At 35.6% G+C, this 53472-nt stretch overlaps 3 protein-coding genes across 4 annotated transcripts; 2 read left to right on the top strand and 1 right to left on the bottom strand.

The window, feature by feature from the left end:
• Window positions 1-1752: 1752 nt before the first annotated feature.
• Window positions 1753-3027, top strand: LOC111493888. Its single transcript, XM_023143792.1, has 4 exons — window positions 1753-2045; window positions 2258-2347; window positions 2431-2527; window positions 2641-3027. Exons 1-4 carry the CDS (start codon window positions 1808-1810, stop codon window positions 2777-2779), a joined length of 564 nt encoding a protein of 187 aa, XP_022999560.1. The 5' UTR covers window positions 1753-1807; the 3' UTR covers window positions 2780-3027.
• A 4597-nt stretch (window positions 3028-7624) lies between these two features.
• On the top strand, window positions 7625-18919 carry LOC111493730 (protein GDAP2 homolog). 2 transcript variants are annotated; one of them, XM_023143554.1, is made up of 15 exons: window positions 7625-7766; window positions 8052-8459; window positions 12030-12107; window positions 12342-12397; window positions 12518-12637; window positions 12742-12812; window positions 13399-13492; window positions 13612-13815; window positions 14862-15113; window positions 15749-15857; window positions 17510-17577; window positions 18011-18080; window positions 18164-18238; window positions 18316-18407; window positions 18599-18919. In XM_023143554.1, the coding sequence occupies exons 2-15, from the start codon at window positions 8142-8144 to the stop codon at window positions 18672-18674; spliced, it is 1683 nt and encodes a 560-aa protein (XP_022999322.1). In that variant the 5' UTR covers window positions 7625-7766; window positions 8052-8141; the 3' UTR covers window positions 18675-18919. The 2 variants fall into 2 exon arrangements, with proteins under 2 accessions (XP_022999322.1, XP_022999324.1); XM_023143556.1 differs by having other exon boundaries at window positions 7665-7766; window positions 8064-8459.
• A 32013-nt stretch (window positions 18920-50932) lies between these two features.
• LOC111493749 (pectinesterase 2-like) lies at window positions 50933-52035 on the bottom strand. The gene is made up of 2 exons (XM_023143580.1): window positions 51713-52035; window positions 50933-51645 (listed from the first exon to the last, which is right to left on the bottom strand). The coding sequence occupies exons 1-2, from the start codon at window positions 52032-52034 to the stop codon at window positions 50963-50965; spliced, it is 1005 nt and encodes a 334-aa protein (XP_022999348.1). The 5' UTR covers window position 52035; the 3' UTR covers window positions 50933-50962.
• Between the last annotated feature and the right edge of the window lie 1437 nt (window positions 52036-53472).

The following is a 53472-nucleotide window of genomic DNA, read 5'->3' as shown; positions in this document are numbered from 1 at the left end:
TCTGTCTGTAATGATGTATGGAGGTCAGCAAACCTTTGAGTATCATGGGAGGCATGATCATCATCATTATCATAAAGTACGCGTCCCTACTCATCATCATAAATGGGGAAGTAACCCGATGTATATGAGATCCCAATAGTTTTCATCTTTATGACACAACTCTATGTCCGTCCACATATTACTCTAAGCAACATGCATGCATTAACCTTCATACGATCATCATCATTAGCATTAACTAGGGTTGTGTCTTAGAAAAATCGTGTCATAATCTATCATGACATTTAATAAATGTACGTCATCTTAGTATGAAATAACGTCATATTAAGTTATCTCATCATCATACATCTTACATCGTCATGTTATCATGCATCATCATGTCATCATATACATCATCATATAATCATATAACGTCGTCACATGATCATATAACATCATCATATCATCATACAACATCATTACATCATCCTATAATGTCGTCATATCATCATATACATTATCACTCATATAACATCATCATGTTATCATACAACATCATTACGTCATCATATAACATAAAACATAAATGACACGTGCAAGGGCCATTGGGCACGTGTCGTCATACATAAGACAAGTTTTCCAACAGAGCCGATAGTAAAGCTACTTACTTGGTTGACCTTAACCAACGCTCTATCTACCTCCAAATTTCTTTGCTTTCGTCGTTTGAATTTGTTCTCATTATGTCGATGCTCTGCCTATTTTGAATATAAACTTAATTGTCACACTAAAAATCAAATTTCATGTTTTCATTGTTTCTAAATTGTTTGGGGTGTAAAACATAAATAAACAAAAAATCACGTTGCTTAGATCATATCATCAAAATATTATTTGTTATATTATTATATACACGGGTACCAACAATTTAATATATATTTTTTTTTAGATCTTCGATTTTATTTCTCCTTCCGTCTTACTCCTTTGTGTTTCTCACCTCTGTATTTTCGTGTATTTTCGTTTATAATTCTGTTCACAGTATTTTGGTAAATTCTAATAATTCTTATTTTCTTTTCTTAAAAATGGCTATAGATCATGACGTGATGCCCTAGGTTGTTCGCTTTGATGGGTTCGTTTATTGCTATCCATGGTTTGGGGCGTCGCTATTCCAAACGAGAATTTGTTTCCATCAGTTGTGTTTTTTTATAATGCCCCTAATTTTCATACCCCAAATAGTGACGTCACTGCATGCATGCTTTAAACACGAAATCCCATAATAAATACTTTTAAAATAAAACCAAAACATAAATAAAAATAACATAGTTTTTTAACATAAAATAAAATTGGAATAACACCTAACGGCTAATTAAATTCAGTACTATTGCCTATCATGATCTACATTGACTTTCATGGCCTTTCTAGTGGTCACCGTCATTTGTGCATGAGAGCTTTACCTTTACTTACTTGAAAAATATAAGGGTAACACGTACACGTCCCTAGACTTGGCATGGTTGGACTTAAAGCATTACACATCGTCGGACGCCACGGAAAAGAAAAAGAACCCATGATATCATGGGAAACATGAATATGGTAGGCGCGCGTATGTACTAACATAACATAACAAAAAAGTATCATGATGCACATGACACAAGTACATGCATGCATGGGACCCTCATGCATCCCATCTTCTCATAAATTACAGCCTTCCTTTCTAGTAGGGTCAATCCAAGTCGAGTTAGTTGGACCTAGAAACTCTACCATGGTTTACAATTATCAAAATAATTTATTTTATTGATTTTCAACTTGGCCGTTTGGTGGAGGGAAGAACACAGCGACAATGGGTTCCTCATCCCTTCCCTTTCTTCCCCAACCATTTGCTCGAATTCCATCCGCAACCTTCCCGCCCTCTGAAATTTCTTCTAACCTTCACAACAATGTCCGATTCACTTCCATGGAGAAACCTGTAATTCCTCTCGCTTCTCCGTCTTTGTCGTCTTCTTCAACGTGCTCGCCAGTTCTTCAGAAATCCATCGCGTTCGCCGCCTCGATTTCCCTTCTCATGTGGCCGACTCCAGGTTTAATTTCATTACTGTGTTCTTCACGAGTTGATTTATCGAGAGGTTTTCATTTTTGGAAAAGTAGTTGTTTACCTCGTCTTATCCACAAATCCGTACGGAAATGAATTTTTGCGTTTTGGTAATTCTTGATATTCGGTAATTTTTAAGATAGAAGAATTGATTCGTGCTATTTAGCATCCGAAGCTGATTAATTATCCGATTATATGCAGCGAATGCTGGATTTCTATCAGGATTCTCGGGAATTGAATCGGTTCCTGGTCCGCAATTGCCTCAAATCGACTTTCTCAATCGCTTTAATGGTTCGATTACATTCAAATTCATCTGAAGAGGACAAAAACGCTTCAATCGTTCAATAAACTTAACTTTTGAAACTGGTGTGCAGAAGAGAACCAGAAGAAATACGCGGAAGCTGATGCCAGATTCAAATCATCTCCCGTGCTGAAGGAACTTCTGGAGAGATCGAAGATGAACAAGGAAAAGTAAAACAAGATTTCGCTTGTTTTTTTTCAGGTTTGATCACAAATTTGGTTAATGAACTAATGCATTGAACTGATGGAAATTGCTGTTGCTCCATTGTTGTGCAAAACATCAGGAACCGTCAGAAAATTGTTGACAAATATTGCATCCGTGGTGCGGAATGGGGAGTTGGAGATTGTTCGGCAGAAGGCATGTCGCCGGAGGAGAGAGACAATTTCATCGCAATGTTGAAGCAGAAGGCAGGAGTGGATTAGCAGAAAACAACGTCTCTGCCATGGTGATCTATTGAAGGTTTTGTCATTCAGAGCAAGCCATTTAATCTTGCTGTTTCATATTCTTCATCAGAAGGAAGGATTAGCAGAGTGAAGCAATTGAAGCAAAATGAGTAAGCTCTTTTGAGTATAAATTCTGTCACTTCAATATTTGAGTAAGCTCCAATCTAATGCTTTTCTATAAACTTTTGTATTACATCACTTGGGTTATAAATAGTAATTTATAAGTACTTGAACTGTATTTAATTCTCCTAATCACTCCATTTAAATTAAAAAAAGGAAGTTTTTCGTAAGAACAAGACTTTTGAAAAGGGTTTGGAAGATAAATAGTACAGCAAAAATGTCATTTTTCGAGTTTAAACAAACTTCTCAAAATTTAAATTCTTTACAAAAAAGAATCGAGTAAGTGAGAGTTGTTCCCTAGGCATAGTTATGTACCATAGACATAGTTATGTTCCATAGACATAACTCGTGGGGATAAAGGGATCGCTAGCTATCTATTGGTTAAAAAGTTGTCGGAAGGGCTATTATAGATGTCTTGAGTTGCAACTGCTTGTCAGAAATAGAGCCTACTAATTAAAAATGAATAACTTACTTAATAAGTTGCAAACTCGGACAACTTGCAAGTTTATTTCTCAATAACTCTTGATAGTCTTAGTTTTTCACTTACATAAGTGCCTTAGTAACCATGTCTCCAATTTGCTCGTTAGTATGTATTTTCTACAATTCAACATCCTGCGATAACACTTTCTTTCGAACAAAATGATAATGAGTTTTAATATATTTCGAACGAGCATGAAACACTAGATTTCTAGCAAGTTTGGTTGCATTTTCATCATCACAATTAATTTGAATTAGTTGATTGAGAGTAGTCATCATTTCTTGCATTTTTTAGTAGGCATGTAAGTTGATACATATTATGCTTCGCAACTATACAAACCAAACTCAAAAAACAATCAGGTCCACCTAATCTTTTCATTTCAAAACGAATATCATCACCAGTAATAATCATATCATCAACATAAAGCAAGAGCAGGGTGCATACAATTGTTGTTTTCTTAACAAATAAGCTCGGATCAGCACATGAAGACTTAAAACCACAAAAATTAAGATATTGAGCAATCTTACCAAACCAAGCACGAGGAGCTTGCTTGAGTCCGTACAATGCCTTCTTAAGTATGCACACATAATCAGGATATTCCTTAGAGGTAAATCCTTGCGGCTGCTCCATAAAAATATCACGATCCAACTCTCAGTATAGGAAACATTTTTCACATCAAGCCGCCATAATTTCCAACCTTTACTAGAAGCTAAAGAGATGATTGTCCGTAATGTTACCATTCTTGTGACCAGACTAGAAGTCTCATCATAGGCTCGACCATATTGCTGAGAGGACCCACGAGCAACAAGAAGAGCTTTGTGTCTATCAGTTCGACCATCAACTTTTTTCTTCAACTTGTAAACCCACTTACAAGTAATTAAATCGGCATACAACTTCGGCTCATTTTCACTTGTATCTCTCATATAAAAACAAGACAAAACAGAAAATGAATTAATGTCAACTATAAAATCAGAGAAATGATCTGGTAACTGTTTTTGTTTTTGAGGATTTTTTTGTGTCAACTTCAATATTTGTAGTGGCTTCTGTATTCTCCTCGGCTTAAATGGTTGTCGCAATTGAAAAATCTCCCTAATGTAGAATCATTAGGAAATAGTGCAACAGTAGTTATACTTTTGCTGCCATCTGACATCGTGTTTGTTACTTGAAATTTCATTAAACACCATATCACGAGATACAATAACCTTCTTGGTTTCCAAATCCATACACCTCCAACTCTTTCTATGAGTATCATAGCCAACAAAAATGCATTTCTTGGCCTTTGGGTCAAGTTTAGTTCGATTATGTTTAAGTACATGAACATAACAAATAAACCCAAAATTACGAAAATAACTCACATTGGGTTTACAAAGATATATCAGCTCGAATGGTGATGATTTTATCCCTGGTCATGGAGGCAGCCAATTTAAAACATGACAAGCTGTTTGAAGAGCTGATGCCCATAACTCTCTTGAAAGACTCCTCGCATGCAGTCAAGACAAGCAAACCGATGTAAGATAGCTAACTTGCACTCAGCCACCCCATTTTATTGTGGGGTTTTTGGACAAGTCAATTGACGCAGAATGCCATGCTCCTTACAGTATTCCATCATATCATTTGAAAGAAATTTCCCTCCATTTTCAGTGCGGAAAGCACTTGATTTTCAATTCAAATTCTTTTTCTACAACATGCTTAAACTAAATAAACTTTGAAAAAGCTTCACTTTTGTGTTTTAAGAAGTATACCCAACTGAAATGAGAGAAATCATCCACAAACACCATCACGTAATGAAGGCTGGTATAACTTGTTGTTCGCGTTGGTCCCAAAAGATCAGAATGAATCAATTCCAATACTATTGAAGCTCTACTCTTTGAGCTTAGGAAAGGAAGACGATGAGACTTGCCATATTGATAGCCTGGACAAATCTCATCATGCTGAATATCTTTAAAAACAGGGACACCATCAACAAGTTGTTTTGTGGATATTTTCTGCAACAACTAAAAAACCCACATACCCAAACGAGATGTCAAAGCGTTGAGTTTGCATTATGACTAACTTTCTTGATATATTCATCACTAGCTGATAAAACATACAAAAATTCTTTTCTTCTGGTTATTTGTGATAGAGAAGCAAGATTTTTCTTCAAACCAGAAACATGATAAACGTCCTTGAGTAAACACTCCCATCATTCAAATCTCCTTCTTTCGTCACAAGATGCATTGAATTATCGGCCGTCACAATGACCTTCTTTTGACAATGTGGACAAACATTTGATAGAAGAATTTTGTTTCCAATTGTATGATGAGAACAACCAGAATCGACAATCCATTCTTCATTATAGTCTATAAAGGCATGAACATTTGCAGAGACATCATCTTGATGTAGTTGAAGTTACGTTTGTTGGCTGGTCAAGGATCTCAGTAGTTAAGTAGTGTTCCAAAAATGGATCTAAAGAATTTTTACTTTCATGTACAACATTTTCTTCTGATTCCTGCATTTTGACTCAGCAATTTGGCTTAATATGACCTAGCTTTCCGCAACAATCACACACCACTTTCATCTGACAAGCTCGTTTAAGATGATCAGGTTTTCCACACTTGTAACAAGCTTTAAATGGCTTCTTTGACGACTCCACACTTCTGAATAGATTCCCATTGCTTGATAAAGACTTTGAATGAAAATTCTGTCTCATTTGATCTTTGACATACAACACATCTTCTGATTTTGGAGAAAATTTGTTGCTGCTAGTCATTTGCTTAATCAAAACTTCCTGACTAGAAAGCAAATTCTCCAATTCAATAATTGTAGATTGATTTGCCCACCCTTGTATCGAGAAAACAAATGGCATAAAGTCTTTTCGTAATCCACAAATAAGATAACGCCGTAATCGAGCATCACTCACTACCTCCTCAGCATCTAATTCTGAAATTTCGGAACACAGATTTTTCACTTTCAAGAAATATTCTTCAAAAGAAAAATTACCTTGAGTTACTAAAGCTAGTTCATTCTCTAGAAATTGCAATCGAATTGTATTTTTCTTAGCGAACAACTTTTGAAGTGTTTCCCACACTTGCTTTGGTGACTTTAAATCACGAACATGAACAACATATTCCTTGCTAATTAAAGTTCATAAGGTAAATAAAACTTTTCCACATTTGATCTTCCATTTTCAGTGTAATTCAACATTCTGTGGAGTATCTGGTGGAATTTCTGTGTCAACACCTTGAGTTAAATCCCACCAATCTTGCCCTGTAGATAAGCTTCCATACATAACTTTGCATAAGTATAATAACTGCTAACAAGCTTTTCTGTAGCTATACCGTAGAAACATTTTCTCCATTCATCTCGTTGAATAATAATATCAAGCCCTTACTGACACAATATCTAACACTAAAAAATGTGAATAAATCTAAAATTATTATTACTCAAAGAAGACAATAGAGAGAAAATTGAAATATGATGTATTGTAAGCTAGCAGTATTGTACAAAACTACTTATCATGCAACTAATTTATTTGCAAAATAAAGCTAACAAACTCCTAATAAAAATGAATAACTTGACTAATTCAAACTAGCAATAAGTTCCACTAAATTTTGACATTGTATACCACCAAGGGTATGGTATCACTTACTGTGGCCGTGTTGAATGGTTGTCGTTGCTTCCGTGACGAGTTTATATTAAAAAAATAAATAACTTGAGTTTATAATCAAAGAATACCCTCTTCATTAGAATGAGGCATCTTGGGGAAGCCCAAAGCAAAATCATGAGAGTTTATGTTCAAAGTAGATAATATCATATCATTGTGGAGAGTCGTATTCATCTAACTTGGTATTATAGAATTCTCAAACGTTGAAAAAAAATACACTCTTCATTGGTATGTATGAAGTCTTTTCATTGTGGAGTCTGAAATTTTGTTTAATAAACTCGAAATCTGAACTAAATATTTTTTATTTTAGAAAATTAATTCAACTCAACGTGAAATACTAACTCAACCCAACCCAATTCTTATAAATTGAATCGTGGCGGTTTAAATTTTGTGGTTAATAGGGTTCAATAAATACCATACCTCCCACCCCTATCCCGATTTTCTAAAAATAGAACTTCGGAGGGCCATTATTTTTAATATGAAAAGTTGAGTGTGCGTTTCGAATTTGGAGAAAACAATTGGACTGAAATGCAAAGAACGACATCCCATCGAAAAAGACAAAAAGAAACAAATAACCAAAAAAAAAAAAAAAAAAAAAACATTTTTCTCTCTTCATCAACTCATCAAAATTAGCTGGACTTTTTCTGTTTTTTTTTTTAATCCGAAGAACCAAAGCCCGGGGGGAAAAAGGGAGCACTCTCTGAAATCCCGAAAGCAATTTGCAGGTTCTTCATCTTCTCCGATCATCAATTTTTGTGATTCTTTCCATTATTTTCAATTTTCATTTCGTTAATAGCTTCCTGTTTCTATGTAAAATGTCTGGTTAGGGTTGCAAAATCAAATTCAGTACGTTTTTGGGTTGCTATGGAATGATTTCAAATTGAAACTGGTTTTGTTAATACTTTATGAGATCTTCTCTGAATTGATTTCACTCTTCGTTATTTATGCAACTTTGTTTGCCTTTTTCCTTTTTTTTTTTTTTTTTCTCTCTGTGTGTGAAAATTTTACAGGGGATGTTTCAGGGATTTCTCTGATGAATGTGGGTATTTGCATTGGCCATCGATTTTTGAGCTTTGCAAGGGCTTGGTGGCGTTGTTAAAATGTACAGAACAGTGGCTACATCTGCGGCCACAACTACAACAACAGATATCGTGGATTATGTTGTAAATTTGGATCAAATTCCACGATGGAGTGATGCAGAACATAGGTCTTCATTGGAGTTTGTCAACGAAGATCCTTCCTTCTCTAATTCCTACTTTCCTGATCCTCTCACGTCTCCATCTGATGACGCCGAGGGCGGGACTAATGGAGTGGTTTCCAGATTTCCCGTCGATCATGAAATTAATTCCAAAATATATCTCTGGAGGGGAAATCCATGGAATCTCGAGGTAGATGCCGTCGTCAATTCTACGAACGAGGTGAGTGTTAATCTTCTTCCTCTCCTCCCGAGAACTTATTAATAGTTCCAAAGGAGTTCGTAAGGATAATCTCTGCCCAGAGTTTGGACATTACATAGAAGAAGAAAAAAAAAACAAAGAAATGAGGAGAAAAACCTATTGAAAGTAAGAATTTCAATTCTTTGGTTTCAGGCTACATCAATGCATGGTAATTATCCCTCATAGCAATGTGAATTTATGTCGTTCAGCTTTAATGTGATTTCATTTGAAAATTAGCTGAAATTGAAATTTCGTGGATTATTAGTTTTTGGCATGTCTAATCGACTCGGAAACCAGTGTCTAGTTTACCCGCTACGAAGTGTTGCTAACTCCCTTCTAGAGATCACATTGCCTTGAGCAATTATGTCCATTGGCAAGATGTAACTAGTTGGTGGTTCCCATACCTTAAAGAAGTTCTTGACTGAATATCCATGATGTGGTTACATGGAGCCAAAAGCTAAATGCCTGAGTTTAAGCAACGTGATAAGTTAGCGGTAGATTGGAAGTTCGGTCTAAGGAAGTTGAAAAGACATGGGTTTTTTTTTGTAAAGGAGATAGAAGATGAGAACTTGATATCCTCTATTAATGTTGACATTTGATTGTTGCAAGGGATACTAACTTCCAAAAAATATAATACTACAATCATCTAAGAAAATCATCTTCTCTAACGTTGCTTGCACCAACCAAGAAAATTGACTTAATGAATAGTTGCAGGAAAGATAGAATAAAAAAACATGTAGTAAATGAGAAATGGAGGTATGAGATCAAAGAGAAGTAGAATATATTTGAGTGTTTGAGTTACTTTGTGCACACCTTGACCCTACTACATTTTGTTGCCAAAATAACTTGTAAATCTTCATAGGTGATCACCATTACTTGAACACATTCCGTTTAGGTCCTTGAATATTTATCTAACTCTTATTGACGACTAGGCCAAACCATGGTGGTTAAGTAGGATAAGTACATAGTTGTTTGCCTTTTTTATGAGCAAGGGAAGATCATTACTTATTCCTGGATCTAATGATGAAGGATCTTTTGGTACAAGACATATAATTGGGAATTGTTGTCTTTAAGTGTAATTGAATTATTGGTGGACAAATAGGAATTGATATTGAGGAAGATGAAAAGGAGGTCTTAGAGGTTTTATTTTGTATTTTTTTTTGATAAATAAACAACCTTTCCTTGAGGAAAAAATTGAAGAATACATGAGCATAAAAAAACAAGACCAAAAAAAAAAGGAAACCATCAAAGAAAAGGTCTCCAATTCTGTAAAGTAAAACCTAACATATAATTACAAAAAAAAAGACTTTGTTACTGAAGCCTGAAGGGAAACATAGAAATGAATAAGGGACCAAACCTCTCTAGGATTGCTTTCCATCCCTCTAAAAACTCTGTTGTTCCTCTCTTCTCACAAATCCCACAATAGTGCACACACCCCAGCAAACCACAAGAAACAACCCTTGTCCGAGAAAGGCAGATGGAGGAGCAACTCCTCGATAATCCCTACAAATCTCTATGACTGAAAGGGACTCACACAAAACACGCATAATGACAACTCCAAAGTTCGACAAAGGATACAACAAAATGGGCCAACCAATGAAGCCCCCTTTCTTGAGAATTGATCTAGAGTGTTAACCCAACTGTGCAAAACATGCCGGACAAAGAACTTAATCTTCCTTGAGATCTTAATCTTCCAAAGAGCCAAAAATATGGAGTCCCTAATTGAAGAAGGTTCCAACAAACAACGAAAAAAGGAATTATAAGAGAAGGCACTAGTAGAAGGGTTATGACTCCAAATACAAACATCCTCTCTCATAGTTCTAAAATTGAATTCTCCTATCAAGGGTTTGTGATATCTAACAGCTCCTTGACAAAGAATGACAAAAACTGAACGACAAAGAAAAAGAGCTCCTGTACCGAACTAAGACATCAACCACAAAAGAATTTTTTCAAAGAGTCAAATGATAAAGATGAGGAAACAAAATGCAGAGGGTTCCCCCACCCATTTATCCTCCTAGGAGTACGTTTCCTTACCTTCCCCAACAACACAAGAGACCAGATTAGAGAAGGGAGCCCAAGGGAAATATCCTTTCACAAGTTTCTGAAAGTGTCTTTAAACTCACCCAACAACCACTCAAAGGGGTGGGACCCATACTTCCTCGCCATAATCCTCCAGCACTGGGAATTTGACTCAAGGGGGAAACACCAATATCAAAAGGGCTTTGTTTCAAATCCTTAAATTTCCAAGCTCTAGATCTCCTAGGTTTACCTGCTTTCCAATGACCTCTCAGCTTACAAGGTGGGCCCTTTACCTTCATCAACTCTTTCCCACCAGTAAGCTCCTTATAAACTTTTCAATATTCATACAAAGAGTATATAAACTTCAAATATTTTTTAGTTTCTGAAGGAGGCTTAACTTTTATACAAAGAGTATATAAACTTTAAATATTCAAGTAACTCCCCCACAAACTCATCATGATTATTCAAAACAATAACCTGACTCTCGATTGAATCCTTTGTCTGCAAGGCCAAAGTAGCATCACCTTAGAATCAAGTTGTGTAACTAATTGATGGATAGGTCATGTCATGTGTGACCATTTAGATAGTGATGAATGTAATCTGGATGCACAAAATTAGAGTATAATGGCAAGCCACTCAACAAAATAAATGTGGATAGAATTACAAACCAAAAACCATAACCTTCTTTTGAAATGGTTCCACATATTGATCAAGCAAGAACACAAACAAAATGAGAATGAGGAGATCAGTCACAAACAAGTGATGGAGCGGATAGAAATCTGACCAACTAGCTGTATTATGCTATTTGGTTGCTATCTTTATTGTATTGAGGAAATTAATCATTAAGTATTTGATTGATATGTCTTGGAAAAATTTAGGTCCCGTTAGATAACCATTTTGTTTCTTGTTTTTTGTTTTTGGAAATTATGCTTGTTTCCACACTAATTATTTTATTTTATTTTTTGTAAGTTTTCCACCTTTCTTAAAAACACATTTGAATTCTTAACAAAATTTCACAAACAAAATCTAGTTTTGCAAAACTATATTTTTAGTTTTCAAATTTGCATGATTTTTGAAAACATGTTTAAAATGTAGGTAATAAAGCAATAAAACTATAGGTAGAAGTAGTGATCGGAAGCTTAAGTTAAAAAAAAAAAAAAAAAAATGTAGTTATCAGATGGAGCCTTAAAGTTTATGTACAGTTGTTGTGCCTTGGCTCTAAAGAATGTAGAGATGCTGTGTTCATTGTTTAGGACTTGACAGTATCTCCACCATTTCTATTAAAAGCAAATGAAGAGGTTATAAGTGCTATGCAATCGTAGACGTGATGGTGGTCGACTGCATTTTCAACATAAAACCTGTTAGAATAAAAGCCTATTTGGAGAAAGTTATGTTACAGATAATTAAGGATTTGTAATATCTGATTTGTATCTGAATCAGAAAATTCCTTTTCGGTTAAGTTTATTTACATAAAATTATAAATAATTTCTATGTCTTCAATCTCTTCTGATTGTACATTATATCATTATACAGAACTTGGATGAAGCGCACAGTAGCCCTGGTTTGCATGCTGCTGCAGGACCTGGCCTGTCAGAAGAATGCGGAACACTTGTACGCCTGTGATTATTTAATCTCCAGTTGGGCTTTTATTTATTGCTTTTACCCTTGAAAACTGACACAATAACATATGCATATATCTAATGTAAAAAAGGAATAATTGTGAATAGTTTGGAGATAAAATGGAATATGGATTTTACTATTCTTAGAAAAATTTTCTTATAGCACTTCGTTGGACAATAAGAATGTCAAAACCTGACTCACTGGATACACTTTCACTTCCTGAAGGGTGGTTGTCGCACAGGAATGGCAAAAGTCACTAATGCTTATGACCTTCCAGCAAGGTCAGTATGTAGTTGATGTTTGGATCTCAGAGTAAAGACCTGTACATTTTTCCATAAATACTGATCCTCACTATCGCAATTTTTCTCCCACTTTAATTTGATCTCTACCATTTTTTTCAGGAAGGTCATACATACTGTTGGTCCAAAATATGCAGTCAAATACCATACTGCTGCTGAGAATGCCCTGAGTCATTGCTACCGTTCTTGCCTTGAACTTCTCATTGAAAATGGGCTTCAGAGGTTGTGAAAGTAGCTGATGCTACATTGTTTTTTCTCCATATTATTTGATCATCTAATGAATCTCTTGGTATTTTTAGCTTACATGTAAATGGCATTTAATGCAGCATTGCTATGGGTTGTATATATGCAGAGGCAAAAAACTACCCCCGTGAACCTGCTGCACACGTAGCAATAAGTGAGATATTTAACTACGTGTTCCTCTAAGTTGTCTATATTTTTCTCTAACTACTGGTTTCAAATTTCATGCAGTACTACGTTCACAAACTATGGACCCCCATTAGCTGCCAATTTACCTAGTATATTTGAACCTACTAGGGAATTGGGCTTGAGAGCTTGCACAGAATGCCCGCAAGTTCTAGTATAAGAAAAACAAAATTGTGAAATGCTGATTCTAAAATTTCAATAGTTTCTTTTTTTATTTTTCTTTAATGGTAGGGTCATTTGCATCTAGTCTTCCCCATTTGTGATTGTTACCAATTTGCATTCTATAATTCATCTCTGGTTTGTTATGCTACCAAAGTAGTTTTTCTGTGCTGATTCAAATAGTTCTAAAATAAAAATCTAAGTATTCGTTAGGCATACAGCTGTTTACTTTATCAACTTATTGATATGCTTACCAAAGTAGTTTTTCCAATTATCTGATGGAGTATGTTGGAAGTCTAATTTTCACATCTTATGAAAAAAAAGAAAAAAAGAAAAAAAGAAAACAAGTAAATTTACATCTTATCCCCATTTAAGTTTTTTTTTCTTCTTTTGTTCAGGAACTGTCCGTCGTTTTCTTGAGAAGCAGAAGGATAAAATTAAAGCGGTTGTATTTTGTACAACATCATCAGTTGATACAGAAATATACAAAAGGTACTTCACTCTCAAGCAACTGAGCCTGCCATTCCTGGAGGTTATGTTTTCCATTCTGTATAAAATATAGCGATCCGTGTTGGACTTATTCTATCTTATTTTATATGTTTCCGAGGCAGGTTGCTTCCACTGTACTTTCCACGTGATAAACATGAAGAAGAAGTTGCATTGTCAAAGCTTCCTGCAGATGTTGGAGATGAGAATGGTGAGACCATTATAGACGAACGGAAAATCAGGATAAAACCTTTGCCCAAAAAGAATGTTCTGAAACCTTCCCCAGTTATCGATGATCCTCCTGTCAGTGATGTAAGGTTGACACGGAGGTTAGTGGAATGATTTAGCTATAACAAATTATTTTTTTCAAAAAATATTTCATCTCCAAATAGTAGGTTCATGAGAATTGCATGGTTGTCTGAGTACGAGTTGCCACAAATTTGATGACATTGATCAGAGTTGCCATGAATTGATGACATTGATCTGTTTTATCGACATTGTTTCCTGTTATCAAGACTTCCAGCCAGTTATATATAGTTGAAAGAAGCAAAACTATATTGATAACCTGGAAATACACGAAGGTATGAGCAATCCTCCCTATAAGCTAAGGGGATTACAAAAATGGACCACAACCAGCAAAATTACGTAAGAAAACAGTAACAAATTTCTGGGTAAAGAGAAAGAGTACACCATGAAGGAGCCAACCACCTAGCTAAACCCCTCACCTCATCAACCCACTAACTAAGGCTCAAAGATACGAACTCCACATGAAGTTTCAAGTTTTAAGGCATCCTGACATTCGTTCAATTGTTAATTCCAATCGTTTTTCTGCTTGTATCTTAAGATTATTAAAGAAAAAATTTAAATTTCTAGTTCCTTCTTTCCTCAAATTTCATTCTTCAATATCCCATTTTCCTATCTAATCCTACTGGAAAACCTCTTTCCATTATACACCATAGATACCTTTCTTTGTAGTACGTGCTGCGTTGAAGGCCATTTGAAATGAAAGCAAGATTGCACCAAAGAAAAAGCAAGAGAAATGCTATTTTACCTTTGTGTTTTCTTTTCATACTAAGAACTGTAGTATTATTGGAGAAAAGTTAATGTGCGGGGATGGATACCACTGGCATTACTGTGTTATTTCCCAGAAAAAGTAAAACTTATAATCTGGAATTTGCTCTATTTTAATGCAGTTTTTCTTCATTTCCACATTTGCTTTCATATGCTGTCTCTTTTTAGTAAATAGTTTAGTTTCTTAATAAGAAAGGAAAAAAGAAAGAGGACTGCTTATTGCTCATCTGCACGGAGCCGTTTTCTTCATCTATTTCCATTCCCAAGGTATTTTAACTTGACTAATCGTCGTTGGTAATTTTAGGACCTCATCATATTTAGATGCATACCTGGATCCTGCTTTCATGGCTTTAATCAAAGATCCAGACCAAAGACGCAAGGAACAATGGGAAAAAACAGCCCAGGCGCAGACTGGATGGAGTTATGGTAGAATGCTTGGATTTGGTGACCTTGGTGGACCTCCTTTATCTGCTGCTGAAGAATACTCGCTTCATTCGAGATACCTTGCTAAAGCAAATTCTCTTAATCTCTCTGAAATTGCGGAGATGAAAATAGTGTGAGTATCAAATTTCTTGTTTTTTTTTTTTTTTTTTTTCATACCTTATATATATAGGGGTTTGCTATTCTCCACCCACCCAATCAAAAGGTGAGGTGGACGTAAATATGGACAAAGTCATTGAATTTTGGATACTAGATAATATTTTTATGCTTCATTGGTTCGAATCATTTATCCAAGGATAGTTGCTCTTGGAGTTCTGGATCTTCAGGCTTATTAATATTTACTTATTTACTTCTCTTTGCTTTTTTTTTTTGAGAGGTTTTGTCAGAGTTGCCTTGTACAGAGAGGGCATTTAAAGGAAGTTGGTTTTTGTGAGCCATTAGAGGTTATATGTGCCAGTTGTTAATAGAGTTTATATGCGAGCCATTGAGAGGTTTTGTTAGAGTTGCTTTGTAGAGAGAAGACATTTTAAGGAAGTTGGTTTTCGTGAGCCATTAGAATTTATATGTGCCAGTGGTTAATAGAAGTGTCTATTGAGGAATGTGTTGTTTCCTTTTACCATACTGAGTTCTAGTTTATGTTTCTTTATGGCATGTTAATTGATCAGAGGCTTGTGAAAATAAGGAGTGAGATACTTTGCATTTCTGAAAATATCACTAGCTTGAGATGCCTTTATTTATAACCTATTGCAGTTACCGTGGTGGAGTTGATAGCGATGGTCACCCTGTTATGGTTGTTGTGGGAGCACATTTTCTACTGCGTTGTCTTGATCTTGAGCGATTTGTGCTCTATGTTGTAAAGGTAATTTAATTTAATCTTGAATACTATGCATTTGTTTGTCATATTAGATCTTTGAATCCTAAGAAGCATGAATATAGATATTGACACAGAACAAAATGAATCAACCATTTTTCAGACATTGATATGGACCTGATAAGATTATAATAATGAACTTCTTGGAACTCAAGGACACAGTTATACAACCTATGGAACAAATCCTGTTCAGTTTCTATATTTTAGACTGTTCCAAAGCTTCATACATTATGAGGATGTACGTATGAATTGTTCTCAATCATGCTTTGTTAAATTATCGGTAGTGTTGTACTGGTGTTTTTAAAATCGTTTGAAGCACAAGAGATACGCCCATGCCACAGCCTCTCTGCTTAAGCCATTGAGGCTTGAAGGGTGTAAGCCTCTGTTATGGTTTGAGGCTTGAATGGTGTTATGCCTCCAGTTTCAATTGCATAACAGATTTTAAGCAGTGGCTAATGACAGTAGTCGGCCGCTAAGTCTGGTTATTTTAAACATTTACTTTACTTCTCTAAGGATATGAAGTTCTCCTATAAAGATGCTACAACGAAGTTAAATGTCTTGCCAAATAAATAACAAGTCTACCAGATACAAACTTCTGTTTCAAATGTCATTTCCAGCATCCTCTATGACTAGGCTTGTGTCTTTCCTTTCCTTTTGAAACTTATTTTTCTGTTTATTCACATTCTGTATAATTAATCAATCAATCATTTTATTTTCTTTGGATGTAGCCACCCTCCTCCCCAAGTTATAGTTCTTTGATTGAAATCTGTATGCAAGATTAAAAAGATCAGTTTTTATTATATATATTTTTTGCAATAGTAGTTTCTTTATTTCCTCGGGTAGTTGTGCTCACTATGTGCTGCATACGACTCCTTTGTGCACCTCCACTCGTGATGTGGAAGTCCCCATGTGTTTCATAAATGATTTCCATGCCCAAAATTTCATATACATAGGTTCATATATTCATGCACACGTGTGGACACTCTAAATTGTATGCTTGGTATTACAATCCTAAGTCGGGGAAAATTGTCAATGACTAGTTTAAGTGGGGAGAGTATCTCAACCCTACTAAAAGACTATGGGTTGAGATTCCTACCAAGTGAGCAAGCATGAGACGACATGTATGTGACAACTAAGTATGAGTTGGGAGAGAAGTACCATGATGCGACCAAGGAGGATATCACCTAACCAACGTAGAAGTAGTACTCGAGAAAACTAAACTCAAACACATGCAAGATTAGAAATGATAAGTCAGTGCGGTTAGTGATAAGCCTTGATAGGGCCTTGGGCCATAGTCCCAAAATCTGGGGTTGTGTGACTTTGGAGTTTGATGCATTTGAGGGAAAGATGCAAGCATGTCAGGTTTCAGGGTGAAGGGAGATCAAACGTGCACTTTATGTTGGTGACATAAGAGAAATGCCTTAGAATGTACTTCAGGGGAGAGACATGATGTTGGTTCTCCACCACCCCTAGGCCATGACATAGTTCATGGTCCAAAGTGAGCCACCTCCTGACGCAAGTAGTACTTGTAGTTTCTGGTTAACCACTAATCTTGCTGCTATTTTCTGGAACATCCGTTCTTTGTTATAATGTGCTATGACATTATTCAGTTTATGGACTGACTTGATATTAAATTCCAGGAATTTGAGCCATTAATACAGAAGCCCTATACAATAGTGTACTTCCACTCAGCAGCATCTTTGCAGCCGTAAGTGCAGTTATATCTGCTTGAAGTTATCTTCTATTTTTCTTAAGCGAACAAGGATTTGAGGGATTAAAAACATTTTTGTCCCAATGATAAGCCTAGACATTGAGAAGTTTTTGGATCAGTTATATCTACTTGAAGTTATCTCCTGTTGGGCATTAGTTACATAAATATTTAGGAAATGCTTATCAAACACATTTCTTTGTTTCAATAACCTATTTCATCGGATGTGCCATGATGTGAGAAATGTTCCCTTAAAAAAAGCTCCTTTTATTTGGCTATTGTCTCTGTAAGTGTTTTTTTTAATGGAGCTCGATTTATCATTAAAAATGCTCCTAGAAGGTTCTTGAAAAGAACTAGATGTATGAATGTGTTTAAGAGCATGTCTAGAAACATACAACTTATCTGACTATGCTTATGGATTATATGCTGTTAGTCGGCCAGACATGGGATGGATGAAGCGATTGCAGCAGATTCTTGGCCGAAAACACCAGCGCAACCTCCATGTATGAACTCCAACTTATTCTAGTATATCGTGCAGACTAAAAATCCGCCTTCCACTTTCTCACCAACCTGTATGATTTTATAGGCAATATATGTTCTTCACCCAACCTTTGGATTGAAAGCTGCAGTATTTGCCATGCAATTGCTCGTTGATAATGTGGTAGGTTTCAAGTTTGTTATAATCTCTGATGTTTATAGCAATGAATGAGATTTAAGTTTTGAGTAACTGATATCCAGGTATGGAACAAAGTTGTGTACATCGATCGACTAGTGCAGCTGTTCAAATACGTCCCTCGTGAGCAGTTGACCATCCCTGACTTTGTATTCCAGTGAGTGAATATTTACTTACTTTAAACTCTTTTTCAACAATGATTTATTTCGTTCTATTAATCAAAGGTTTGATACCTTGGGAAACTTATGCACGTCTTCAAGTTTAGAGCATAGCTTATGGGTCCCTTTATTATGCCTTGAGTTATTACAATTAAGAGAAATTAGACGCCTCAACGTGTTGTAAATGCAGGCACGACTTAGAAGTAAACGGAGGGAAGGGCCTGATTGTGGATCCTCGAACAAAATACGTATACCATCGACCTTAACATCAAATAAATGTGTAAATCACAGCATGGGCTATGGTTTTTATACTGCTTATCTTCCTTTAGTGTTCTTAGGCGGGTAGGTGTTGATTATGTTTGTAGAAATGGTCTCCCATTTTCTTTAATTTTTTTCCTCTCAAGTATTGGTTCTTTTGTCTTGTGAAGGTGAATAACGTTATTCCTTTTGTATGTTATGTCGGATGAGATTTTAATGATAAAATGAAAAAAGTGGTTTGTTGAAATTTGCTTAAGGTGCTCTGTTAATATTCATTTCCACTGTTCTGCCAGATAAAATTTGAATAATTCCTATATCGATCATGTGAAGAATTTCGATGTTTTTATTTCAATTTTCAAATTAATCCTTTTGTTTACATTTACTGATATTAATATTTTCAAATTATTCTTAGTAGAGGTCTCTTGAGAACATCATATTTTTGTACGATGGAAGGTGTGATAATAAGCATTACTATGACTTCAAGATGATCGATATCATATTTTTGTACGATGGAAGGTGTGATAAGCATTACTATGACTTCAAGATGATCGATATCATATTTTTATACGATGGAAGGTGTGATAATAAGCATTACTATGACTTTAAGGTGATCGATATCATATTTTTGTACGATGGAAGGTATGATAATAAGCATTACTATGACTTCAAGATGATCGATATCATATTTTTGTACGATGGAAGGTGTGATAATAAGCATAACTATGACTTCAAGATGATTGATATAATATTTTTGTACGATGGAAGGTGTGATAATAAGCATAACTATGACTTCAAGATGATTGATATCATATTTTTTTTCGATGGAATGTGTGATAATAAGCATTACTATGACTCCAAGATGCTCGATATAGGAATTATTTTATGTTTTGAAAGTGTGATAATAAGCATTACTATGACTTCAAGGTGTGATAATAAACCCTAATTAAGGCTCCTAGGTCAACATTTATGTTTTGAAGTATTTTAGTGAGTAATTTTGGTTTAGTATTCAAATTTTAACGTTTTTTTTGAATGATTGAAAGATGATAGGTGAAATTGGATCACGTGAAATTGAATCTAGAAACAACCAAGTTGACCTTAAAATTATAACTAAGCTTACGATTGGAATGTTTATATGGACTAGGTTGAATGAATTGACTGATGCATTGGTAACACGTAACCTGCGGACTATACACGTATTATAATTTATTATATGATATTCCAACGAATTGTTGTAATTCATCTACTTCCTACTTGTTGATTCATGTTTTCCATGTTAATATGATCATGCTATGTCCTGTGAAATTATTATATGCTATGCTCGGGTTCTTCTCAAAGAATTTTGAGATAATAATAAGAAGGAAGTTAAGAGAGTTTAGACATACTAGGAATATTCGAGACTACATTAAATAGTTTTCTAGACTTATGTCGGATTGTCTGAGAAAGACAAAGTCATCAGTTTTGTTGAGAGGTCAAAGTCGTGGGCGAAGTCCATGCTTTACAAACAAAAGGTCCAAGACCTTTCTACGACCTATACTACAGTGGAACGACTATTTGACCTTAGCAACGATCAATCCCAAGAAAGGTGGAACTAGGCTTCCGTATGTGGGGTAATAGACACTACAGACCCAACTGCCCCAAAGGCAGGGGAGGTGACAGACTTGAAAGTAGAGGATGGGAAAACGAGTCCTCCCAATAAAGAGGTAGAACTCAATGACGAAGACCTCATAACCAGAATAGTCATAGTCTAGGCTCCTTGTCTTGCTTCACATGCAAGGGGATCATCGAGAATCTGAATGGCCATGAAAGGCGGCACTATATGTCTTCCAAGCAAAAGTTGGAATGAATTTAGAAGTTGCATATGAGACGGTGAAAATTGAAACACAGTTGGTTGGATACTATGCATCAAACCCAACTCAAAAAAAAAAAAGAAACAAAATAGAGGCCAAGAAACAATTATGAAAAATAGGTACTACAAGTTATGAAGCATGTTGCATATGGTTACATTTTTTCGACCCCAACAATTGGTTTATTAAATATCCATTTTATGTCTATCATTTTTCTAGGTAAAGACAAGGGTCCATGTATGGATGATGGTGCAAGCGGAAGAGACCATAGAATAAAGTCACGCTAGATAGTTTTCCACACTTGCATTACAATTTCATTGTTAGAGTAGTTTAGTAGTATTTTCAGCTTTTAACTTTGGTATGAGGTGTTTTTCTTTTATTCTAATTATGTTTTTACCATTGACAAATTTTTTAGTATGAAATATTTTTAAATATATATATATATATTTTTTTTTTCACCTATTAGGTTGGAATTTATGCCCTAAAACCTCCTAACTAATTATTTAACTTTTAATAATAATTTTTATTATTGTACAATTTAATATCATGGTATTAAAATCTAAAATTATTACGGTAATTTTTAACCATGTGTGGTTGACATACCCGAGGATGATTTTAAGTAATAACCTAAAGGGTTTATTCTTAACCTAGCAATACTATTGATACGACCCACTTTGTAATCGTTACAAATGATTTGATTCAAATCGTTTATGTATACACATGTAAGTGGGGGTATCCTATATAATGAATTTGTACAAGACTAGACCAAGAAATATTTGATCTATCCTTATAATTCTGTTAATTGAGAAGATTAATATTTCATATGATAATCATGTGTGACTCGATCTTAATTCTGAGTAAGTTATGAACTTCTGCCTGTGATGGTTCGTCCTTAAATTTGCATGCATGACTCTTTTAGCTGATTCAATATGCCTACCATTTTGGGGACTTGACGAAATAGGACGTTGAGAACATAATATCATGAGATAGAATTCACTCATTTCAATATAAGAAAAGTGATAACTATTCTCAAGTATTGATTTCAGGACTTGAACAATGGGGCTTCCTTAGTGTTGCAAGAGAGTAATTGTCCTTGGTAGAGTTAGATTCTTACTTTCGATCTTCTTAACATAAAAGTTAGGTAATATTATTTGATATTATTTTTCCCGGAATACCTTCTATTAACAATTACATACGACTTAAATTCATATATAAGATACAATTCATCCAACACTATAAATTCATGATTTTTTTTATCGACCTAAATAGAACAGGCATACGATGGTTTTTCAGTTTCAATACTCGGTATTCTTAGTTTCATGTCACCATGCAACACACTCTCAATCTATTGCTATTGCATATATGTTCCATATATGTTCTATAGTGTAGATAAATTATTCGGATTAGATGGTTTCAACTTAACCAAATGATCCTAAACTACCTTCACTAGTTCAACAACTTGCTCCAAATTAAATTTATTATATCAAAAATTATTATAAATTTTAATTTTACTTCATAATTAATTTGTTTTGAAATCTTGAATTAACAATAATCAAACCTCGTACTATTTAAATTTTAACAAATCTTAAGAATGGAACCAAATTGAAAATTGGAGAAATAAAAAATTTAATAAAGTCATAAAATATAATAAATTTGAATGAAAAGTACATAATAGCTTAAGAATCTTATTTTATAAATAGTGAAAGCATCATCTTAGTATCTTATATTTGTTGGATGAAAGTACCACCCGCTAATTTAGAAAATGATCATGAATTTATAATAAAAGAATATTATCTCCATTAATACGAGGTTTTTGAGGAAGCTCAAAAGCAAAGCCACGAGAGCTTATGTTCAAAGTGGACAATATCATACCATTGTGAAGAGTCGTGTTTATCTCACAATATTAAGTATGTTATATTAGACATCGTAATTGATTAAAATATCATTTTGATTTCTTTATTTTGAATTACACTTTAAATTAATCTTAAATAATTTTAAAATTAGTTTTTTTTTTTTAATAAAATTGTTTAAATAATAATAATAATAATAATAACTTTATGAAATTTATAAAGGGAATGGTAATATTAACTACCGTTTTATTTTTATTTTTTATTTTTAAATTGACAACATAAACTAAAGTTAAGATTTATTAAAATTATTGAATCTAAAATTAGATGGGAAAAAGAAAAGATAAGAAAAAGGGATGCCAAAAGGATTCTCTTATACGAATGAATTGCATATATCCCAACATTGTGTCTTGGTTCAAATGGGGAGGGGGGGAGTGTAGTGTAGTGGTAGGGTGCCCTATAAATAGGAAGGACTTTGTGGAAATCATATATGTAGGTAGAGATTGAAGAGAATGAATGGGCGTATTCTAGGGTTCCTTCCAAGCACTTCAGAATGAATGGTCTACCGATTCGAAATTCTTACTGAAGTGTTTGGGGGAACCCCCGGTCTCCCTTCGTAACGTTTTTAAGGAGCTTTCAGGCGTTCAATTGGGTTATAAAGTGAGGCGTTGAAGATTAAGAAGTTAGTGTTTAGGGTGTTGAGTTACGTTGAGTTGAAAGTTGAAGTTTAGAAAGTTTGTGTCTAAATTGGATTATAAAGTCTGAGTTTAATAAATTCGTGTTTGAAGTGTTGAGTTAACTTGAGTTCAATTGCATGTTTTTTTTTTTTTTTTTAAAATTAGAGATAAATTTAAATCAATAAACTTTTTTGAACAACGGTCATAAGTTTTGTTATTTTAAGAATATGGCTTAGGATAGTTTATATTCATTTATTTAGGTTTTTTTGAACAAAAAAAAAAAAAACATATTGGGTTCAATATTCATAGATTATGCATATATTTGAGTAAATTGTTTTCATTTTACGTGTTCCTAAAGCCTAAAGTAAAGTCGGTAAATGCATACTAATTTAAGAATACGATGAGAGATTATAAGTACGTTGTTTATTGAGTATATATATATATACTCACCCCTTTCTTCTTTCTTTTACAAGGATTTACAAGATGGGAATTGAGGTGGAGGAGCACTCGAGAGATATGCTGTCATTGAGAGGGTCGATATGGAGTGACAATTTGTCTGTGTTTTAATCTTTTGTATTTTATTTTATAATACAATAATTATGTTTGTTTCCATTTAAATTTTATCGGGTTTTTATTTTTATTTTAGTTATTTTTCCTTTTGTATTTTCTAGCCTCGATCCTAGTTTTGAAGCCTGAAAATTTAGGTTGTACTATGACTAAATAAAGAGCTCAGCTGAAATCAACCTTTATTAAATAAAGAGTTTAATTAATTAATTTTATATAATTAATTAAATAAGATAGGTATTGAGTTCCTAACATTAAAAGAATTAACTTAGTAAAATAAAAAAATATTCAAATTAAAATATTAAATATAAATATAAAATTATATTTAATTTAAGGGTTAGAGAAATTAGAGTTAATTTGATGGGTTTAAATTAATATTTAAAATATAAAATATATTAAATTTAAAGAAAAAAATATATTTAATTAAATGAGTTCATTAATATTTAATATATTAAAGGTACTAAATATAAAAAGAGAAAAATATATTTATGATATTAAATATTAAAATAATTAATATATTAGATACAATAAATAATATATATTTGAAATTTGAAAGTGATAAAAATGAGTTAAATATATAAACAGTTGAGATATTTAAATATGATTGAAATAAGATACTCTATCTTAATCTATTAGATGTTAAAATAAATTATTTGACAATAAATTCTCTCCAAAGTCTTGGTATTATGACTCTTATATTTAGCCAAATGAAAATTTCATATTTTTTTCTTTCGAGTTCGGTCTAGAGTTATTTTCTTCTAATTCCACAAGCATCGATTTTGTGTTCTAGTCATAGCCAAGAAGACTTTGTGGAGAAGATTTAACTCTCGGAGAAGTTGGAACATATAGATTAAAGACACACTATAACTTTCTTCGTATTTCTTCGATATAAGTTTGCTTAACCTTTCCGTTTTATTTCTTCAATATAAGTTTGCTTAACCTTTAGTTTTGTTTAATTCTAAATAAAATAAAAGCAGATTTCAATGTTTGTGTAGCTCAAATGAAACATTTCCATTGGATCTCGAATGCACGCTCATGGGGCGAATTTCTAGGGTTAACATGTGTGTATCTACACGTGGTTGTGCATGTAATACACTCCTCAACCGTGCTTGGGGAGTAACTTTTTCCTCATTTGACTTTTGTTATATCAATTTTTCTATCCAATTTGAATGATATTCCTATTTTAACTTGATTTAGGATACATTTGAATAGTTTTGAGTGATTGGGAGCCATCGAGAGGAAAAAAACAATATTAAAATAAACACGAGCGATATGACAAGTAGTCTTGTCAAACTTCTTTCCAATAATATTTGTAAGAATAGCTAAATATGCTAAATATTGAGCGTGATTATATATAAAGTTGAGAGTATGCATGACCGGAGCATTAAAGGGTGATTTGCATGTTAGAGATTTACGTGCCAAAAGAATAAAATACCCTAAAAAATAGTTGATTAATAGATTTGAATACCTTCAAAAGCATGCTTATGAGAACTATGACAAGAATACACTAACTGAACGTGAATATGAACCGGAATATGAACTTGAATACTCTCATGATTGTTATGTAATGTTATTCTATTCTAGTGAACAAAACACTCATAAAGTATAAAGTATGAGATATGATTACATAACTAAATTATAGTGCTTCCCGCACACGCCCTGAGGGCTAGTCTCAAAAACATTAGAAACAAACTCATAAATCATCAAGATTATAACGATAAGGGTTTCAAAAAGGAAAAAAAAAAAAAACACCTTAAATTTCGTCGGAAATCATGAGATTTCTGGTGAGGTATGCCTTGCCAACAAGGGCGTATTAATTCCTTGAGTTTTCCTACACGACTCTCCACAATAGTATGATATTGTCCACTTTGAGCATAAGCTTTCATGGCTTTGCTTTGGACTTCCCCAAAAGACCTTATACCAATGAAGAGAGTATTCTTTGTTTATAAATTCATGATCATTCCCTAAATTAGCCGACGTGGGACTTTCATCATCCAACACCCCTATTAAACCCTAGGTACCTTAGTAGCCGTCTTTTCCTTTCGAGTCATTGTCGTACCCGTGAGGGAGGAGTCGAAAGGTTTAGGTAAGGAATCGAAAACGTCGCGAGACTTCAGATTTCTGTGAGTCTTAAGGTAGGAGCAAACCGACGCTAGGGTACTTCGTAACAAGTGGGACAGACACACCGTGAAGGATGAACGGAAGACGGTGGTCTCATCGGCAACGGTAGTCAAGCTCTACGATTAGGGTTCATCGGAATTCTCGGGTGAGGAAGACAAAGCAGAAAGTCGCGGATCGGGTTCTTCGGGTACCCACGAGCTTGCTCAGCCAACATGCGGCCCATTGTTGCAGCCCGCGCCTTATAGTCCGCGTCAGACATTGACTTTGGGCCGCGTATTCATTCCAGCTCAAGACCAGCGATACCAGCTTGCATCCAGGAGTTGTGCGCCACCAGGGACCCTCTCGGCTTGTCGGCTCAGTGTTTCGGCTACGCGGCTTGGCTCGACGGCTCGGCTTAATGGCTTGGTATACAAATAATATATCGATTTCTAAGTTTTTAACCCTTCTAGAGCCGTTCCCGCCATTATTTTAGGCATATGAGGTCAGTGTAACTTTTAATTATTAAACACAGATCATGATAAGAACTTACCTTGATAGTTAGACATAAGGTTGGTTGGGTTACATCATGAAAGGACGCTAAGTGTATATTGTGGTGTTATAGGAGGTAGTTAGACGTGGACGTTAGCTTATCGCGAGTAACTTCGGCCAAGGCCAAGAGGTAAGTAACCTTATTGTTGGTGTTAGTTATGTATGTATGATGATGAGTGCCCTGTTGCCCTTGCATGCACCATGTGTGTTGTTGATGTATGCTAGGTTATATGTTTCTTACCACGAAATGCTACGTATGCCATGTGTATGCCATGTTTATGTATGTGATGTTTGTGTCATGACTTGCTACCCTATGTGCATGAGCTTGATTGACAGGTTACGATTGTAATGAGAACTCCGCATGCCATGAATGTGATGACTAGTGTGCTACGATATGCTTTCTCGATGTTTAAGCAAGTAATGCGTGTTGGAAATAAACTTAAATGAGAGAGAGAGAAAAAAGGATAGAAACGGTTATTAATTTTGGTTTTTAAATTCAGTCAAAAGCCTATGTATTTTAGGAGAGGAGTGGCTTATGGGTGAGAAAATGTGAGATAGTTATGACTATTTTTAGCATTACGAAAACTTATAAATAAGCTTTACTTCACATTGTAATATCAAAGCAAGTAGAGCAAGAGCAAGCACGGAAAAAAAGGTTGCAGAATAGAAAGTGTAATAGAAAGGCTTTTGAGAATTCTTTGTCTCCTTATCTCTCCCTTCCCGACACCCCCTCATAGTTTCATGAGAGTTATCTAAACGAGTTAGTTTCAGAGCGAGCGTCCATTTTCTACAAGTCGGTATCAGAGCAAATTTATTTTCTACAAATTGATATCAGAGCGGCTTTTAATTTCAACAAATTGGTATCAGAGCGGCTTTTAATTTCAACAAATTGGTATCAGAGTCGATGACGAACATGATGGGACAAATGCCGCTACCACGATTGACGAAGATGAACTACGAGAATTGGAGCATCCAAATGAAAGCTCTTCTTGGTTCGCAAGACGCATGGGAGGTGGTCGAAGAAGGTTTCGATGAACTGAAGGATACCACGGATTATATGGCAGCGCAAAACAAGGCGCTAAAGAAATTACGATCAAAGGATAAGGCAACATTATACATGCTGTTCCGAGCTGTTGACGAGTCGGGCTTTGAGAAGATTGCAAGGGCAACTACTTCAAAAGAAGCGTGAGACACTCTAAAAAAGGTGTTGAAAGGAACCGACTGAGTCAAGCAGGTGCATCTCCAGAATCTGCGTGACGAGTTGGAGAGCATGAAGATGAAGGAGTCAGAAAATGTATCTGACTATATTACATGGGTACAGACCGTGACAAATCAACTAAATCGAAACGGAGAAATGTTACCCGTGTTGGGTTTTATGTCCTAAAACTCATAGTTTGTAAACAAAAACATATTCTATTTTCAATAAAGTTATTATTGTTGTTTATTCCGTAAAGATTGTTATGGAATAAAGAGAATTTTACAATCATTAATCTAAATCCATTAAACTAAGAACACTCTGGCTATAGTATGATTACTTGAACTATATGTAGAGACATAAGAGTTAATCAAGTTCAAGTATATAGTCAAAATGATCTATAGTATAAGGATAAGGCTAAGTACCTTATTTAGGGGACACTATGGATGCGGTCCACTTTTGTATATGATATAAACAATGTGATCACTAAAATTGTACATGTGGAGACATGTGAGTGGGGGCGTCCTATGCAATGAGTATTGCATAAGATCGAACCATGAAGAAAATCACTCTCACTTTATAATGTTGTTTACTGTTGAGACTGATTTTCTTTTCATTCGATTACCTAGGTAACTCGATCTTAATCTTGAGCTAACCATGAACTTCTGTTTATTCGGAATTATCCTTAGATTTGCATGGATGAGAGTGGCTCAAGTTCGCCGACTCAATAGGCCTCCCATTTCAGGGGTAAGACTGGGTAAATGGCTGGGGACGTGGGGTGCAAGATGTAATTCACTCCTACCCACTTTTAGGGATACAAGAGAGGTAGTTCCCTTAAGTACCTACCCACTTTTAGGGATACAAGAGAGGTAGTTCCCTTAAGTACTGACTCCAGGTCTTAAACAAGGGGCCCCACCCTTTCATTGGCCTGAGAGGGATTCAGTTTACTGGTTGGACCACAAATCAATTGTTCATTAGAGATCCGTGAGACATAAGAAACAAGAAGTAACTTTAAGGGTAAAACGGTAAATTGATCTAGCTCTAGTTACGAACAACCTGTGAATGATCGATTTACTAATCATGGTTATATCAAATGGACAGAAGTATATCCATAGTGAGGGGAGTGCAACTACTAGGCTATAGTGGAATGTTCTAATAGTTAACGAATGTTGGTTAACAAGGCTAATGAGTTTAACCGGTTAATCTTGGATCGTTGGAGCCCATGATCTATAGATCCATTAGGTCCCTCTGCTATCTCAAATCGGACTAAACCATAGAACAGTGTGACGAGTGAGTTCGAAGTGTTCGAATTCAAATTAAGGAGAATGCGCTACATATATACGATATATTTAAACGTATTTTTGTTTTATTTACGAATTAAACAAAAATAGAGAATCTGAGATATTTAAATAAGATTTAAATATCTTAATCAAATATGTGTCGGAATTAATTGGGATTAGCATTTGAATTAATATTAAATATTAATTAAATAGTTTAGTTAATCATTTAATATTACTTTAATTTGAAATTAATAATTCAAATGGATTGTTGAATCAAAAGGAAAAAAGTCAAAATATTGACCTCATTTAATGGAAAAATGAATGTTAGTGGAATTTTTAGGTGTCAAAATTTGGTTTAACCAAACTTGCATGCTTGCCAAATAAATCCAACAAATTTGAGTGGAATTTTGAATGTCAAAATTTGGTGATCTCAAATTTGTATGAACATGCAAACATGACTCTATAAATAGAGTTATCATAATACATGAAAGGTCTTCTTGTTGGTGAAAACATGACTCTATAAATAGAGTTATCATAATACATGAAAGGTCTTTTTGTTGGTGAAAGACCTTGAGAAAAACCTCTCACAAACACTCTCTTCATATACAAAATGCCGCTCAAGTTTAGTCACTCACCGGATTCCACAATCCCGTTCTAAGGCCGGAGGATAGTGAGTGGTGGTTCGAAACCAGTTCGTGAGGGAAAAGAAATTTGAACTACAAAAGGTTAGTATTCAAACTCATTAAGTTTTAATACTTATGAACATGCTAGTTATTTACTATAATTGATGTTCTAAAAGTGCCTAAGATCTAAATTAATTCCGCATGTGTTATATTAACACCATCAACCCGAGATGCGGGTTGTGGAGAAAATCTTAAGGTCGTTAACAGACAACTTCGAGAATGTCGTATGTGCAATAGAAGAGTCGAAGGACCTAACGAAGTTCACAGTCGATGAGCTTGCCGGTTCTCTCAAGGCACACGAGCAACGCAAGAAAAAGAAGGAGCCACTGGATCAAGCGCTTCAGACGAAGGCATCGATAAAGGATGAAAAGACACTCTATTCTCAAAATTTTTGAGGTAGAGGTCGTGGAAGTTGCAGGAATGATCGAGGTGGTCAAGGCAACACTTACGAAGAAAACTATCAGGAGAAGAGACTGTCGAGCCAAGTAAATTGACGTGGAAGAGGACGCTGTTGAGGAAGAGGTGGCCGATTAAACATTCAGTGCTATAAATGTAAAAAATATGGTCATTAGGCGAATGATTGTAACTCTGAAAAATGTTATAATTGTGGCAGAATGGGGCACGTTGCAAAAGCATGTCGAGCCGGAAAACGGGTGGAAGGAACAACCAACCTAACCGTGGAAGACGTAACAGATGAAGGTCTTCTCTTGATGGCTCAGACGAAGAGAACATCAATAACGACACTCTGTGGTATCTCGACTTAGGGGCAAGCGACCATATGTGCGGTCACGAGCACCTATTCAAAGAAATGGAAAGGATTAAAGATGGTCATGTGTCATTTGGAGATGTGTCGAAGGTGGAGGTAAAAGGTCATGGTACGATACACTTCTTGCAAAAGGATGGTGTGATGGGGTCAATCCAAGATGTCTATTACGTACCAGATCTCAAGACCAACATATTAAGTATGTGGCAACTCACAGTGAAAGGTTACTCGATATTCCTAAAGGACCGCCTGCTACACCTGAAGGATAAGAAAGAGCGTTTAGTTGCTCGAGTCAAGATAGGAAGAAATCGAATGTACAAATTGAACTTAAGAAGCATACGAGAAAAGTGTTTGAGAGTCGACGTAGAAGACAAGGCATCACTCTAGCATCTCCGTTTTGGTCACCTACATCATGACGGCCTAAAGGAGTTAGCGAAGAAGAATATGGTACATGGGCTACCAAACATGGACTTTGAAGGAAAATTTTGTGAAGAATGCGTGCTCAGCAAGCATGCGAGAACCTCAATTCAAAAGAAGGCTGAATTTTGGGATAAACAACCTCTCGAGTTGATCCATACAGATATATGTGGACCAATTAACCCCGAGTCTTTCAGCGGAAAGAGGTATTTTATTTTCTTTATCGATGATTACTCACGAAAAACTTGGGCTTATTTTTTGAAAGAAAAATCCGTGGCATTCGAGGTGTTTAAGAAGTTCAAAATAATGGGGGAGAAGGAAACTGGTAGGCACATCAAAGCTGTACGATCCGATAGAGGTGTCGATTATACTTCGACGACTTTCATGGAGTATTGCGAGGAGCAAGGCAGAAGGCGATTTCTAACCGCACCGTACACCCCTCAACAAAATGGTGTGGCCGAGAGAAAGAACCGGACCATTCTCGACATGGTTCGCTCAATGCTTTAGAGCAAAAGGATGCCGAAGGAATTTTGGGCAGAAGCCGTGCAATGCGCCATCTACGTACAGAATCGATATCCACATGCGAAGTTAGATGATCAAACACCACAAGAGGCTTGAAGCGGACAAAAGCCTACAATTTCTCATCTCAAGGTGTTCGGTAGTGTGGCTTATGCTCACATACCGGACCAACAAAGAACGAAGCTCGAAGACAAAAGAATACAAAATACTTGACCCGATTAGCAAGATGGTGATAGTGAGTCGCGATGTTCGAGTAAATGAAGCAAGCGAATGAGACTGGAACAATTCTACAAAAGTCAACATCGAAGTTGAAGAATCATCAGTCGCTGCACCAACAAGTGCACCAACAGACTAAAAAATTTTCGATGATGAAGATGAACCACGACAACCCAAAATGCGAAGTTTGCGAGATTTGTATGACTCAACAGATGAAGTACACCTTGTTTGTCTTCTGGCAAATGCTGAAGATATCAGCTTTGAAGAGGCGGTGCGAGACACGAAGTGGCAAACTGCCATGGATGAGGAGATTAAAGCGATTTATCGCAACAACACATGGGAAGTGACAGAATTACTGGAAGGAAGTCAACCCATAGGTGTGAAGTGCGTATTCAAGAAAAAAATGAATACTCAAGGCGAGATTGAGCGGTACAAAGTGCGACTTGTTGTGAAGGGATACAAGCAAAAGGCGGGAATCGACTATGATGAAATGTTTGCTCCCATCGCTAGAATGGAGACAATCCGATTGATTATTTCCCAAGCAGCCCAATTCAAATGGCTGATTTTTCAAATGGATGTCAAATCAGCATTCTTGAATGGTGTGCTTGAAGAAGAAGTATATCTCGAACAACCTCCTGAGTACGTGAAAATTGGAGAAGAGAAGAAGGAACTAAAACTGAAGAAGGCGCTTTATGGGTTGAAACAAGCACCGCGAGCATGGAATATTCGTATCGACACATACTTCAAGGAGAACAGGTACAAGCAATGTCCCCACGAACATTCACTTTATACAAAGAAGAGGAGGTAATGTGATGTTAGATAAAACCTGAGATTTTCCTTATTTAGATTTACACGTTTTCATTAGTTGATTGAATACATTCGTTTGACCATTTGACAAACACGTCGAATGGATTACCAAAGTTTTAGATGACAATTTTGTAGGAAGTGACACAGATTTAGTTGGCCACTCTCCATCCCTTTTTAGGATAAGTTAGATATTTAAATAGGTAAATCTGTTCACAGGACACAAGCACCTCATTTTAAGCAAAAGTGTTCAGCAATTATCTCTCTCTTGTTATTTTTCGCATCTTTATTTTCTTCCAACAACTTCCCGTCAAACGAATTCCTCTCACCTAAAAGGATTTCAGTTGCCGATGATCCTCGCCGATTGTCGAAAAACAACAAGTGGTATCAGAGCTAGGATGAAGCCATCGATGATATATCATTTCGGAGGAGCCAATCTTATCAACAGTTAAGTTGATTAGCTCAAGTGGTTAGAGCGTCGACCTAACAACACACAGGTCTCAGGTTTGAGTAGAAGAAAATGCAAAGCATGAAAACACACACATCGTGGGGTCCATCCCAGGTAGGCTCACTCACTCCTCCACGCCGCCGCCATATGCCGACATCTTCATCATCGCCCCACAAAGAGGTCAACGTCGTGATGATGGGCGTCGAGTTGTCATTGAGCGAGTGATAAGGGGGATAGCGACCGCCGCCATCGTTCGGGCAACGAGGTAGGCCTTGTTGATGCTCGTCAACCTACAGGCGCAAGGGCTATGGAGTAACAGAAAGTTACTTTTTACCCCTTTTTACTTTTCACGAGAAATTGGCTAAACTAAGGAAAAAGAAAAAAAGAAATAGCTCATCCCCGATCACCTCGAACAAGTCGCGATTTCAATCGAGACATTGCTCGACGTGAACGACTTAACAGTGGAAGAGGTGACCGGAAGACTACGTAACGTCGAGCAGCGGAAGAAAAATGCCCCGCTTCAGCTGTTGACAATGAGGGTCGTCTACTCCTCACTGAGGAGGAATGACTTGCACGCCTAAAGCTCCGTGATAACACCGGCGAGAGCAACGAGCCCTCCAGCCGTAGAGGCGGTAAGAAGCCATGGAAATCTCGTGGGTGTGGTAAGAAGCCATGAAAATCTCGCGGGCGCATGCGCGGGAAAGAGGCGGATCAAAAGAAGGAGTCGACTGATAATGGGCCAATCCAGTGCTCGTATTGTGGGAAGAGAGGTCACTTGAGCAAGAATTGCTGGAGCAAGCTTATGAACAAGGAGACGGCTGAGAAGGCCCATGTGGCTCAATCCGAGGAGGACGAGCAGGTTCTTTTCATGATGACTACATCAGTCCTACCTGACGTCCCTAATCCCGGGGAAGAGCTCCCCAAATCCACAGAGGTAATTGACGATGGCATAACTTCTCCAGTGAGCGTCAAACCCGAGGACATTCATTAATTTATATTATGTCAAGGACATTCATTAATTTCTCCAATTTGTGTAGACATAAGATGATAAGTTCAACATGGATTCATAGCAACAAAAGGCCCTAAATATTAAAATAAAAAAGGAAGACAAAAGGGTACAACAAAATTGAGTTACAAAAGAAAACATGTACCTAGCAATAATGTATATGATTACATTTAATAAGATTCGTCATTCGCAAGGAAAGAATTAGTAGGGAGCTCACGTAATCATATCGAGACTTCCAAGTTAAGGGCTCTGGTGTAAATCCTTCAAAATCAACCTCACAAAGGTCTAAAAGGTTATCAACTTGTGCCAAATCCATATTCAAATCTGCATTTTTGTTCTTTAATTGCTCCTCATCCAATAAAGCTTGTAAAGAATCCTTGCTCATTTGATATAGAGTCATGCAGCTCTTAAAGACTTCTAGCGTTCGATTATCCAATTCTCCGTTTAACGTTTGATTGTAAAGGTACGAATGATTATCGACGACAACACGAAGTGTTTGATTGACGAAGATGGTGAGAAGGGATGTCAAATTTGACTTTAAATCATCACGAGGATCAGATCCTATCACAGAATTGCAAAGATCTTTTAACTCTTCGGTTTTGTTGCAGGTGTCGTGAACGTAATCATTTGCCACTTCCATCTCTAGATCTAAAATATCGGCCGTTACAGAGGAAACAAGAACAGAGACCAAGACGACGACAACAATGGACTGATTCATAGTGCTCTCTCACAAAATTCAATCTTCTAGTACGAGTAATACTAAAGAGAAAAACATGTATATTTATACATATAAGATCACAAGGACAAGAACAATTGGCTGGTTCATATTGATATTAACAGCTTTCAAATTACACCCAAATACTTATCATTGTTACCATATATGAATATATACTTTTCTTCATCTTCAAGTAATCCTTCTTAAGACCGATTATGTTACATAATCTAAGTTTCCAACTAGGCGATATTGTTTTCTTTGGACTATTCCTTTCGGTCTTTTCCTCCAAAAAAATTTATGACGCGTCTGCTAGTAAAAAAATTTCACACTCTTGTAAAAAAGTGTTTCGTTTTCCACTCAATAGATGTGGGATCTGACAGATTGTTGCTTAATAAAGGTTGAATTCTATCTATTTTACGAGGCGGTGGTCAAGAATGAAGAAAAACGTTTGTTAGCATTTGCATGCATCATGATTTTCTTACCATATATACAAACGTCTTACCATATGTGAAATGATACTCTTTTCTTTATCTTTTCTTTATTTTAACTAATTAGGATATAAATATTCTATTACCATAGATGGTTAAGCTATAAAAAATTAAAAATTGAATATATTATTTTAAAATTTATATTTGATCGGTGTTAATTTTTATGGAAAATTTTGTTTAAGAACTAAAATTTTAAATTTTGACAATTCAGATGTACTTTTTTAATTAATTTTAATATATTTTATTTTATTTTAAAATTTATATATAACTTCCTATATTTCTCATATTTACTATGAACACTTATTTATTTATTTATATATCGGTTCATCTTTATTGATATTTTATTATTCCACCATTACAAATTATTTTTGTCATGTACCGTTCATCGATTAATTATTTTAAGATAATATATTTATGACTATACGAGAGAAGCTAAGTAAGTGACTTAACTGATTTGGAAGTAGATTCAAATATGATACACTCTATCACACTTTAGTATTTCTACAGATAACTGTATTGGTTCGGTTGCGAAGGCTCTCCAAGTTAAAGTGTTTGAGGGTCATCTAGACAATTTAAGTCGACGTGGTATGTCGTAGGTCACATATTGTAAATCTCAGTAGCTTTAGTAAAAGTGGGAGATTGTTGGAATTTGTATCCTAAAGCTCGTAGTTTTTGTAATCGAACATTTTCTTATTTATTAATAAAATATATATTTTTTATTTTCTGTTGTATATGATGTGATAATGTTATATGATGACTTGATGATGTTAGATAATGATATGATGATGTAATTATATAATGATATGATGATGTATATGATGTTGACATGATGATGATGATGCATAATAATAAGATGATTCAAGACGTATGATATGAAATGACTTAATATGACTATGTTCTATATAAATATGATGTGTATGGATTAAATGTCATGTTGTATTATGACGACGAGTTTTCAAAGACACACCCCTAGTCAATGTTAATGATAATGAAAATGAAAGTATGAAGGCCAATGTATGTATGTTACTTAGAGTAATGTGTGAACGGTGTATAGAGTTGTGTCATAAAGATGATTTAAAGATGAATATTATAGGGACCTTATGCATTTTGTGTGTTCATATATATTGAGATATTTCTCCATTTATGACGATGAGTACGAATGCGTACACTATAATGATGATGGTCATGCCTCGTATGACACTTAGAGGTCTGCTAACCTATGTCACTACAAAAAGCTAGCTCGACTATGATGGGTCAAAAGGGGCGCGAATCACCTGGATACCCATGCTCGCACATGACTACACATCCAATTTTGTTTGGACTGAAAGCCATCTCTACGGTAGTTTTAAAGATAGGCCCCTAGAACATGAGTTCCATGTCTTTGCATTTCCTGACCCTAATAGTAGGTCATATTTCTTAAAATGATCCAATCGTGTGCTACTTCTATTTCATGTAAAGCCAAGGCATTCCTATAAATCTGACGACGACATCGCAAGTAGAGACCATAACATATGCATAGGATAGTGGTATATTATTTTTTTAGTGTTAGGTTAGTATAGGATGTATTTACTTTTTTTTTTCTTCTTTGTTTTATTTAGTATTTCCATATGTTATTTTAAAAATACGTTGGAACATGTAACTTCATCCCTAAACCCTAAACCCTAAACCTTAAACTTTAGGTTAGTAGAAATCTAGGATTGTTACAAAGTATTTCTTAAGAAAAGTTCAAGATGGCTACTTACCTCGTCATTGATGTTCGGGATCTTCGCTCTCGAACTTCAGATGCCCGAATCACTTCAAATTTCTTTGAAAGACTCCTTAGAGTATCTAGTTTTTGTAACCATAAAGTTTTTCATGAGAGTTGGTCTAGAAAGAGGATTTGAGAAAAATTAAGGGAGCGTCAGATTTTAAGTTGGCTTGGCCAGTTCAATTGAGCAGACCCACACATTGTCTTATTCCTCTAGAAAGAAAAAGACGAGCACGAACCACGACTCTACTGCTTAAATATGGTGTTGTAGGGGGAAAGTTAGGGATTGATTTCATACTTTCTCGTTAATTGTAGCCTAAGTTATACACTTCTAAAGTTCGCTAGGAAACTTATTTTCGCCGAAATTGAAATCCAAAAACTCTTTATTGAGCAGCCAATTCTATAGCTTTTTAGGACCCGAATTTTTCACGAAGACTCTTCCTTATACTTCCCTCAAGCCAAAGAATTTGTTTTGGAATGATGTCTTTAAGCATGTGGTCCTAATTTTAAAATTTGTTTCTCGATATGCAACTTACCCAAAAACGCAAAAATGGGCGTTCTTGGCAGCTCGATCCTACCTAATGTCCTTAGGCCATGAATCCTTCATGAAAATCATCCATTTTAGTTTCTTAAAGCTTAATGAATCATCAATTTTGGATGAAAGGGGTTGTATAAAGGAATTTACAACTTTCCACAAATTCTTGCCAAAAAATGATTTTCTTCAATAAAGCATTAGCCTTGGTGGTCTTCTATGAAATTGTTCCTGGAAGGTGCAGGAATCGAATGAGATACATTTCTCTTCACGAATTTGCATGTGGGCACAGATTGGATTTTAATTATGCTTGGTAGATTCAACACTCAATTCTTGTTCGAAGGGCATGGCTCTGATACCATGTTAGATGAACACGACTCTCCACAATGATATGATATTGTCCACTTTGAGCATAAGCTCTCATGGCTTTGCTTTGGGCTTCCCCAAAAGGCCTCACACCAATGAAGAGTGTATTCTTAGATTATAAACCCATGACCATTCCCTAAATTAATCGATGTGGGACTTTCATCATCCAACAAGGTGAACCCTCTTAATTTTGGAATTCTTGTGATTGAGTTATGAAACAATAATTTTCTATTCTTTTAAATCTTTTATAACCATGGTTTTATATTTTTATTATCACTCTTATTCGAATGCGTCTCGATTCATTCATACACCTTTCCTTTACTCAAAATCTCGTACATTCCGAATGACAATTGAAATGACAACCTAAGAGAAAATGAGTATATGAATATGTGAATGAAGACACAACTATGGGATAGATACAATAATATAATGCATAGTGCCAAAGTGAATGCTTCATGGACCACCAATTGCCCCATGATGATAAACCCTTTTTCTGATGCCTTTTCTTCTACCTCTTGCTTCTATCTTTCTCTTCTTTTTTTTCAACTTTTCTTTTTCATAGTAACTAAAGCAAACGCCAACCCTAAAGTTGATCCGATCCAAAGAATAAAAACAATAAAACAAGGGAAGGATTGGTGAACGCATGTATACATGACAACCGTTGTTCAAGTCTCGGACATAGGAAATAGTTCTAAAGATGTAAATCTCATTCTAAGAGAGAGCATAGACGTTCAGGTTCAATTACATAAATAGGTATTTGTACGTGCATTACACGGATATAAGATCATAATCCTATCAATAGATTTCATATAATAGTATAAACATAATTATCAGTTAATTTATTATCTATTATATAAATTAATTATATCATCTTATCAATAATTAGAAACAAAAGCTTGGCGTAGGTCGAAGCCCTATTGATAGTTAAAGGGAAGATAATTTTTTAGGCCATGGGATTGATTTTGATGACCTTAGATATGATTATTGAAGAAGCTTGGTTCTTTCTCCTACTATCTTTTCTGATATTCTATCTGTAAGGCTTACTTCTAAGGGTTATGAGAAGAGAGAAAAGAATTTGAAAAATCGAGTAATGAATTAAATCAAGTAAATGATTCTTAGGGTTAGAGTTTGTTTCGTTTACCTCCCGGAGTTGCTTTTGGATCTTATTTGAGGCATTTGATATCAGTATGACCTCTATTTACTCAAATTAAAGTATTTTTTAGCTAAAAGTTGGGAGTATTCATTAGTTTAGCTAAACCAAGTTCGTTAATATATACTATTTCAAGGTCATGAGTTCATATGCGTTAAATTGGACATTGAGGGATAGAGTTAGGCCAAACTTAAGAATATTGTGAATTTTTGATGTATGATAATGCATGTCTCATGGCCCCTACCTGTGTCATAATTTATGAATGTTATGCTATCCTATGTATGTGATGTGATGACTTATAATGCTAAGTTGTGTATCTTACGTAATGCCCTATTATGCCATGCTAAGTATGTTATGCTATGTCCGGGATACGTCATGCCATCTGAAGCGATGTTATAGATTTATATTATACTAATGATGACGTATAATGAAAGCCATGACGAGTATTATGCATGCATGACTCGTGTGCATTCTTACATGAATTAAAGGAATGATGATCTGTTTCTTATTATATGCTATGATTTTAAGTCATGTGAACCTCATGCATTTATGTATGTCATGTGCACCAGAATACTTTCTCGTTATGTTATGTTATGTTAGTATCGACGCATACTTGCGATATTTATGTTCAATATATATATATATTATGCGGAACTTTCCCTCCATGGTGTCTGGCGATGCATCAACGTGTTTAGCCCAACACCCCAAGCCTACCTGATGGGTCCATGTGTGCATGCATAGGCCGTGTGTTGACAAACATTCAACCCAACCAGGACAAGAGCTCAAAGCCAAGTTATGATGTTTTTAAAAGGAAAGGTCCCATCATGATTGTGTATATGCATTACTTGACCGCACTCAACAATGAGGTTACTTATTAAGTATTTCTTAAAATAGTCAAACCACGTGCTACTCTCATATTTCAAGTAAAGGTAAGGTGGCAAAGATGACTGCAACCCTGGAATGACCATGGAAGCTAAGTTAGGAGGGTAGTATGCATGTTTTCCTTTAGTAATTTATAGGTAGTCAAAGGTTTTTTTTTTTTTTTTTGTACTAAAATTTATGTCAATGTTTTTGTTATAAGGTCGTTGACATTTTTTTATTTTAAATTGAACATATAAATATATTGAGTGTCACAAGTTTACACATGCTTGGTAATAACAAAAAAAAAAAAAATGTTTTGAACCAAGACGTATAGATGGATATGTGCAATTTCTATGTGGAGAATCTTTCGTAGATGAACCTTATTTTTTGGGCCTGCTTTTCTCTCGTCTGTCCTTTTCACAATCACAAAAAGCAAGTTCCATTCTAAAATGAAGCGTTGGAATTAATTATTATTCAATGTCCAGAAATAGGTACATATCTTCTTCTCTGTATTAATGTTTTAGGAGAACGTACGTATCTATATATATATATATATATATATTTCAGTTCATAATTAATACAATTTAGCTAATATGGGTTTAGTTGTTACTTTAGATTGATTAGAGATTAATTAGTATTGTGGATCAATTATTCTTTTTATTTTATTGTAATGAAGGCTATAAATATCATGTTGTAGGCCTATAATGAATCTTTTAATTATTTATACATACAAACGAATATGGAATATGGAGTTCAATAAGGGACAACTCTTCAGCTTAGGTCTCCTTTGTACAAATGATACTTCGAACTTGGAACGAGCATGAAGGAATTAATGATACTTTTTTATCTTTTGAGTTGTTATGTCGGATCGTTGTTCAAGACCTTTGGTCTCTATCTGAACCTGATAGAAAAAATGGGATCACTTCTTATGGACTCGTTGAGAATGATTCTGATCTAGTTCATGGCCTATTAGAAGTAGAAGGCGCTTTGTTGAGATTGGGATCCTCACGAACAGAAAAATATTGCAGTCGATTTGATAATGATCAAGTGACACTGCTTTTTCGGTCGGAACCTAGGAATCCCTTAGATATGATACAAAATGAATCTTGTTCTTGTTGAATGATGAAAGTCTGCTAATTTAGAGAAATGATGATGGGTTTATAAACAACAAATACTATCTCTATTGGGGATAAGGCCTTTTGGGGAAGCCCAAAGCAAAGCCACGAGACCGTATGCTCAAAGTGGACAATATCATAACATTCTAGAGAGTCGTATTCATCTAACATGGTATCAGAGTCATGCCCTAAACTTAGTTGTGTCAATAGATTGGTAAATTCTCAAATGTCGAACAAAGAACTCCAAAAGAAAAGGAGTCGAGATTCAATTAAAGAAAGACATACTTTGTTTTGTTTGAGGGGAGGTGTTGAATTTAATCCTAGAACTTCTAAACGAAGAAACCCTAAGAAAAGTTTTATCTCATAATTAAGAGAAAAGAACAAACCCTAGACTTCCATATTTTGGTGTGACCAGCTCCCCCCGCCGTGGGCTTTCTTCTTCTATGGGCGGCAAACTCTCCTATCTCCAGCAACGCGCGCCGCGTTAATTCTTCAATGACCACGACCCCCGACGTCCAATCGCTGTGGGTGATCTTGCACGCAATGGCAACCACATTAAATGGCTTGCCGTAGCCGGAGCACCCAATCAGAGTGGTTTATGATGATCAATTAGTGCGATCACGACGTTCGAGCTGCCAGCCCACAACGAGAAGTCTCCTTCCTGGCGGCATGGCGTAATAGACCCCTTGTTGGCAACAAACTGTGTTATAGACTCAATAGGATCAGTAGTAACAAAATATACTCCAAATTACTTTAATTTGAAAAGGTCGTAAACGATCTTCTAGCTCACCATTAGATATTATTTCTTTATACATTTTCTTCCGGGCTCCCAGAGGTTTTTACACTCATGCTTAGTTATCTTTCGAACGTGGGATTTCATACTCCACTCACTTAGGAGCCAGTTTTTTCAAGAGTCAATGTCCGTGTCTTATACCATTTGTAATAGTCAAAATCCAATATTTGTAATCATCCAAACCCACTACTAGAAGATAGTGTTCTTTTCAAGCTTTTTAAGAATGGGCTTGGGTGGAGTTTTGAGCGGTGTGCCAACGAAGACTGAGCTTGATACCATTTGTAACAGCTCAAACCCACTATTAGCCGATATTATTCTTTACGGGCTTTACCCAAACCCACTACTAGCAGATAGTGTTCTTTTTAAGCTTTCCAAGAATGGGCTTGGGTGGAGTTCTGGGCGGTGTGCCAGCGAGGACTGCACTTGATACCATTTGTAGCAGCTCAAACCCATTACTAGCAGATATTGTTCTTTTCGAGCTTTGTCCAAACCCACTACTAGCAGATAGTGTTCTTTTCAAGCTTTCCGAGAATGGGCTTGGGTGGAGTTTTGGGCGGTGTGCCAGTGAGGATTGGGCTTGATACCATTTGTAATAGCTCAAATCTACTGTATAGTTCTTTTTGAGCTTTCTTAGAATGGGCTTGGGTGGAGTTCTGGGCAGTGTGCCAGCAAGGACGCTCAACGAGGAGTGGATTGTTAGGTCTCACATCGATTGAAAGAGGGAACAAATCATTTCTCATATAATGGTGTGGAAACCTCTACATATAAAACGCGTTTTAAAATCATGAGGCTGACGATTGTACTTAATGAGACAGAGTAAACAATATTTACAAACGGTGGGTTTGAGCTGTTACCGGCTTAGAGAATTGTATATTAGTGACGAAATTTCTAAACAAAGAGGGAAAACCCAAAACTAACTAGAAAAAATTTAGACTAGAATTAAAGAAACACCCTTGGAAATGAAACCCACAAGAAGAAAGATGACCACAACCAAAATAATGGAAGAGAAAGTGATTGAGATCAAGTCACACCCAGAGTTCCCCCAAACACTTCAGTAAAAGATTTGAATTTCTTGACATGTTTATCTGAAGTGCTTGGAAGGGAACTCTAGGAGACGCCTGATCGAACATTTTGTAACTCTATGTTCAAACCCTTTCCTTTAAAACCCTCTATTTATAACTTAAGTGGTGAGCACATGAATCTATGGCTTGGAAGGACACAAAAAACGTAGATGCCTGTGAAGAGCCATCAGGGTTTGAACCAAGACGCATACATGGACATATCCAATTTCTATGTGGAGAGAATCTTATGTGGATGAACCTTATTTTTTGGGCTTGCTTTTTCTCTCTTATTTCGTTTTCACTCCTTTTCACTGGCACAAAACCAAGTTCCATTCTTGAACCAAGTGTTGGATTTGATTATTTGTCCATAAATTCGTCTATAAATTCATACCTGATTAATTAGTATTGATGCTCGTGATAGGTTACTGTTAAAGATTTGATTTATAAACTTAACGTAATATAAGAAATAGCATGTAGATTGACCTCCAATTACATGTTATTCATGCTAAGATTTAATTTATCTAATCTAGTTTGAAGGCATTTCAACTATAAATTTACTTGTTGGTTGAAACCGAAGTTACGAGTTCAATGGATCTAGTTTATCAAGATCTAAGTATACCTATGGCATTTCATGAGACCATAACAATAATCTCTAAGGAATTAAATTACCTAAAAATTTACTCCAAATATTTTAATTAAGTTGGATTAAAAAAAAAAAAAAAAAAGAGAGATTTCTGTTTACCGTAGAATTTTCTCATAGGGTAACTCATTCATTTGTCGAACAAGTGCAAAATACCTCAATAATTTTCTCTAGGTTAAGTAGATTCATTCGGTAAAGGAAGGAACAACGTTGGAAGCAAGATTCGGCAATAACGATTCTAGTATTGTTTCTCATGAATCGTAGAGGAGCGCTTTTGTTTGTGAAATTCAAATCTTATTTTAAGGAAATGCTTTAGGTTTTTTAGAAATTTTCTATTGTATAGCGGGTGAATTTAATAAAAATAACATTATATCAACGAGAACGATGCAATGACATGAAAATTTGCAAAAAATTGATATGATAATTAAGAGCGGTTTTAATATGGAAAATGACTTTAATACCCTTAGTTGGGCACATGTTTGCATGTATAGATCGTGTAGAGAAATAATATACATCTAGCTTACCCAGACTAGAAAACCACCTAAGGCCATGAAATGATGTTTAAAATTATAGATCTCTCTATGTTGCATATGTTTGCAATTCTCGACCTCAACAGTGAGATCGTTTATAGAGAATTTCTTAAAATACTTAAGTCATGTGTTACTCTAATAAAGGCAAGACATCATTTTAGATAAATGCAAGACACCCATATATGGATAACGGTGACGATGTGTTGAAGACCATGGAACTTGTCTTAGGATAGATGCATTTCAGCTTTTCAGTCTTAAGCTAGAATAGGACATTATTTTGTTTTCCTTATGTCGTTTCTCATTTTCATTTAAAATACTTTTGTGTTGTCTTAAACGTTTCACCTTAAACGTTTAAGTTGATGACTTTGTTCATGAATTTTTTTTAAATGAATATTTATGCACGTACGCTCATATAATGCATACGGTAACGACTTTATCATAGTAGAAAAATATGGTCGTTAGAATAAAATCATTAAAATAATTACAGCAGAAAACAAACCACATGAATCTTAGATAAAATAAAACAATGCCCTAATCTATCCCAAGAGCTACAAATAACATGAATTCTAGTACTCTAGCTCTAGTCCCATGACAATCACTACGACGTCGTCATTCATGTCGAGGTACCTTGTTTTTACTTGAAAGGTAAGAATAACATGCAACTTTAGTATTTTAAAAAATATTCCGTAAGTGGCCCCACTACTTGGGTCAGGAAATGCAATCATGTCTGGGACCTATTATTAACATCTTTTCATGACCTTGATCTCAGCTTCCCGTCCAAGTAGCTTGTATTCGTACCTCCTGGACCTAGCCTTCGACTAACGTACATACAATATGCATGTGACCCCATTACGTGGATTCCATGTACACTCTTGTGGACGCCAGTCATATGCGGAAGTATCCCAATGCACGTGAACATACATTAAGCATGAGGTCCTCATCGTTTAAAATCATGTTATGTGTCTATGATATACAATAGTGCCATGTTTTCATAACATATCACATATATCAACGACATAATGTGTCAACATGATAGACCATAACATAGTATATCTTATAGTATCAATGCATCATAACATAATAAGCAAACATATCCATCACAAGATACGACACGTGCAATGGCCACAAAGCACGCATTGTTCATACTTCAAATAATTTATCTAACCGAACTAGTAGTGCACCTTCCACAAAGCTCGCATTGTCATGTGTCTATGAGTCGCGGGTTGTGAGCTTTGTGGGCCGTCTGTTTGGAGTGGGCTAAGGGTTGGTCTGGGCTTCGGCTGGGTTGGACTGTGAAGATAAATGGGTTTTGGGTTGGCGTTGCATGCGGGCTGGGTTGAGAAGATAAAATGGGTTCTGTGCTGGGTCGTGAGTTGTTTCTTTGTGAATGCTAGGTTGGATTTTTTCCGGACCTAGTTGGTTTGAACGCGATCTGTGGTTCGGACTTTGGTTCAGAACTTTGAGTAGTGTGCAGATTTTGGGTGAACTTTGTAGCTACTAGGATAATCTCTTCAAACAACGATTATTCCTTCGGAGGTTAAAACATAGGCCACTCAAAACTGGTTCGGATTCCAAGATGTATTATAGAGATATATTTTTATCGATCACCTAATATATTGAAATCATGATCTAAATGTTCATAAAGACTTAATAGAACAATATTTTCGTATCAATCAACTAAGCACAAGGAATTCATACATACATTCACCTGAATCTAGTATGCAATTGCTCAAACATACTCAATGGAAAGATAATGTCTATCTAACATGTGAAGTGCAAAAAATAAAGACTATTTTAATAGACATGCATTCTTTATTTTCACACTAGGGAAATTTTCGTAATTTTCCTTAACATGCTTGCACACTTGTGGATAAAACCTCATTAAAGTTCTGAACATGTATATTCTAACAATTTAAGGTGAGATAAGCTCGCATGCCTAGAATCCGTGTGGCTATTTACTAAGATGAAGTGTGTCCTGAATTAAGCTAAATTAGCACCTTCCACATGCTCCTAGGGAAAGTCACGCCTCTGTACCGCCAAGTGTTGTCGGCTGATTGGTGGCCTTAGGTCAAACTACATGGGTTCAAATCTAAAAGCATGCAGATCCCTCAAATTTTCCCTATGCTGACACGTGCTGCAAGCAGTTTGGTTTGAGTTTTCGAATGCGCACACGATTCACGGATTGGGCGAGTGAATCAAGTCGACAAGTTTGGGTTAACTTGTGGGTCGGATCAGCTTCGCATCGCCTCTAAAACCAACAAAGCATCACGTGTCTATTGTTGGGCCAGACACTTCTCCACCTATTTAGTGACACGTGTTTCTCTTTGAGAAATTTAAAATATCGAACAAAGACTAGAAATTTTAAAGTCTACCGTTATGAGAAAAAGGGAAGTTATGAGAAAAAGGAGTTAGTAAAGATGAATTTAAAGTCTACCATTTTGGTAAAAAAAATAATTTAATTTGAGTTTTTTTTCAAGGGAAGTTATGAAAATAGAAAAGAATTGAAAACTGGCTTGGAAATTTTAAGGAATGAGAGGTGGACCCCTCTTTGTTAGTTTTTTTTTGTCACTTACAATAAATTTACTTGAATTAGTACCTCCACAGAAATTTGAGATATTTTAGAGCTCTTAATAGACGAAAAACTATCATACAGACTTGGGTAAGTAATATTTGTAGGTATCATTAGGATGTGCTAACATGTGGACATTCCTTACCTTAAGTAACTAGATAATGCATGTTAAGGACTTCGAAAGGACATTTTTGGATGAGTATGCAATGGAAAATTTATCATTATGCCCCAAGGTTGAAATTCCGAGAAGCATGTTGTTTTATGTATCATGTGAAGCTAGAAAGAGAATATGCATGACTAGAATATGAGATGGGTAATATGGATGAATATGTTATGCATAATGTAAGACATTACCAAAATGCCCCTTATGGTGAGAATTGTGATGCATGTTGCTTTATATGTTTTCCACTAGGTTAGAAAGAAGGATGGGCTATTGTGATCTATGCTCTAGGTGATTGATGGCTGTTATCTTCTCATTGAGCTTGTTTGCTTGTATGTGTACTGATATAATATGTTTTAGCTCCAAGTGTATGCCTGTATGTTCTCCCTGTAGAGCGTGTTTATCTGTACAAAGGTAGGGCATTAAAGTGAGGTTGGCTAGATGATGACCTAGGTTGGAATATCTCTAATAGATTGAGCATCATATGGTTGTGAGAAACGATCATAGAGTGTAGACCCTTGTGCGCCCAGACTAAGAAAGAATCGAGAAGTTAGATAAGAGTAACTTGTAGCTAGAAGTACGCATTAAGCCATCTAACCTCCCTGGGAACCAATAGACCTCCTTAGCTCCTAGATATGACTAAGTCAAAGTTTAAAGTATGGATTACACGCTTTAAGTGATCAATAGAAATATCTCCCTAGCAAAGGATGTATAAGAGAACTTAGTTAAGATTCAAGAGCTAAAACTAGTGTTCTTTACCCGTTGATTTATGTCAAAATGTTTCTAGTAGACCATGCACCTCAGAATCGTGAGGGCAATCAGAGGTCTAAACCTAAGTACAACCAGAGATTTGGATTAGCACCGAGGAGCTAACCTCGAGTGTCTTGACAAATGAGAGATGAGATTTAAATCGCCTAAAAGCCCTTGAGAACCTTGTAGGCCTCCACGACAACAAAAAATGACCAAGGTAGCTCATCAGGCTATAATAATGTGAACAATGTCACAAGTCTGTCCACTACCCTTTTTACTTCGATACCATACCATCAAGACTCCGCACGGATTCTCGTACCATGAAGCTAGGCATGTCAGCTACGTTTGCACGACACGTGCTCCAACTCAGTGGAAATAGCCAAAGATCTCCAAAACGGGATCTTTGTCCTGTAAACTTGTCCCTGAGCAGGGGAGCGTGGGACCATTTAGCATGACCTAGTAGCTGATCGACACACAAGGGATCGCTTCCCCTAAACTTTGGCGACTTTATGGTCCCGTGTGAGGATCTATCAACTAAATCATATGGGTGATGTTCAAATTGTTGTTCATTTTCAGATCCGTGCATCCTGTCTTGCAGCTTATGAGGTCACGCCTCAAGATAGGATATTGGAGAGGTTTGCAGTCATAGAGGAAGTCGTTCCGAAGCATCAGTCCGTTTTTGTATTTGAGTCTTTTGTATTTTGTTTTGCAATTGTATCCTAGACTCATTTTCCTCTTTTGTAATAAATTCAAACAACATCATCTTATAATTGGATTTTATTTAAATTTAAATTTTATGGAATTTTATCTTTTTTTTTATTTTTTATTAGATTTGGCTTTCATCTCTTTAGTCACAATCTGATATTCAAACCCTCGAAAAATTGGGTTGTGACAATGGGGATGAGTATTTACAAATACATAGTAAAAAATGTAAGTGACCTCACTAGTGTAGTCATACAATTCAATCACATTTGCATGTAAGCATAGAGTTGGGTGCATAATACTTCTTTACACACGATTCATGTAAGCATTTGCACTCACTAAACGGACTCATTAACATATACTCTAGGCCTAACTATGGACTAGCATGCTCAGCTATCGAAAGCAAACAGAAAAGAAAGGAAGCAAATAATAATGTGGCATATGAGTTCGTAGATAACATGTTTGATAAGTAATCCATAATCATATGACATTCAACATGTCTGAGATCCGGCATAAAAAATAATAGTTCAAGAAATGATGGACTTCATGTTTATCATGACAAATACTCTTTATGAAACATATGTACATAATTTGGTGCTTATTTGTGCTCATCATACATGACATCAATGTGTCTCACTAGGCCTAAACAAGATCATATCATAAGTAGAAGAGATTAAGTAAATACATCACAAAGTTCATTTCATGAATACTGTTCAACATGATATATGCTATTTATGCCTCAATCAATTTTATCTTATTTACCGTTTTAGGCTCAACTTGGTTCTCCTAAACTCAATTTAGTTGATCCTTCATAAATTCTGCTCAACCAAAATTCAAGCTCACATACGTTATTCTATTCATTTAGAAAACTAAGTTTAGAGTCTATTTATGTGTGAAATTTCACATCAGTTGGGGAGGAGAATGAAAAACTCTTTATAAGGGTATGGAAACCTTTCTGTACAGACACGTTTTAAAAACCTTGAGAGGAAGCCCGAAAGGGAAAGCTCAAAGAGGACTATTTGCTAGCGGTAAGCCTGGGCCATTACAAATGGTATCAGAGCCAGACACCGGGCGATGTGCTAGCGAGGAGCCTGTTCTCCAAATGGGGTAGACACGAGGCAAAGTGCCAAAAAGGATGTTGGGCCCCAAAGGGGTAGATTTGGTGGTGGGTGGTCCCACATCGATTAGAGAAAGGAATGAGTGCCAGCGATAACATTGGACCCTAAAGGGAGGTGGATTATGAAATCCCACATCGGTTGAAGAGAAGAACGAAACACCCTTTATAAGGATGTGGAAACCTTTCCCTAGCTGACGCGTTTTAAAAACCTTGAGAAGAAGCTCAAAAGAGAAAGTCCAAAGAGGATAATATCTATCATCGGTTACATTAGGAAATTAACATAACTTAACTATCCTAAAATCAGTCTTAAACAGTGTTACGTATTACTGATGATTCGAAACAATAGCTATATGAATCTTTAGCTTTAATTACATAACATAAGAAAGTATTTGGAATAGTCCAAAACGGTCAAGCTAGCAAAGATTTTTTTTTTTCTTTTCAATTTGAGTCTTTCACTTGTTAGTCAAAAGAGAATTATTGCATACATCTATATATGATAAGAAGTTTATAAAAGAGTCTAAATATGGCAAGGAAATCCTAATGCATGCAAATACAAACAAACGTTTTGCTTCATTTCTTGGTGAATGCATCATTAAACAAATAGAATTCAACTCAAACTTTATCAAACAAAAAAGTAAGCCAAGATAGTTCAAAATCTTTATAATTCAAAAGTTATCTAAAATATTTTATTTCTTTAATTTTTATAGTACGGACAAAAAACTAAACTTGACAATCATTATTTTTCAGCCAAGGTCTTCCCTATAAGGTTCATCTATATGGTAAGTTGATAAAGACGGACAATACCTCATTTCCTTTACTACAAATTAAATAAGTCAATGCTAATAAGTTTAAATGACTCGTAACCATTAAAAGATTAAAATTTGTGAGAGAGTTCAATATGAATCTGTCAGTTTTGTTGTCTTTGTCACTTTTCTTGTTTATTGAACACTTCGTGTGCTTGTCGTTGATGATTTGTACTCGTGAACTGCATGACCTAATATCAACTAAGCAAAGATTCTTTACCAGTTCTTATTGGTGAGCGACTATTAAAGAATCAAAATCGAGATTTTAATACGAGATTGATTTTGAGGGATTTACACAAGAATCCTCAAGTTGGAAGTCCCGATATGATTAATTGAGCACCTTCTTATGACTTTTGTTGCCAACGTCAAAACTTATTAAATGTAAACGTATATAAGTAGTGTGAGATCCCACATCGGTCAGAGAGGAGAGCTAAACATTTTTTTATAAAGGTGTGAAAACCTCTATCTAACAGACTATTTTAAAAACCTTGAGAAGAAGTTTGGAAGAAAAAACTCAAATACGACAATATCTTTTAGCGGTTGGCTTGGGTTATTACAAGTAGGTACTCCACTAATTTATTGTTTGGTTTTTAACTTAATTTTGTCTACTCTTTTTGTCTTTCTTCTTTATTGTCTTGGATAAATAAAATAAATTGTTTGTGATCTCTGCGAGACTCAAGTAAACGAGAGTTATAGGAATAAATTGATACTACATTCAAACAAGAGCGATTATGAGATTAGAATAGTTAAGAAATGTTTTAAAAAATTGAAAGTTACTACCTATACCAACAAAGTATATCTTCCTTTTCAAACCCTAAAATAAAACGTGTTCTCTTTAGAGAAATCCTGTATTAGGTGACCTTTTGAAAAAATTTCAACAAAACATGTGAGTGAAGACAAAACATACTAAAAAAACACATGTTGGTCAGTAGCATGAAGTAACGTGATCATGTTGCAGTTGATGTATAAGAATTTCTAGCCATCGGGAACTAATTCAAATTCATAATTCTAGGCTTTCTGGGCATAAGACATCAGGGTCATGGTTATTACTATTTCTAACCATCTCCAAATTTAGAGTCCATATAAAATGACTTTTCGAGTATTTAAAATCATTCTAACCGAGCTATTGTGACCACTCTACTAGACATTGCATGCAATATCTAACCAAAAAAGTCACCTTTTGTTGCTATGGATTCATATTGAGCTAACCCTTTTGAGGCTACGTAAAATAGAAAAAGTATTATTGCAAACAACTTTTATTTAGAAATTATATATCAAGAAAACCCTAAAAACCAGTTCTAAATGGTATGCCAGTTTCAGGCAACCACCGACTCCCACCAATAAAGTTTTCAACGGTAAACCTTGTAACTTGTGTAGCCGTATGTAATATATGGTAACCAGGCCAATCCACTCTTCTAGAAGTGTCAGCTCCTGGACCCGTATTATTGTACTCTGCAAAAAACAATTGGTCAACCGGTACATTTGGCCACCCTAACCATCCTTTAGGCTGAACCACACTGTCAAGAAATGACTCGATGAACACAACCGTTGAATATTCTCTCCATGGCCGTCCAAGATACAACAATACCTTGTCCTTACTTGATGCTATCTCGGGCGCCACGGTCACCTTACAGTTTTGGAAGACGAAGCCACTTTGATCATCTATATTTGCTTTCGATTGTGCTGTTACCGTAGTCTTAATACCAAATTCTCGAACATATATATTACAATCTTGGAATACGGAGACTCCGTTTCCGAATATGAAGTCAATGCTTCCATATATATCGCACTCTTTGAAGAATTGGGGTAGTCCCCCAGCATAGAGCGTATCTTGATAACCCAAAAACACACATTTATAATATGATGTGTGTCTGGCTTGATCAAGAACAGCAACGGCTTGGTGCTCCTTCGGCCCAGCGGAGTTTTGAAATGTCAACGACTGAGCCATGAAATTTGCACCTCTTACAGCTATACAATGAAATATGTTTTAGTATTAACACAAATTTAATCAGTGAGCGGAGAATTTGAAGCTTACTGAGAGTTGCAGAAGTTGCTGTGGTCGATCCAGTGCCATTACTTCGATCGTCAACGATGATGGTGGTAGAAGCATCCTCCCCAATCAAAGCTATGAATGTCTTAGAAGGTGGAACTTCAATCACCTCGTTGTATGTTCCAGGTTTCACCTGAATAGAAAATCTTTTCGTGCTGAAATTTGGTGCGGCTGCTATAGCATCACTAATTTTGACATAATTTCCCGTGCCATCTAAAGACACTGTGACATCAAAACTATAGCAATAAGAAAAGTTAGTAACTAGCAAATAGACTATAAAGAGCATAGCAAGCTTGAATGATGGCATTTTCAAGATGAAAGTGAGAGACAAGCTCATGATATATATATATATATATATATATATATATATATATATAAAAAGAGTAATTTGCAAATCTATCCCTAGGTTTTGAGATATTCATATATAGTAGAAAAGTTAAAATATAATTTTCAATTTTAAATACTTTTAACTTCACTTCATTGGTGCATGAATAGGTATATCAATAGTATAAATGAAATTTAATTGATATACGAATTATATCATTGATATGACACGTGCAAACAGATATATTGCAACATAGGAGAAGAAATATGTTAGGCCCCATTAGACAATCATTGTTTTAGTAGGCCCTCGATATGTGTCAGATCCACAGGACGGATCCTCTGTGCATGATAACCATTGACTTCCTGCATGATAAATGCCTATCTACAGGACGGATTCACCTTGTAGGATAATCCAACAAACAATCGAGTCACACGTCCCTAATTAGCCTCACTACTAACTTAAAGATATCGTACTAAAATGGAAAGGAAAGTGGAAGATGCTCAGAAATCGTACCGGCTCCTATCAACTTGAAAAGCTACCTTTGTCATTCTTGGATGTTGTGGAGGTCTACTACGTTCTTAAGGGCGTCTAGGTAATTTCAATCTCATCTCTCATTCCAGGACGTTTAGGATTAGCTCCCCAGGGTAAACCAATCTCTGGGTGCACTCAGGTCTAACATCTAATCGCTCATAATCATGGGGTGCAAAGTCTACTGGAACATATTGACCTAGGTCAACATATAAACTGTTCTAGCTGTAGCACCTTAAACTTAACTTGATTCTCTTGTGCATGTTTTCCTAGGGAGATTATCCTGTCTATCACCTAAGGCACCATATAAATAATCTAATCATGCATGCAAGTTTATTAGGGAGATATCCTATTAATAACCTAAAGCAGTAAAACATAAGTTTAAACATTCATGCAAGCAAACAAACAATCAAGCGAGATAACATCCATCAATCACCTAGACAACAAATCTCATCATAGGAGCTTTTGGGTAATTTCTTACATCATGCATAACATACTCTTCCATATTGTCCACTCGAAGTCCTAGTCATGCATACTAGCTTTTTAGCTTTGCATAAAACATATAACAACATGCTTCTTTAAAATCTCAACCTAGTGGCAAAATGGTAATTTTTCATAACATACGCACCAAAAACGTCATTCCAAAGTCCTTAACATGCAATTTTTAACAACTTAAGGTAAAGAATGCTTGCATGCTAGCACGTTCTAGTGATCCCTACAAGTATTACTTGCCTAAGTCTGTGTGGTTACTTATTTTGATGATGCGTGCCTTCTCGAGCTAGCTTTTTCGTGTCTTAGGAGCTAAAAAATTTCTAAAATTTCTCTGGTAGGTCCTAATTCAATTCTAAATAGGGTTAGTATTGAAATCAGGATAAAAAAAAAAAAAAAAAAG

This window comes from Cucurbita maxima, unplaced genomic scaffold (assembly GCF_002738345.1).
Source record: "Cucurbita maxima cultivar Rimu unplaced genomic scaffold, Cmax_1.0 Cma_Scf00019, whole genome shotgun sequence".
NCBI lineage: Eukaryota > Viridiplantae > Streptophyta > Magnoliopsida > Cucurbitales > Cucurbitaceae > Cucurbita > Cucurbita maxima.
This window is presented reverse-complemented; position numbering and strand designations above follow the sequence as displayed.

Bases quoted from the DNA above. Each gene is read 5' to 3' on its own strand.
- LOC111493888 (XM_023143792.1), top strand. From the start codon at position 1,808: ATGGGTTCCTCATCCCTTCCCTTTCTTCCCCAACCATTTGCTCGAATT. The intron at 2,046-2,257 runs GTTTAATTTCAT...GATTATATGCAG, and splicing joins TCTCATGTGGCCGACTCCAG to CGAATGCTGGATTTCTATCA. The intron at 2,528-2,640 runs GTAAAACAAGAT...GCAAAACATCAG, and splicing joins TCGAAGATGAACAAGGAAAA to GAACCGTCAGAAAATTGTTG.
- LOC111493730 (XM_023143554.1), top strand. From the start codon at position 8,142: ATGTACAGAACAGTGGCTACATCTGCGGCCACAACTACAACAACAGAT. The intron at 15,114-15,748 runs GTGAGTATCAAA...AACCTATTGCAG, and splicing joins ATTGCGGAGATGAAAATAGT to TTACCGTGGTGGAGTTGATA. The intron at 18,408-18,598 runs GTGAGTGAATAT...TTGTAAATGCAG, and splicing joins ATCCCTGACTTTGTATTCCA to GCACGACTTAGAAGTAAACG.
- LOC111493749 (XM_023143580.1), bottom strand. From the start codon at position 52,034: ATGCCATCATTCAAGCTTGCTATGCTCTTTATAGTCTATTTGCTAGTT. The intron at 51,646-51,712 runs GTAAGCTTCAAA...TTCATTGTATAG, and splicing joins AGCAACTTCTGCAACTCTCA to CTGTAAGAGGTGCAAATTTC.